Here is a 72,089-nt window from a genome sequence, read left to right as displayed (position 1 = left end):
AGATATTGTTCAAATAAAAATCTATCCTTGTACTGCCAAATTTAATGAGTAAAAAACACACACACACACAGTTATGCAAAGACTAATTCAAATTCATTGAAAATATTCCTGCTCACTAAAACTATAATAAATAAATAATATATGTACTAAACACTACAAAATACTAAAATATATACACTGATTTATATCTGAACTCTTTCAGCACTGTAGTGTGCAAAAGAATAACACACATGTCCTTAGAAGTGGTAGAGAATCATAGGTGCTACACAATTATCAGCAGTCTTTAACAGATGCACAGCCCTCCTTGTCTTTCTACAGCAGAAGTGAGAGAGGGGATGGATCTTGCAATGGGAGGCACATGAACCATTAACCACTGTTGCTGGGAAGTTATAGGAGTGTAGCGTGTAGCTGATCAGCCCCTGTGGTTGTCGAAACTGGTGCCTGTTACACAGACAGCCATTAATGTCTTATGTGCCCCCAGGGCAACTGTGTGTTTTACAAGTGTGGAGTACGCCTGCAGCTGAAATTGTAGAAAATATATATACCAAGGTTATATAAATGTAAAAAAAATTATGAGTCTTACTTCTAACTGCAATTGGCAGTTACAGCAGTTACTAGCACACCTCATCCCTGTCAAGCCTCAACTATAAGGTAATTTTAACCAGACTACACTCAAAGTTTTCAGTAAGATAATATTTACACTGCTACTCAACATTTCAGAGGCCCCATAGAAGGTAAACATTTAATGGTGTTCACTGACCATGTTCTCCTGATGCCATTTTTTCCCAAGATAACAGGCCTTGTCTCACCCCAGCAATGCAGACAGGCAGCGTATGTATCACTGACATGTGGAATATTAGTGGCAGCAGCAATATGGCTGCAGATTACCTTTGGTGCTGCTGCATGAGCATGAAAGCCAACCCTTGGCAACAACCTGCAGTGGAACAAGAAACAGGAAGCGATTTCAAATGTTACAGGAAGACACTACACACAGTCTCAATCTGTCACCAGTCTACGTGCAAGAACTCATAACTTTTTTGTGGTGTGACACATCACACAGCTTACAGTGGATATTCACACCACAGAAACATCAATGCATAATCTTCAACACTTTTCACAACATGGTGCATCCTGGAATGCAGGCTACCATCAAACTTACTACAAAGAAAGTTGTGTGACTGGTGGGAATGAAAAATGACTGCTGCTGTTGGGTGCAAGCTTGTAGAGATGCCAACAATGCAAAGTTAGTCAACAAATGTCAGTGGCTTTGGGAACTTTGATATGCTGATGGCTCACTTCTTGCACATTCCTGTTGACCTAGCATGCTCCGGGTCAGGTAACTACACCCTGATGGTGGTGATCAATTTCAGGGTCATCTATGAAGTTCATTACCTAGGGTGAACCCTTGTCAGTCTTATTGTAAATGTTTTCTGGGCCAGTTTTATTTTGCTCATTCTGTACAAAAGTAATAGAATTTAGATGATTACTCTATCATTTCATTGTTTTATCTACAATGTAGTAGTTTATACATAGTGCTGTAATTTGTAAGACCAAGGTTTAATAAGTAAGTGAACGTTGAAGCAAGTTTGAAGTAATTTCATGGGTGGAGTGATTTGAGTCTGTTTTAACTTTGGGGAATGGCTGGAGCTCTAACTTTACGTAAGTGGACACAACAGACTCATGGCATGAATTTTTGTGAAAATCAAATTACTGTTTGCATTCTGTGGGTCTAATTGGTTTCTTTAACAGTTCTTGCACAAAAAAGCATTAAATACACTGATAATCATTTTCTCATTCTACACGATTATTAATTATACTATCAAGCACTGTAACTTTTTCTGTTGAGATCCTCTTCGTATGGTGCAGTATTTCAGTGCGAACTTCAAGTTACATGTTAATAATCTAGAGTAGATGAGATTTTTATAAATTGCAGCAAAACATGATTTTTACTAGAGTAATACTGATTAGTTTGGAACTACATACGTACATGAAGTGGTATTTTAACAAGACAACTGGTGAGAGAGCCAATTGTTTGCTGCTAGGCAATATCATTAAAATTAGCTGTCTGTGGTTTTATTCATTGGCACAGAAGGCACAAGAGAATTACAAACTGTTCCACTTCTGTAAAATAGTACAAGTCTTGTATATAATTATTTTTTAAATTTTAATCTGTTACTTTAAGACTACTACCTCCTTTCCTCGTAATAGCAGGCTTCACAAACCCACATTGCACATCTCATACTTGTTGATGTCAGTACACCACTTTGTTGGTCCTCCACATGGTTGTATGTGAAATAACTACACACACAAATAAGTACGTGCATAGAATGAATACCACTTTAATGAGAAAACAGTTTAGAAGGTCCATACAAAGTCCAAGTACAATGCCAAGCTGAATCCAGTTATATACAGAGCATCCTGAGAGCAGAGGCAAGTGAACACAGACTGAAGCTGAGTGCACTCCACTCTGGAATTATAACATGTAGATTGCTTGTCAGTCTCTCAAGGTGACATTATACATTGGCTGCATTCACTAATCTTGGTGCAATGCTGCCTTCAATATTTGATTATGCCACCTGGTGGTTACCTGTGTTGCTGGGTGCTGGCACAGGCTAGCTGAATCATGACAATATGTACTGGTGCCTTGCATCCTGTTATGATAGTGGCCACTGTGGTGCCAGCTCATTTCCACTGTATGTCAAGTCTGCTCATGCATTTTCAACATTGGACAGCATTCTCCACCCAAATGCCTACTGAATGGACTACAGACTAGTACATTTTTGTCTTTAGATATTGGGGCACCTTTTTATTGCAGGGGACTCAGAGACTTGGCTTCGCTTAAGCCAAGCTGTGTTTACCCTCACCTAGGTATCAAAAGTTTCATCAAAGTGGGGGTAGCAATTGTCTTCTGCAGTCTTCACTTGATCCAAGCTGTATTTACCTATGCCTAGGTATCAGAAGTGTCATCAAAGTTTGGGGTGCAATGGTCTTCTACAGCTCCTGACCACTGATTTTGATAAAAACAATGGTTTGGTGGGAAGGGGGATGGGGAGTACATTCCAGGTACTCAGTCTTCGGGTATTGAGATGCAGCCCATTTTAAGCCAATCTGTCTGTCCAGGTTTGCACCTCATGTTGGAGTTAAATACATTTTTCATGGGATAGGATCACATGATCTGTGTAAAGAATGTTCCCGGGGTGTGGTTTATGTTTGTTAGCCACTGCTGTACACACACACACACACACACACACACACACACACACACACACACAGAGAGAGAGAGAGAGAGAGAGAGAGAGAGAGAGAGAGAGAGAGAGAGGATGAATAACAATGGTGATAGAGCAGAGCCCTGATGAACACTGACAGTGATATCAAAGGGTGAAGAAATTAAATGTGGGACTTGAAGACAAGAAGAGCTCACCATGTGATGTCATGCAAGACTCAATCAGATGCTTGTTCTTGGTCCAGAAATGTCAAGTGCACACTCTTCTGTTTCTCACTACATGTTTCCATCAATAGGCATGTGACATGGATTACACTGAATGTGCTGCAGCACTTAAGAAATAGCTCTGTTTGGGTGTAAACTGTGTCATGCAAATATTTTCAGTGTATGGAAGAGCGAGTTGAACAGGTGTTGAATTGACTATCCACCCATGTCTCCTTTACCCTCCAGAGCAGAATTGTTATGGTAGTTGTCCATGTGGTTGTTCTCAGTGGTGATCTGGTTGTAAAGTGTGTAGGAAGGAATTCTGAAGCAGGTGTCCTTAGTATTTTCCAGATTTCCAGTGGTAAAATGTCTTGATCAATTGCTTTATCCAGTTGCTATACCACTTATTCTTCTTGATGGCAATAATTACTTCCAAAGATAATATCAGGGCTGTAATTGGTGAATGTGCAAATTATTCATTTCTGACCATTGTTGGAGAAGAGCTTATTGGTCTCCATAATTGTTCGGTATCTCATCAGTCCCTTGTATTTATGTTCACAAAACAGTGTGGTTTTTATGAAAATTATCATTATTTATAAAAAATAAAGACTTCAACCATCATCAGTCCTGTAATTCCAATGATGTATCTACAGTTAATCAACAGCTATATAAGTGACACAGCAGTGTAAGGCATACAGGAATTGTTTTATATGACAGTGACAAAAGCTTAAGGTCAAATAGAAAAGAGTTGAAAGCAAGCATAAAACATTGTTAGTTTATAGCTGATTCAATGCATTCAACAAGAGTAGCTTCTTTTTCTTATTGTGAGTTAATTATAACATTTGTACAAATTGTAATTGTAGCTTGTGCCAGACCCATATATAAGAACATACATACAGGACTTCTGGGACCAATAAAAATCAAATCAGAACAAATCAAGCTGTCTATTTCAGCAGGGAGAAGCTTTAGGGATGCACAATAAGTGGTGAAAAAATACTAATATTAACTGGTGGTTGAATCTTAGAGATAATAATTTCTAAAATGAAAGTACAATCAAAGAAAATAATGACTTCTGTTCATCAGGAAGCAACGAATAAATCCAAAACTAAAAGCGGTCATACAGTAGACTTCAATGGCCTTATTAGAAACTGATATTAAGAAGTTCAGATAAACCTCTCTGAAAGATCTCTAATACGGGCAGTGGCTCATAATTACAGGCATCGAGATTGTAAAAAGCTTTCTACAAAATTAACATGGATGGTCAAGCATGGGTACCACATTGACACCTCTTCATTCATTATGTTCAAAAGCTGAAGATAATCACATTATATAGCTACAATTTTCATCTACTTCCAGAAAGTTTCCATTTCTACTCAACTAAAAAAAAAGGAATATGCATGTGGACTTGATACACAGGGTTTCTCTCCTAATAGTCATCAGATGTTTGAGGACCATGAAAAACATAAAACATAATGAATGTAAATTTTGGTATACTTTTGTGTAGATAATATATTTGAGTGATTAACATTGCAAGATCAAATTTTAATGTAAGTTCAAGCTAAGCCATTGCAAATGTGAAATGCTAGCACATTAATAGCTGGTACAACCCCCAGAATGTTGAAAGCAAGCATGCTAATGTGCATGCATAGTGTTTTACAGGTGCTGGATGTCAGTTTGTGGGATGGAGTTCCATGCCTGTTGCACTTGGTCAGTCAACACAGGGACACTTCATGCTGACTGCAGATGATGATGGAGCTGTCATCAAACAATGTTCCATATGTGTTTGATTGTGGACAGACTAGGTGGTCAAGCAACTGAGGCAACATGTCGACACTCTGTACAGTGTGTTGGGTTACAACAGACGTCTTTGGATGAATGTCATCCTGTTGGAATTCTGTTCATGAATGGCTGCACAACAGGTTGAATCATGGGACTCACATACAAATTTCCACTCAGGGTGCATGAGATAACCACAAGAGTGCTCCTGTTGTCATACAAAATTGCACCCATGACTATAACTCCAGGTGTAGGCCCAGTGTGTCTAGCGTGCAGACAGCTAGGTTGCAGGCCTTCAACTTGCCTCCTTCTAACCAACACACAGCCATTACTGGCACCCAGGCAGAACTATCATTCATCAGAAAACGCAACAGACCTCCACCGTACCCTCCTCTGAGTTATCACTTGACATCACAGAAGTCACAAATGGCAGTGGTTTAGGCTCAGCAGAATGCACACTACAAGACATCTGGCTCAGAGCTGTCCTTGAAGTAACCAATTTTTAATAGTTCTTTGTGTCACTTTGGTGCCAACTCTGCTCAAATAATTGCTGCTCTAGATGCAATACGATATTCCAGAGCCCCATGCCAAACATGATGGTCATTTCTCTCACTAGTGTCACATGGCTGTCTGGTCCTGGTCTTCTTGCAACCATACATTCTCATATCCACCGTTGCCAGCAGTATCATGCACAGTGGCTACATTTCTGTCAAGTCTTTCTGCATTATTGCGGAAGGAACATCCAGCTTCTCATAGCACTATTATATGACCTTGTTTGAAGTTGATGAGGTGCTGATAAGGGTATCTTTGTTGCATTAAGGGCATTCTGAAGGGAAAGTAAGCTCACAAAGATTACAGCCTGTATCTAAAGCAAACCTGATTTGCATCATCATAGTGGCACTAGACTGGCATGAAATGTGAATAATCAACTTTCAGATACAGAAATACACCTATGAACTTTCGTTTGTCACACAATTCCTTCTTGGTGTTGCAACTTTCTTCCATCAGTGTATTTGCGGTTTGGTTTTGCAATATGTAGCTGAAGTCAGTCCAAACAAACGATGCTCATCACGTATTTCATGCAACATGTGCTGGTATTCATGACCAGCAGGGGAAGGACTGCATAGCTTCTCTGCCTGTAACACTGCCACTCAAAGGGTAGGAAGACAGTTGGCTTGTTATGGTGGTGATGCCTGTCAACAGTGGCTTTGATGTCCCTCCATATCCTGTTGAGCTTCCTCCTCATGGATGTGTGTCGTGTCATCTGCCATTTCCAGCAGAGGTGATTTTTGGTGGTAATAGCATACATAAGATGTGGAGGCAGCTGCCTGGACTGATCAGGCTGACCATTCCTGGGTGGTGGGGTGGCAAGGTGCACCACATGGACTGTAGTCTCCATTACATAATGCATACTCTCATTGCTGCTGACTTCATCAGCTGCAGGGAATGGTGAAGAGTTCCTTCCAGCTGTGATTTGCAGGCAGTCCATCGATGCTGATGCCAAAGATGACAGGAAGACAGTCACACAACAGTGCTATGCACATACTACTGAGACAGTGTTTGGCACTCCTTTGCTGAGAGTGATATGTAGAACATCTGGTTTTCTGCCATTGGTTGGATACATGGTGGGCTCATAGGGGACAAGGATGTCAGAAGCATGTTGTTTAACAACCCAAAGACATCGTCCGTCATTATGGATAAGATAACTGTGCCAGGCAGCATGCTTCAGTAACCATGTTGCTGAGAGGTGACAGTAATTGTAAGATTATCTGGACCGAGGAAACCTTTTGGAGGTTGGTGAGCATCCACAAATATAATATGATTGTAGGAAGTCTCTAAGGCGATGGAGGTGGCCTTCATTCATTGCAGAGTTGGCAGCAAGGTTGGGTCTGAGTGAGCAATGTGAATACATAGACAGTGGAGCCTCCTCCACCCATGGTCTGTCCACACTGTAGCAAACATAATCTGCAATGTGGAGATTGGCACCAGTTTTTAGGTGTATCTCTGATACTAAGCAGACACTGATGGCCTCATCACAGAGAAGCTGTCTGAATTCACCATCTTGGGTGCAGAAGCCATAGGTATTTCACATACACAGACACACACACATGTACACATAGTGATGCATCGTTGACTGCAGAAAATGATGAGTAGGTGTAGAGCCAGTGGCGATGGTCTGGATGCCCACTTTGACTGCAGCTGCAATATGCTGTGGGATGTCCCTGATGAACTACTGAACCATGGGAAGCAGTTCCTTCAATTCAGCCACACTGTGGGCAGCATCCTGTGATAGCACTGGAGCAGAATGTGGGATCTGAGGCTGGAGTTCCACTGTGTCTTCCTTTCTGCCACTGATAATGTGGTGTATGGTGCCCTTGTCTTTTCCATTTCTGCTATTGCAATGACTCTCCTTGACTGATCACTTCTTCTTCACCCCTGTGATGTGGGTGGCCATTAGTGTATAGTCATTAGCAGGTGGAGCCCCTACAACATTTGAAGGCTCAGCCCTGTGCAGACTGGCACAGGCATCTTGATGGTGACAGGAAATTGGTCTCAACTCCTTGCGGCTACTCTCTTGAATCAGGAATAATCCCAGTAGCAAGTGATGAGCCTTTCTTCACAGCCATCACATGTGGGTGGACTGTTGGTTTCCATCTTGTGCAGGCACAGCTGGCATTTGCACCCATCCATTTGACACAGTATGGGGGCATCGTATAGAACTGTGTGACATGTCCCACTGCCTGCTAATTGTAGCATGTGGCCCTCCACACTTTGATAGTAGGTTCTTCATGGTGACAGGTGCCACTGCAATCTTTGTGACTTGCCGGGAGCATGGTTGTGTGGAATATCAGCGGTAACCAGAAAAACAAAGAATGATTATCTCTTGATTTTGAGTGATAACACGGATCACAGAATGCAGGCCAAATCTGAAGCCTTCTTCCAGTTATTGCTGGCTGTGGTCCAGGCTGTACTTGTGAGGTAAACCTAAAAAAATCTTGTCAGCTGAGGAAGAATATGTGGAGAAGGGCATCTGTAATTCCTCCCTGAACTTGGCAGTGGCTTTCCTATAATCCTCTGCTGTCTTCAGCGTCACCTTATAAAGCTCAGTCCCTGAAGGTTTGGTAACGACACTGACCTGGCCAACAAACCAAATAAACATCCTACAGAGACCATCATGGTCTTCATTATACTGTACGATGATTAGAGGTGGGCTGGGGTCCTTCCTTGCCAGTTGTTCCATGCCATCCACAAACTCTTCAAAAACTTTGGTCATCTCCACTTGTGGTGTCAACAAAAGCTGTGTGTTATCAGATGAATACAAAGCCATTGGCATCTATTGTTGTTGATTGTTTCACTTTCTTCCACTTAGGCAAGTTGTGAGAATTTCCTGGTGGAGCTTGCACCCTCCCTTTGTCTTACTTAAAGATGTCAAAGGCTCCTGTTATGCTGATGTTTCATCTTCCAAAACTGACAGCAGAACTTGCAAAGCATACACATCACAGTCCATACCCATAGCCATAGTCTTTGCCTAGTCTGACATAAAAGGGGGGCTGGATGGGGCTGTGAACAGTGTGTGCTTCACCAGCCAAGGATCTGCCACACTCTCCACAGTGCTTAATGCCTCTCTACGCATTGACATCATGTCGTAAACAGGGACGAACGAACTAGGACATGGCAGTCTGTGGCTGTACTTAAATATGCTGTGGATGTTTCACCATGTGGCGTGGACCCAGGAAGTATATCCTTCCACACTGAACATACTGATCTTCTCTGAGATCTGCATAACTATATCGAGTCATCCATCGACTTGTCTGGTGGGATTAAGAGAATATTCACACAGTAGAATTATGTGGCAGACTGGCATGTCATCTACACTAAGTGATGAAAAGTATCCAGATTCCTGGCCGAAAATGACTTACAATTTCGGGGCGCCCTCCATCAGTAATGCTGAAATTCAATATGGTGTTGGCCTTGATGACAGCTTCCACTCTTGCGGGCATACATTCAGTCAGATGCTGGAAGGTTTCTTGGGGAATGGCAGCCCATTATTCACAGAGTGCTGCTCTGAGGAGAGGTATCGATGTCAGTCAGTGAGGCCTGGCATGAAATCGGTTTTCCAAAACATTCCAAAGGTGTTCTGTAGGATTCAGGTCAGGACTTTGTGCAGGGCAGTAACCACTCCGCCACAGGCCATGCATTCTGGACAGGTGCTCAATCATGTTGAAAGATGCAATCGCCATCCCCAAATTGCTCTTCAGCAGTGGGAAGCAAGAAGATGCTTAAAACATCAATGCAGGCCTGTACAAGCTCCCTCCATGAAGAACACGACCACACCATAACACCACCGCCTCCAAATTTTACTATCGGCACTACACATGCTGACAGATGACGTTCACATGGCATCAACCATATCCACACACTGCCATCGGATCATGACATTGTGTACTGTGATTCATCACTCCACACAACATTTTTCCACTGTTCAGTCATCCAATGTTTACACTCCTTACATCAAGTGAGGCGTTGTTTGACATTTAGCGGTGTGATGTGTGGCTTACGAGCAGTTGCTCAATCATGAAATCCAAGTTTTCTCACCTCCCATCTAATTGTCGTAGTACTTGCAGTGGATCCTGATGCAGTTTGGAATTCCTGTGTGATGGTCTGGATAGATGTCTGCCTATTACACATTATGACCCTCTTCAACTGCTGGCAGTCTCTGTTAGTCAACAGACGAGGTCGGCCTGTACGCTTTTGTGCTTTACATGTCACTTCACGTTTCCACTTCACTATCACGCCGGAAACAGTGGACCTGGGGATGTTTAAGAGTGCAGAAATCTCATGTACAGACGTATGACACAAGTGAACCCAATCACCCGACCACGTCCAAAGTCCATGAGTTCCATGGAGCACCCCATTCTGCTCTCTCACAATGTCTAATGACTAGTGAGGTCGCTAATATGGAGCACATGCAGTGGGTGGCACCACAATGCATCTAATATGAAAAACATGTTTGGGTGTCCAGATACTGGTGATCACGTAGTGTACCTGCTACACAAGATGTGAAGTTGTGTCAGTAAGGAACTATATACAAAGATTGTACTCTTCAGTTCATACTTGAGTGATGTAACACTACTACCAGGTAATTCTATAAGGTGAAAATTGGTATTTAAATGACAACAGAAAGATATGAGGTTCATTGTAGGATTTAGCCTGCATGGATCATATAGAGATTACTTCAAACAAGTTATTATAACTACAGTATCTAGCCTTTATATCTACAACTGTCTGTCATTGTTACATAAGACCTAACTATGACCTAAGGTAGTCAGTCCATGACCACAACAGAAGAACTGGGCATACTATTAACATTCCACATGCCCAGCTGGCAAAGACCCATAATAGCTACAAATATCTTGGTTTTGCCTACTTCAGTGAATTACTTGAAAGTGCCCTGACATTGCATGTAAACATAATTAAATCCAGCATAACAAAATGGATGAAAAATAGAGAACTTCATGCTGCTCGAGAATTACATGGCTGTGTCCAAATGACCTAAATTTCTTAAGCAAAAGAATTATAAATAAACAAAAGACTGTTATACAGTACAGTCATAAGTCATATTATGTATGCAATGTATATTATTATTCCTTACTAAGTGTCATTGTCATTAACCCAACTTTTAAATTGTTTATTGTCTTTGCGATTCACTTATCTATGCATTGCAATTATTTTCAAGTATGCTAATATCTAATTATATTTGGTATTGCCATTTACCTAATTATTTTGTTGGATCACACTGACTGCATGTAAAAATGCCCCAAGGTGAATAAAGCATTTGTGTTTGCATTTGGATTAATGAGGATAAAGCCTGGTTCACACGTGCAACTAATTGGTGCCACAGTTGTGGCTTCCTGCAGTGGCATCGTGAGCTACTGTTCACACATGACACCACATACTCTATATAGTTGCATGGCTTTCAATACGGCATTAATTGAAAGCATATGGGTGGAGATGAATGTTGTAATACTGGTTATGGCAGTCCTAGCTGGCCACCCAGGTCACCTGATCAGTCAGTGTGCAATTGCTTTGTGTGGGGAGACCTCAAATCTAAGGTGTATCGCAACAACTCTCATAGTCTGCAGCAATTCCAGCAGTCCTGCTTCGATCAACCTTCAGCAACTTGCTGACCATGACTCAAAGGGCTAAGAGATGAATGGTGGTTACTTTCGACATCTGTTATAGTCAGGTTAGTACTGTATTTCCTTCTCCTCGCTTTGTTTCTTTGTACAATGGAACACTGTTCTCTGGGCCACTTATGTGTCACAATCTGTATTATGAAACACGGTTGAGAACCATGGGTCACATGAATGCTTGATTAAGAGTACGATGATGAAGTACTGTAATTGTTTTCTATCATGTCTATTTTTGTGGTACTCTGCCATTCATTTAAGCATAATCAAACTCTAGAAAACTTTGATGTTATGCCTGTTCTGGTTTGAAACACTAAAGCTCTCTCTGCCTAAGCCATCCCTGTGGACTTAGGTGTTGATGGATACCAACTAAAAATTGTTACAGCTACAGTAGCCAATATGACGAAGAAAGTGTACAGTAAATAGAAGCAGGAGGATATGGACTAACCTTTACTGAAACATCAGAATGATGACACTTGAGTTAATGAAGTTATACGTGATATACCAAAGCCTACACTGCATTGCCATTTGAAGGGTTTAAATATGTAAAAATTTGGAAGACAATGATATGTCAGCAGAGATGGAAGACAAATTAGCACAAAATATAATTAATTTAGATCCCAGTTTCTTCCGAGTAACTGTAGCTGAATTAAGGAAACTTGCCTGCCAACTTGCTGAGAAACGTCATCTACAGGGTGTTTCAAAAATGACCGGTATATTTGAAACGGCAATAAAAACTAAACGAGCAGCGATAGAAATACACCGTTTGTTGCAATATGCTTGGGACAACAGTACATTTTCAGGCGGACAAACTTTTGAAATTACAGTAGTTACAATTTTCAACAACAGATGGCGCTGCATGTGATGTGAAAGATGTAGAAGACAACGCAGTCTGTGGGTGCGCCATTCTGTACGTCGTCTTTCTACTGTAAGCGTGTACTGTTCACAATGTGCAATTGTGCTGTAGACAACATGGTTTATTCCTTAGAACAGAGGATTTTTCTGGTGTTGGAATTCCACCGCCTAGAACACAGTGTTGTTGCAACAAGACGACGTTTTCAACGGAGGTTTAATGTAACCAAAGGACCGAAAAGCGATACAATAAAGGATCTGTTTGAAAAATTTCAACGGACTGGGAACGTGACGGATGAACATGCTGGAAAGGTAGGGCGACCGCGTACGGCAACCACAGAGGGCAACGCACAGCTAGTGCAGCAGGTGATCCAACAGCGGCCTCGGGTTTCCGTTCTCCGTGCTGCAGCTGCGGTCCAAATGACGCCAACGTCCACGTATCGTCTCATGCGCCAGAGTTTACACCTCTATCCATACAAAATTCAAACACGGCAACCCCTCAGCGCCGCTACCATTGCTGCACGAGAGACATTCGCTAACGATATAGTGCACAGGATTGATGACGGAGATATGCATGTGGGCAGCATTTGGTTTACTGACGAAGCTTATTTTTACCTGGACGGCTTCGTCAATAAACAGAACTGGCGCATATGGGGAACCGAAAAGCCCCATATTGCAGTCCCATTGTCCCTGCATCCTCAAAAAGTACTGGTCTGGGCTGCCATTTCTTCCAAAGGAATCATTGGCCCATTTTTCAGATCCGAAACGATTACTGCATCACCCTATCTGGACATTCTTCGTGAATTTGTGGCGGTACAAACTGCCTTAGACGACACCGCAAACACCTCGTGGTTTATCCAAGATGGTGCCCGGCCACATCGCACAGCCGACGTCTTTAATTTCCTGAATGAATATTTCGATGATCGTGTGATTGCTTTGGGCTATCCGAAACATACAGGAGGCGGCGTGGATTGGCCTCCCTATTCGCCAGACATGAACCCCTGTGACGTCTTTCTGTGGGGACACTTGAAAGACCAGGTGTACCACCAGAATCCAGAAACAGTTGAACAGCTGAAGCAGTACATCTCATCTGCATGTGAAGCCATTCCACCAGACACGTTGTCAAAGGTTTCGGGTAATTTCATTCAGAGACTACGCCATATTATTGCTACGCATGGTGGATATGTGGAAAATATCGTACTATAGAGTTTCCCAGACCGCAGCGCCATCTGTTGTTGAAAATTGTAACTACTGTAATTTCGAAAGTTTGTCTGCCTGAAAATGTACTGTTGTCCCAAGCATATTGCAACAAACGGTGTATTTCTATCACTGCTCGTTTAGTTTTTATTGCCGTTTCAACTATACCGGTCATTTTTGAAACACCCTGTACCACACCGCTTCAATTGAAAGGGGGGGGGGGGTGGTAACAGATAGCCAGTAAGATATAGTACCATATTGAAGGTGTGTAGAAGGTTGTACCACTTTGTCCTTGCAAGTTCCCAAAGCAATATAAATGGCACGAAGGAAGGGGTTTAATAAAGAAACTGTTTATAAGGTTTTTATATATAAATGAAATACTAAAATGTAGGTTTACTGTTGACCAGATATGTAATGTAGATGAAACAGCATTACCGACAGTTCACAAACTGTCTAAAGTAATTGCCCAAAAAAGCTGACACCAAGGGCGAAATCTCAAGTTGAGAAAGGGGTCTTACAGTGACATATGAACATACAATGAATACAGCAGGTGATTTTATACATCGGCCGTTAATATTTAAGTGTAGCAGAACGAATGATATCTTAAAAGGGCAGCTCCACCAAACAGCATTTGGATGATCGACACAAATGGATAACATCAAAATTTAAAGAAAACTCAGCTGGCTTGTGATTATGATATAATCATACTATCATTTCCTGCTCATAAGACTCTTCGTCTACAGCCATTGAACAGATCGTGCTTTGAAACACTAAAAAACCAACTGCAATGAAGCAGCATCTCCGTGGCTATGTTCAAATCCTGGCAGTGTCATAAAACAAGCTAACATTGGGGAACCCAAGCGTGATACATATTCCAGATCAGTTTGTACAGACTTGTCATTAAACAGTTTTAAAGCAACAGGCTTGTGGCCATATAATAGAAATGACATCAAAAAATATGACTGTTACAACTACTGTACATGTTGATCAATCAAACCAAGAATCAGCTGTTTGAACTGGAGCAACCGTGTGAAAATCTGGAAGGCCACCTAACTTTGCAACACCACTTTGGTCAGTCTGGACTTTCTACAGTGCCTCAAGAATGTGGACCCCGAAAATGATATTGCAACTGTTGCCGAAATTAACAGTTGACAAAGTGTTGCTTGAACATTATCTCCTATTTTTCTGGAAGAATCAAGTGTGCCAAGATCACTAGCAATTCTTTTTATTACTCTGACCGGTTTTTGACAGAACTACGCTATCATCAGTGGATGATAGTGTACATCTGTCGAAACTGGTCATAGTAATAAGGGTGCTACTGATCTTGGCAAACTTTATTCTTCAAGCATAAAGTAACTTTCAGATTGCCTTCACCATGTGATTTATTGTTTCTGATTTGTTACTGTGACATTTTCATAAATTATTCCATGGATTTAGTATGTCGTCACTGACGTCCAGTTCTTAGTATGTCTTAGGCTATAGCGCGTACAAATTACGAAACCAGGCGCCTTAATCATATTGAAGGTACAGATTTGAGAAAAACGAAGACTGAAAACTCATTTTGAAAAAGAATTTTATTGTTACTGAAGCTGGTTGATAGCTTAAAAAATAGTCATTGTATGCGAAACATTTAAATTATCAAATACAATAATTCTCTCTTAAGAGGCACGACTTAGGCAACCTTACCTTAATTTGTATTTCCCAATCCAAATGGCATCCCCAGCATGATATTTTATTATGTTGTGTAGCGTAACTACGCAACTATTTTTCAGAAATTTTTGATGTGACATATTGAAGGTCAATTACATACATTTTAATATGGCCATGTTTGCCATCATTTGAAAGCCTGTTCTTAGCACTTTCCAAAAATCACCTGATTCACAGTTCTATTACAACACACGTTACAGCCGTTTTTGGCAGACTTGAATTTTCCGCAAATTTTAGAGCTTCGTTCGGCCATTACTTTTGCCATACTTGTGCTACAATTCTGAAAGTTGATTTTTTCATTCTTTTATGTGGAGCAACTACGCCAAATTTGGCAAAAAAATTTCAGGTGGTTGGGGGTGGCAGCTGTATCTATTTGACATGGAATTACTCCTTTATCACAATTAGCAAAGATGATTGTGAAATTGAAGTCAATCAGTTGTCATTCTTACAATGTCTACATACTAATTAAATTTAAAATATTTAATGTGCTCTATGTACTGTCAGTGTCGCAGCCAAGTCTAACACTAAGCTATTCGAAACAGTAGCTACTCTTTGTACAATGTATGAACCAAACCACTGCACTAAAGCCTGGTTTATGTGACATTATGGTAGCCCATACTGAGACTAGTCATTGAAAGCCTAGGCATCTGGCACATGAAATGTGAAATGAGGGTGGTGGAAAACTATATTTTGGTGCTGGGGAGGTGGTGTGAGAAAGCGATCCCCAAACTGGAACTTCGATGGCTTTCCTTCTGTTTCCCATACCGCAGATCCACACCCAGCGCAAAGCTAAGAATATAATGAACGAACTATATCTTCTAAGCAATTGCCGTTACAATAGACTGATTTCGCCCAGATGTCAGTAACCTTTTGGGGGAGCTAGTAACTAGCTAAGAAATGAAAGAGGAAGCCACCTGGTAGAGTTTTGCACAGAGCATAACTTAATCATAGCTAACACTTGGTTCAAGAATCATAAAAGAAGGTTGTATGCATGGAAGAATCCTGGAGATACTAGAAGGTATCAGATTATATAATAAGACAGATTTAGGAACCAGGTTTTAAATTTTAAGACATTTCCAGGAGCAGATGTGGACTGACCACAATCCATTGGTTATGAACTGTAGATTAAAACTAAAGAAACTGCAAAAAGGTGAGAATTTAAGGAGATGGGACCTGGATAAACTGAAAGAACCAGGGGTTGTACAGAGTTTCAGGGAGAGCATAAGGGAACAATTGACAGGAATGGGGGAAAGAAGTACAGTAGAAGAATGGGTAGCTCTAAGGGATGAAAGCAGAGGATCAAATAGGTACAAAAACGAGGGCTAGTAGAACTCCTTGGGCAACAGAAGAAATATTGAACTTAACTTATGAAAGAAGAAAATATAAAAGTGCAGTAAATTCAGCAGGAAAAAAGGAATACAGACATCTCAAAAATGATGATCGACAGGAAGGGCAAAATGGCTAAGCAGGGATGGCGAGGCATATCTCATCAGGGGTAAGATAGATACTGCCTACAGGAAAATTAAAGAGACCTTTGGAGTAAAGAGAACCACTTGTATGAATATCAAGAACTCAGATGGAAACCCAGTTCTAAGCAAAGGAGGGAAAGCAGAAAGGTGGAAGGAGTATATAGAGGGTCTATACAAGGGCAATGTACTTGAGGACAATATTATGGAAATGGAACAGGATTAAGATGAAATGGGAGATACGATGCAGCGTGAAGAGTTTGACAGAGCAAAAATGGTTCAAATGGCTCTGAGCACTATGGGACTTAACATCTATGGTTATCAGTCCCCCTAGAACTTAGAACTACTTAAACCTAACTAACCTAAGGACATCACACAACACCCATTCATCACAAGGCAGAGAAAATCCCTGACCCCACCGGAATTGAACCCGGAACCCCGTGCCCGTGAAGCGAGAATGCTACCACGAGCGTTTGACAGAGCACTGAAAGACCAGAGTCGAAACAAGACCCCGGAAGTAGACAACATTCCATTAGAACTACTGACAGCCTTGGGAGAGCCAGTCCTGACAAAACTACCATCTGGTGAGCAAGATTTACGAGACAGGCGAAGTAACCTCAGACTTCAAGAAGAATATAATTCCAATAAAAAAACAGGTGTTGACACATGTGAAAATTACTGAACTATCAGTTTAATAATTCACAGCTGCAAAATACTAATGCAAATTATTTACAGACGAATGGAAAAACTGGTAGAAGCCGACCTCAGGGAATGTCAATTTGGATTCCATAGAAATATTGGAAAACTTGAGGCAATACTGACCTTACAACTTATCTTAGAAGAAATATTAAGGAAAGGCAAACATACGTTTCTAACATTTGTAGACTTGGAGAAAGATTTTGACAATGTTGAGTGGAATACTCTTTCAAATTCTGAAGGTGGCAGGGGTAAGATACAGGGAGCGAAAGGCTATTTACAATTTTACAGAAACCAGATGGCAGTTAAGAGTTTAGGGGCATGAAAGGGAAGCAGTGGTTGGGAAGGGAGTGAGAAAGGGCTGTAGCCTCTCCCCAATGTTATTCAATCTATATTGAGCAAGCAGTAAAGTAAACAAAAGAAAAATTTGGGGTAGGTATTAGAATCGATGGAGAAGAAATGAAAACTTTGAGGTTTGCTGATATTCTAATTCTGCCAGAGACAGCAAAGGACTTGGCACAGCAGTTGAACAGAATGGACAGTGTCTTGAAAGGAGGGTATAAGATGAACATCAACAAAAACGAGGATAATGGGATGTAGTTGAATTAAGTCGAGCAAGGCTGAGGGAATTAGGTTAGGAGATGAGACACAAAGTAGTAAAGGAGTTTTGCTATTTGGGGAGCAAAATAACTGATGGTCAGAGTAGAGTGGATATAAAATGTAGACTGGCAATGACAAGGAAATCATTTCTGAAGAGGAGAAATTTGTTAACATTGAGTATAGATTGAAGTGTCAGAAAGTCATTTTTGAAAGTATTTGTATGGAGTGTAGCCATGTATGGAAGTGAAACATGGACAATTAACAATTTGGACAAGAGAATATAAACTTTCGAAATGGTGCACTACAGAAGAATGCTGAAGATTGGATGGGTGGTTCACGTAACTGATGAGGTATTGAATAGAATTGGGGAGAAGAGGAGCTTGTGGCACAACTTGACTAGAAGAAGGGATCCATTGGTAGGACATGTTCCGAGACTTCGAGGGATCACCAATTTAGTATTGGAGGGCAGCGCGGAGGGTAAAAATCGTAGAGGGAGACCAAGAGATGAATACACTAAGCAGATTCAGATGGATGTGGGTTGCAGTAAGTACTGGGAGATGAAGCTTGCACAGTATAAGGTAGCATGGAGAGCTGCATCAAACCAGTCTCAGGACTGACTATAACAGTAACTTTTTTACCTCTAAACTCAGTAACTGACTATAGCGTTTTAAAAACTATTTACAAGAATACATAGTAATGGTATTTTTTTCTTTTAATTCCAACTTATTTGAGTCAGTGTTAATGTGTGAAGATGTATGGAAACAGCTGCTGTTTCACTAAAATCCATACTGATCTTACACCTACAGCAGCTTACTAACATCTTAATTATAAAATTTAGAGGCATTTTGAAGTTATGATCTTTCCAGCATTAGTGTTACCAATTTTCACATTCAGAATCTTGGCCGATATTGTATCACGGGTTATGTGATTCAGGGTTTTAAGTAACTAGTTCTAGCACGAGCACAACTTTTTACCAATTAGTATTTTCAAGTGAAATTTCCATGTAGCTGAGGAAATATGGAAGAGTGGAGGGGTCTCAATGAAAATTAAGACTTTTGCAAACAATATATTTATAATAGAAAATATTTTAACAACATGCTTTCATTAAATAAATAAGGCTAATTGTAAGCAGATGACTTCAGTGAATGATTAACAGCAAACTTTCGAAGGCGTCACAGGTATGTATCGTTTTAAGCTTGTGACTGCAGATTTCGATGTTGGCAGGTGTAGGTATTTTCAGGAATGGATGCAGGCTGACGTCAGAAATGACGCAAGTACACCTGCGTGGTAATCCGCAGCAAAGCATTGTTGCGCTGGAGACTAGTTAAGGGTGCAGAAGGGTGTGTGCTTCAAGTTTCATTGCAGCCATTGCTCTATGCGTAGAGCACACGGGAAGGGCTGCGGCTGCATACCAATCAGCAAACCTGTGGACAGAGGTTTTTCAAGTCTGTTACAGAAACTATTCGAGTTTAGTGTTACTATCTCAGACGTTATCAGCATTAACCTATTGTTTCACGCTGTACCTAAACTAAAACCACAGAAGTAATACGATTGTTACATGGATTTAAAAATGCACTGGAAGTAGTTTTTCAAAGAGCAACACAATCTGTACTAGCTAATCAATTTTCCGTAGTGAGAAGAAGCAGCCAGTTCTTAAGTACAGTACTATGAGCTCAGTACTCACCTAGAAGCACTTGCGATGCACGATGGATGGGCCCGACTCGTCGTACTCCTGCTTGGAGATCCACATTTGCTGGAACGTGGACAGCGACGCCAGAATGGAACCTCCGATCCATACGGAGTATTTACGCTCCGGTGGCGCTATTATCTTCACCTGCAGGAACGGAGACAAGGCTGTCAGCATGGTCAAGTTCTCACGTCAAAACTGATCAACTTTTAGTTTACACTTCATGAAAAAGTTATACAGTAGACAGAAGCGACCGCTTGTGAAGGCCCCTAGAAAGTGCTGCTGTGAGCAAGTGCATTTCATTTTCTGGCCCACATCTGTTAGTATGAGCGACGTATTCAAGTTTTAATCAATTTCGTCGTTGCTATTTATTCATTAAGCTTTGAAGAGATCGCACTGGGGGAAGAGGTAAAAATTTTGGGTGGCGCATAGATCACTTCAGCGATTTACTTCCAGTGCTGCAGAAAAATTTATACATAATCTTTCAGATGATGAGTTTTACATCGCTATCTTCTGCAGTGTCAGATTACCACAAAAAAAGTTAGGAGTGAATTCAGATATTGTACGTATTTATCTTTATGCCTTATTATTCAATTTTACACCATTTAAGGCTCCATTGGTACAGGCGAAGCTCTATACTCTAGTCTCAACAAACAATGGCAGAAGTCTGTACTGCAGTTTTCCATTGAAGCGGACGTTTCAACATTAAAAACGAGACCAGAAAGTAACAATTGTTCCATTTTTGTCCGCAGTGTGGAAGGTGTGTTTTTACGTTGGAACGGTGGTAAATAATGAAATCATCCACTTTTATATTTTAATTTTGCGGCCAACCTGGTTCTGTCAGCTTTACAGTGCTCGAGAGTTTGTCTAGTTAACTGACGGTTATACCCGTGAGAAATATTACAACACTTTACTCAGCGGTCAAATGCTTCTGTGAAACTTCCTGGCAGATTGAAAGCGTGCCGCACTGGACCCCTGATCAGCTCTGCCTTTTGCAGGTTCTGTACACAACTAACAAAGCACTAATAGCGACCTGCCGTGACGGTTTTACTACCGCAAGTACTTTTCCTGTACCTTCCAAATTTTCGATAGTTCACAGAACTGCTGCATACCTAGCGGTACTAACACTGAAGGAAGTGTATTGTTGAGAATAGACATTTCTTGAGTCTTGCTGCTGAAAATTTATCAGTAGAGCTATAGCCTGCTGAAGGCCCGAAGTCTTGTTTGAATCCCCATGTGGCACAGTTTTAATCTGCCAGAGCCTCAGATCACTGCATAATCCTCTGCAAATTGAGAATATTTTGCAACGTACAGCCCGACATCACAAAAATTGAATATCTGGTGGATTTAGTAGTTACGAGACATGTATAGTGACTTGCCAGGACCAAAAAATTTCCTATCTTTAGTGATTTAATTTGGCCTGGATACTTCATATCAAGTCAGAATTGATAAAGTTTTCATTGGTCTTTAAGAAACTTCAGATTTACAGAAATTGAGAGAAACTACTGGCAGTGGGATGGGGCAGGGGGTCGTATTGCATCTTGTTGAGAATGGAGGCCTTCCTCCAGGTGCTGTTTACATCTTAATATTTCCAAATATACTCAGGATTACTCGTAACTAACGTACCATGTCTAGTAAAATATTTTTGTCCTTACCCAATCTGCCTACGAATTATTTGAGAGAGAAGAGCTACATTTTTCCCACGAGCTGATTCCACAAGAAAAACGAGCTGGAAAGGATTCACACAATTCTCTTGGCCGGGAAGTAGCGAAAGTAGGGAGGTTACCTTCATTGTGGGCGGTGCGAGAGAAGTAACTTCCTTCTGCATTCGGTCGGCAATGCCCGGGTACATGGTGGTGCCTCCGGACAGCACGGTGTTGGCGTACAGGTCCTTCCTGATGTCCACGTCGCACTTCATGATGGAGTTGAATGTCGTCTCGTGGAGGCCGCAAGACTCCATGCCCAGGAACGACGGCTGGAACATCGCCTCCGGACATCTGAAGCGCTCGTTGCCGATTGTTATCACCTGGACAGGCAAACCACACACATTTAGGCACTGTCTTTCGTCGAAATATTTTGACTATATCTACATAAAAATCTGGCTGACAATTTTTCTCGCGGTTTAAATTTACAGTTTTGAACTTTTAAATTTCTGTCGATTGTGTGCTGGATTTTGTCCTGCAAAATTTGTAGCCCGCGGCTTCAACCTGTGACAGCGAGAGATTTAGTCTGGAAAATGTCATTAAGATGTAGTTGGAGCATTTAGAAGTGGAATAATAATAATCATATCCATCATGGAAACAGTACTTCAAATGGCTCTGAGCACTATGGGACTTAACAGCTGATGCCATCAGTCCCATAGAACTTTTAACTACTTAAACCTAACCTAGGGACATCACACATCCATGCCAGATGCATGATTCGAACCTGCGACCGTAGCGGTCGCGCTGTTCCAGACTGAAGCGCCTAGAACCGCTCGGCCACTGGCCGGCAACTGAATACTGCGACCACTACGTGTTTTTGAAACTTTCGACACAAGTTGGCTTTCAGGCCACTGCAGGCTGATCGACATTATGGGATTTTACGGATACTTTTCTTTCCTATGTGCAGCTCTTGTTTGGAATTTTGGCAATTTCTTAACAGTGAGTACCCGGCGAATAGAAATTTCCGTAAAATCCCACCCTTGCTGGTGAACTTTCAATTGCCAGTAAACTAGCTACTATGCAGGTCTTTCAGGCAAAGTGACTGCTTGCCATTTTAATTCGTATCATTCCGTTTTTGTCAGTTATGGTCCAATCAAATATTTTTTTCGTTTGAGTTGGGTTGGGTTGTTTGGGGAAGGAGACCAGACAGCGAGGTCATTGGTCTCATCGGATTAGGGTAGGATGGGGAAGGAAATCGGCCGTGCCCTTTCAAAGGAACCATCCCGGCATTTGCCTGGAGCGATTTAGGGAAATCACGGAAAACCTAAATCAGGATGGCCGGACGCGGGATTGAACAGTCGTCCTCCCCAATGCGAGTCCAGTGTCTAACCACTGCGTCACCTCGCTCTGTTTTCGTGTTAGTATCCCAGTATAGATCGAGTGCGAATGTTTACTCGTTACCTGTTGACTCCGCGACGAACTGTTTGCAAATCTTACATGAAAAATTTTCCACGAATGGACAGTCTTGCGCTAAGATTAGTTAAACTTAGCATTTAGGTGGTTATGCATTCTGAAGTTTAGCAGAATTAGGCTAGACATTAAGTGAAACGTCAAATTTTTACAGTCATCGTCGCTAGCGAATGCTAAAGTCAGACATGCTCCGCAGGTAATTTAGTTCACGGAATGTGGACAAGTGCGTAAGTAAATACACACTAGCGACACTAGTCTAATTTTTTCCATTATACAGCGACCTATGTAAATTCGGCATAATCACATTGGCACTTTCGTCTTCACGCCGATTGAGATGAAGGCATTTTTTCGTAGTTGCCACTTTCACAATCAGGCCTTTTCAATAGATAGCTGGTATAATATTTGCGTAATTAAGACTACTGCGAAAGTACCGACTAAGTCCTAGTTGCAGTGAAACTAGTACTTCCACCACTGTATATTACGTAACCAATAAAAGCCCGGAAACAGTTTTCTCCCTTCATTGTACCCAATCAAGACTACAGAAGTCAGACACTAGCGAGATGCGTTTGTGATGAAATAATTGCAAAAAATCTGATTGCAGCTAATTAGAAGAATATTTGGGAAGCACTGAGGTGAGCGCACTTTCTGGATTAAAATTCTGAACCCATCAAGAAACTGGAAAATTATAAACGTAATAAATGCAAAATATTACTAAATTGTTACCGAAATTACAATTTTATATTAGTGTCTACTGAGATTAAGTTGCCCTTTAAGGAGCACTTAATCTATTGAGTAATATCGTGTAACACTACGTTGCACACAATATGAACTTATTTCGCACGTACACATAACAGTGCCAGAAACCAGCTTAGCGCCTTCGAGCTCAACAAATGGGTGCTGTGGTAGCAGTAGAACTTCTGTCAAACATTCACCGATTTAAACACTGGTAGTAAGTAAATATACCGATTCAGGTGATAATTCTGGAGAAATCTTATTGAATCTGAACAAATTGGTGTCTATAATTACGTTTCAAAAATTCCAGAACAGCTACAGAGGTCTCAAACCTGGGACTGATGGTACCTCACTATTACGGGAAGTACTGCGCCTAACTAGTTTAAAATCAGGTTATGGTACACGGTAGTAGTTCTCGGAAATGGATACTGCTTGGTTGAATGGATGCTTAAGGGATGAAGTTTGGTTTGTGGGGTTCTCAACTGTTCGGTTATCAGCGCCCGTACGAATTCCCAACCTTTTCTCAGTCCAATCTCGCCACTCATGAATGATGAAAACAACACAAACACCCAGTCAGCTCGAGGTAGGTGAAAATCACTGACCCCGCCGGGAAACGAACCCGGGACCCCGTGCGCGGGAAGCACGAACACGGCCGCGAGACCAAGAGCTGCGGACGGATGGATGCTTAATAGGTCCAAACTACTAGGTTATCGGTCCCTTTGCCCTATGTGACTGGATCAGATATAGCTTACCGTGTAAAACCCAGGGGAAAACCCGAAGGTCTACCAATGTAGCCGAGGTAAGGGATAAAAATAAGGGAAATGGCTGCAATCCAAGCTAATCTGAACCTAACTTTTTGTTACATACAAAGCTAACACTTCGTGCTGGTTTGGAGATTTCGTAAGTACAGGGATACCACTTATTTACGTGCCAGTTTGTAAAGTGTGTGCAATTGCTAGTAGCAAAACGATTCAGACGGGCTGTTACATTGCTAGACTACGTCGAGGCTGACAACAGGGACGGTAAGCAGAGGCAGAGAGAGAGAGAGAGAGAGAGAGAGAGAGAGAGAGAGAGAGCTGACCTGGCCGTCCGGCAGCTCGTAGGACTTCTCGAGGGAGGAGCTGGCGGCGGCGGTGGCCATCTCCTGCTCGAAGTCGAGCGCCACGTAGCACAGCTTCTCCTTGATGTCGCGCACGATCTCGCGCTCGGCCGTCGTCGTGAAGCTGTAGCCGCGCTCAGTCAGGATCTTCATCAGGTAGTCGGTGAGGTCGCGCCCGGCCAGGTCCAGACGCAGGATAGCGTGCGGCAGCGCGTACCCTGCAGCACACCACCTCTAATAGTGCCGCAAAGCCACTTAAAGTCAGTACAAAATGTTTTAAGATTACCTCCTTCATGCAATGGGCCACTAGACCAGTCTCAGCACTTAACATAGGATAAGAGGTTTCTTACGCTACAAACTACAATAAAGACAATGGAAAGCAAATCTTGTTTTCAGTCCTAAGACTGGTTTGATGCAGATCTCAATGCTACTCTATCCTCTGCAACCTCTATCTTCCAGTACCTACTGCAACCTACATCCTGAATCTGTAGTGTATTCATCTCTGTCTCCCTCTACGATTTTTACCCTCCACCCTGCCCTCCAGTACTAAATTTGTGATCCCTTGATGCCTCAGAACATGTCCTACCAACCGATCCCTTCTTCTTGTCAAGTTGTGCCACAAACTACTCTTCTCCCCAATTCTCTCCAATACCTCCTCATTAGTTATGTCATCTACCCATCTAATCTTCAGCATTCTTCTGTAGCACCACATTTCGAAAGCTCTTCTCGTCCAAACTATCGTCCACGTTTCACTTGGATAAATGGCTACACTCCATACGAATACTTTCAGAAACGACTTCCTGACACTTCAATCTACACTATGTTAAATTTCTCTTCTTCAGAAACGCTATCCTTGCCATTGCCAGTCTACATTTTATATCCACTCTACTCTGACCATCAGTTATTTTGCTCCCCAAATAGCAAAACTCATTTACTACTTTAAGTGTCATTTCCTAATCTAATTCCCGCAGCATCACCCAATTTATTTCGAATACATTCCATTATCCTCTTTCTGCTTTTGTTGATGTTTATCTTATATCCTCCTTTCAAGACACTGTCCATTCCGTTCAACTGCTCTTCCAAGTCCTTTGCTGTCTCTGACAGAATTACAATGTCATCTGCGAACCTCTAAGTTTTTATTTCTTCTCCATGGATTTTAATACCTACTCCGAATTTTTCTTTTGTTTCCTTCACTGATTGCTCAATATACAGATTGAGTAACATCGGGGGTAGGCTACAACCCTGTCTCACTCCCTTCCCAACCACTGCTTCCCTTTCATGCCCCTCGACTCTTATAACTGCTATCTGCTTTCTGTACAAACTGTAAATAGCCCTTCGGTCCCTGTATTTTACCCCTGCCACCTTCAGAATTTGAAAGTGTTCCAGTCAATATTGTCAAATGCTTCCTCTAAGTCTACAAATGTTAGAAACGTATGTTTGCCTTTCCTTAATCTGTCGTCTAAGAGAAGTCGTGGGGTCAGAATTGCCTCACGTGTTCCAATATTTCTACGGAATCCAAACTGATCTCACGAGGTCGGCTTCAAGTTTTTCCATTCGTCTGTAAAGAATTCGCGTTAGCATTTTGCAGCTGTGACTTATTAAACTGATAGTTCGGTAATTTTCAGATCTGTCAGCAGCTTTCTTTGGGATTTGAATTATATTCTTTAAGTGTGAGGGAATTTCACCTGCCTCATACATCTTGCTCACCAGATGGTACAGTTGGTCAGGACTGGCTCTCCCAAGGCTATCAGCAGTTCTAATGGAATGTTTTCTACTCCCGGGGCCTTGTTTCGACTTAGGTCTTTCAGTGCTCTGTCAAACTCTTCACGCAGTATCATATCTCCCATTTCATCTTCTACATCCTCTTAACAAATCCTAAGTGATCAAAATAAATGGTAAACATTCCATCTGCTGACATACTAGTTGGCTTCTCGGAAGAACACTCGAATTTTGACGCCGTGGATAATCGTAATACCAGAACCTTGGTGGATGAACAGAAGATTATAAAGACAGGAAAAAATGCTAATGAAAGTCATGAATTTTTCCTACTTTAAAGTAGCGTGGCTGACTAACATGGATATTAAAAGAATTTCAAGGACTCAACAAGCATTCTGAAATAGTAAAATAGTAATTTATAAACAACCCTCTTAGAAGGGAGTAAGAAATTAATATTTCTACCATTTGAAGTTATGGTCTGAAAGGTGGGCTCGGTGAAACATCATTAGAAGTTGTAGCTTATGTTGAGAAGACTCACGAAAACATCCTAGATTCGAACGTAAGTCAGTGAACTATTACTAGAAGAAATTAAAAGGGAAGGGCATTAGAGTGATACGAAGAGAAACTAAATTTGGTAAGTCATTCAACTGGTTCTGAGCACTATGGGACTTAAATTCTGAGCTCATCAGTCCCCTAGAACTTGCAACTACTTAAACCTAACTAACCTCAGACATCACACGCATCCATGCCCGAGGCAGGATTCGAACCTGTGACTGTAGCGGTCCCGCGGTTCCAGACTGAAGCGCCTAGAACAGCTCGGCCACCCCGGCCGGCGATACGTAATTCGAACATCTTCCTAAGAAGATGTTTGAAAGGAAAAATCCTGGGGGAGAGGGGGAGAGGGAAGAAGAGAAGAGGCAAGCCCGGAACCTATGACGAAGGACTTCAAGGAGTTACCCATGACGAGCCATGTAATTTTCATTGAATGCTCCACTACGCTTTACGTTGGATACACTGTAATTACAGTAATTTTTCAACAATCTAGTCTCTGAACGACTATCAATGTTTCCCCAACGTTTCAGTTCCTCCACGATAGAAATCCGCTGCTTTGTCACAGTCTTTCGAGAACTGTGTGAGTGTCTCCTTCGAAAATCTCAGACGTTTCAGCTTGCCGAAAATATGAAAATGTAATGGCGCAAAATCTACTCTGTACGGTGCGTAGACAGATCCGTACGGCACTGCTCAAGTTCTTGGCACTACGGCTAGACACGTTCTCATTTGGTCAACATACCGCCACAGTTTCACGGTTGATGTACACAATTTATACGTTTTGTCCACCAAAATGACTGTCCCGCATATTTTGACTTATCCGAACCGCAACAGGCTGTGTCTGGAGGATACCCAGATTATTTTCACTTCGAATGCGCCAGTATGATGTAATCGTCTCGGCGTGGGACCATGTGTAACTTTCTGGATCCCTTACGTACACGGGACTGTCAGAATGAATTTCAGGACGTACAACCTAATGAGACAAGTAGGAAAGAAGGATGGCTTCATCAACAAGATGTGTCTTTAATGATCATGTATTAATCTTCTGCCAAGACTTCAGGACGGATGAGGTATCATTGTCATGTGAATTATCTGCATGACTTTAGAAAAGTCAATCCGATACCGAGAAGTTTCTTCCACTGTGGTATTAAACTTCTAGGGATATTTTTCTTATTTAATCACCACAAATATTTACAGAGTGATCGGGCGGCGGCAGCAGCACATGAGCACGAATTTACAACAAAGAAATGGACGTACTAGAAGTGTTCTATTTCTATTTTCAGTATTCAGGTATAAAGTGCTCCTTGCAGTATAAACTGTTTAACTGTTTAACTGTTTCCTTGTGGAAAAGCTCCGATTGAATAGCAGTCAAAAGATTAACGGGTTGATCTTAAAACCAAAGCACTTTTCCTGAACTGACACTGCATAGCTACTTTATGTTAACGTCTTATTACAAATCTAATGTATTTTGCTATGTAAGTTTCTCCTTACATACAGGATGTCCCAGAGGGAGTAGTCAGTATTCTTGGTTACGACAGGAACGATCTTTCGAAGCAAAGAAGTCTAATAAACACTTTCTAGAACACATACCTTAAGAGCTATAAACGTTTATCTTCCCTTCTTTGGAACATTCCTATTGAGTAAGTGCTTCTAGATCTTAAGGTATGCATTTTTGATCCCATGTTTATGAGACATGTTGCTTCTAATGATCGCTTGTCATATTCCTGACTACTATTCTTCCTTGGACACCCAGTGTGTGTTTCACCTGTCGATTGGGTGTGACCACATTGGCGCCCCCAGCTGATTAAGTCACCTTCAGTGTTACTTTACTGAGCCTATTAAACATGTTAACTACTTAAAAGTTTAGTTCAAAAGTGCCAACACATTTAAGTTCCTGTGTTAAGTACGATTTAGAAGTTTTGAGTACATATTGATGATTATCTCAGTGGTAAACTGTGTTCTCAGCCTATTTCCTTTAGCCGGCGTCCAAGCAACATGCACACCTTTCACCCCAATTAGGGTCGCTTATTCTTTTTACAGCAGCTGACATCTCAGGACGTGGGTAATAGATTTCACGCGTAAATTATTGCTGCATACGCACCAGTACTCTAATGAGTTTACACTTTCTACCAAATCCCAGAATTGAAGTAGTGCAGCCTTTACGAGATGGAGAAGTTGTCGGCTAGAAACGTGGTTGCATTTCGTAAGTAACAATGTTAATATTACTGCAGCAGAACTCGTGGTTCACTGCCTATCTCCACAACGTCGGTGAAGGAGTGGGAAAGCAGGCCGTACCTTCGTAGATGGGCACGGTGTGGGACACGCCGTCGCCGGAGTCCAGGACGATTCCAGTGGTCCTTCCGGATGCGTACAGCGACAGCACGGCCTGGATAGCCACGTACATCGCCGGCGTGTTGAACGTCTCAAACATTATCTGCAACAGAACCAGAGAGTCACCACCCATCTGTCAGTCTCAGCCAGTTACTAAGTTTAGCTTTTTGCCACCGTTACTGATTTTACGATGAAGGAATGAGGCACAATCTGGAGAACAAGACTGAATGTGCCTCAGATTGCAATAAAATGCTATTTACGTTATAACCGATTCTCATGCCTCCTGCCACATTCAGACGTACCCGATATAGGTACATCAACTCGTGGTATTTTTATCTTTAGAGCATGTCTTATTGCCATGTGTTGCCCTGCAGTAAGGTGCATTTTCAAACTAGTGACCCTGTATGGGTACGTACTACATAAAGCTGAATATTTAATTGCAGTGTGAAGCAAATTCTTTCAGGTAATCGTATGACTGTTCCCGCAGTTCCGTGAAAGTTTGGCTCACTCAAAATCTTATTTCTAGAAGGAAATGAGAACTGCAGCTGAGGGTGTACTTGCCGACTGAAACTAAGCCGTTTCAGGTCTCTCCTCGAACCTTGCCTTTCTCTGGCAATGGACTTACAGAATGAGCCTTTTACGCCAAGTAGGGCCACTCTTCCTGAGCTTTTGTTATGTCAATACCTCTTCCGAACTTGAGAAGTATTTCCTCATGTTTTACTAGACTGGATTTCTGAAAGAACGTATTGGAGAAGTGTCGGAAGGTTAAAGTAAGGCAAAATCAGAGCCGAGTGGAAGATCGTTTTCTGGAAACGACACCTAGGCCGCGACTAAGCTATTTCTTCACGATATGCTCTCTTCCAGCAATGTTGGTCCCGCAAATCATGCAAGGCAGGTGTGAAATTTGAAAAGCAGGAAAGACTGGCAGAAAAACCTGCTGGGCTGGTCTTCAGTGTTGCCTAGCTAGCTCATTAGGTTATAGCACTGCCCGCTAAAAGTAAGGTTTCGGTTAGAGTCCATGTACAGTTGACATTTCAAACTTCGTGAGTCATGCATTTATTACCAGGCGTGTTCACCGAATTTAATATCAGAATGTGGTACATGGTATATGTCATGGGGAGTTATGAGAGCAAGGTTTCACCACAATTACATACGTTAAAGTAGGAGACAAACCACAAGGAATCACTCACGTGCTGAATGATAGCACAGACCACCAATAAAAGTTACGTTTCGAGTCTGACAATTTACGTGGAAATTGTGACATTAATTGGTCTATAATAAACTGGTCTGCAAGAAAATTTTGGAACCCTAGAGAAAACGTTTGTTAACACACTAGATAAGAAAAATCTAAAACTTCCTGGCAGATTAAAACTGTGCCGGACAGAGACGAACTCGGGACCTTTGCATTTCGCGGGCAAGTGCTCTACTAAACACTTGCCCGCTAAAGGCAAAGGTCCCGAGTTAGAGTCGGGGTCCGGCACACAGTTTTAATCTGCCAGGAAGTTTCAGATCAGTACAAACCGCTGCAGAGTGAAAATTTCATTACAAAAAGCTATTCACTCTTACACTATAATTGAGCTTAAGGAAACTTCGTGAAAGTCCTGCCCAAAGACGAACAAATTCAAGTAGGTGTATGCCAGAAACTTCCGTATCAGAGGTTATGTTTAAGGAAGGTACATTTATCTTTACAGAACATTCGAAATGTATTTGTGTTTAAGGAAATGGAGCTTTAATGTTAACTTTCCGGACAGCCATCGTTTCTCTCTCTCTCTCTCTCTCTCTCTCTCCCTCTCTCCCTGAACATTTCAGGCAATATCAGTGACAAAGTGAGAGCGTTCACGAATGAGTAATAAAGACGGCGTTGGAATACCAATCTGACAAGACGCTAATCTTCATTTCACAGCCAAGTACAAGAGGTTATTCGGAGAATTGTATAAGATACTTTAAGGAGAAACTTAACTGGTTTCACATTAATACTTTAAATATCTAATATTGAAAATACGTCACCCCAGTTGCAGGTATTTAGCTAATTTTCTAACTTACAGAAAAGGCATATTGCGAGAACAGACTTCAGATACGGATTCAGTGCTGAAGAAAACCATGGGACTAAGCAATTAAGCAGTCGGAAGGTATTATTCTACGGCTTCAATTTACACGAATGTGATTTTTCTGAAGTGTGAAAATCAGGAATGGTTTCAATAAGATGCAGAAAATACTTAGCAGAGATCAGCTGTTGCTAGATTTGTTCAGTTTTGTGGTGTAAAGCTAGGAACACCACGTAAATGCGGAAAGTACCCGCTTGCAGTGGGCAGGATCCTTTAATATATGCTGATGGACTGGAGCCTACACGTAGAGCTGTGTACAGGTGTAGACCAGGGAACGTACCTGTGTCATCTTTTCGCGGTTGGCCTTCGGGTTGAGCGGCGCCTCGGTGAGCAGGACGGGGTGCTCCTCCGGGGCGACGCGCAGCTCGTTGTAGAAAGTGTGGTGCCAGATCTTCTCCATGTCGTCCCAGTTGGTGACGATGCCGTGCTCGATCGGGTACTTCACCGTCAGCACGCCTCGCTTAGACTGCGCCTCGTCGCCCACGTAGCTGTCCTTCTGGCCCATGCCCACCATGATGCCCTGGAACCAGCCGCAATTACATCACTCACCTGCTATACACTTCGAGGACATCACTCAAATTTACTACTGTATTGTTGCGTCGAACTTCGTTACCGGGAGTGAGGGGTGGATTTTACGATGCAAACGAATGCTTCCCACTCCCTCCCTAGACCTTTCAGTATATAGTATACACTGAAACATTCTTACAGCAACCACATACCTACACTTCATGTCAACCAAACCACGAGAAGTCAGTTGAACTTGCGTTTGCGGAGGCCTAGCACTGTGGTACACTGGGAAAAACCACCCAGTTTGAACACTATTAGTTACATGTTCCTTGATCACGTGATTGATCGAAATCTATGTGCAAAGAGTCAGTTTACAGAATATGTATATATGATTAATGCTGATAATCCTCTTCACATTTCAGCCCTACTCATGCAACAAAATGTTTTTAAGTGTAATGGAATAGAAGTTCTCAATGAGAAATGGTAAGTTCACGGTTTGCTTTGCCATCTGTCAGACGTATTAGGAAAATAGTCAAGCATTTAGTTGCTGCATATTTAACTCTGAGCTACTGCCAGTTTTAATAATGGGTAATACACGTCATTTTTCCCGCCAGTGTAGGTATGGAAGTCACTTCTCAATTTGAGATTTATGACCAATTTATTAGTGAATATATATGTGCTGTGTCAGCGAAGTTTAAATGTCTAGTTTCTTGAACAGGTACCTACACGACGCCAGTAAACATTTTTACTGCTCGCTTTTGTGCAGTCAGTACTAAGTGACGAGTTACCCCAGAAAATTTTGGGGGAGTGAGTGGAAATATGCAAATTATGTTAGGTTGATTCGCTTGTTTAAAATATTAGCAGTTACACAAAGAGCAAATCAGTGTTCTATGATCTTGTAGATTGATGCATAATACCTTAACTTAAGGAAAAACTATATGAACTCTTACAGACAATTTGTATTCTGATTTTATGGCAAGACCATGACCCCTCATTGGGACACTGGAAACATGAAGATACGTCCGTCTTCTGAAGTGTAATAGACTACACGTCTACGCTGTCTGGACGTGCTGCCTTAGAGGAAATACCGCCCTGTAACTATTTTTTTTTCCAGTTTTCAGTCACGAAATCAGGTCTGGTAGCAACGCTAAACTGATGAAGGTAACCTAGTTAGCCGGCCCTCAAATATAAAATTTTAGTTCAGGGTATTAATGGTGGGAACCTTTGACAGCTACGTAATTCGTAATAGTTAAGAATGTCATGAGAGAAGGGTAAACAATTTAGATTTAAACCAGCGGATTTTATGGAAGTGCTTATGATTGATTGCAAGGGTTGCCCAGCGAACCATGTAGAGCTACGTGGTTCTTGCAGAAAAGGGAAACAAATTAAAAAATGCAGAAGCATGATAATTTATGCCAGTCTCATGGATTCCTGTGCATGTTACACCGAGAAAACTTCCTATCAAAAGCTGGTTAGTTTATTGTACACTACGTAAATTATTTGAACATTCACGCACTATGTGTTGACAAGACTAGAGAGGGGGGGGGGGGGGTGGGTCTATCACGAACTCTTGTGGCTGATTATACACAAACTATTTATGAGTTACATCTGTAATGGTGCAATACACGTACTTGTTGCCAGTGAATATGACGTTAGCATCGCTTATTTTCAGTAACAGGCGAATAGCTTTTAGTCCTATTAGCACTACCCATTGCAGCATAGCCAGTATCTTCTGTCGCTTCTGCTAACTGATTAGGCTAGCACCATTGATACTAGAGCATTTATAACAGAAGTTAGGAAACAACGAAACTACCTTTTGACAATTTTCCCCCTGAAAGACAGCTGAGTTAATCCTACGTATTAACCAATTTGACGTTCAGATCCCCATCACTAAACAGGGTGAGACTAAGTACTACTGGAACTAATTACAGTGACTGGAAGGACCGACTTCCGGCGCAATAATTTCTTCATCACGTAGCCACGTGGCAAAATTGCCCGAGACAAAACTAGTGGTGATTTGTCACACGTCCCTGCGTCAGGTTTTCCTCAAGCAGTGGAAATAGAAACAAGTTGATCGCCTTATCGCGGTAGTTATGAAGATGCAGGTAATTAGCGTCTAGACCACTTAGCAGCGAGCTGCTCAGCAGGTGGTCGCTCTTTACGCGAGTTTCTGCTCCGAAGAGCGGACACGCAGCTTTGTCGGTTACGGCCTTTAAGAGCCGGATGCGGCGTGCGCCGGCATCGCTATACGCTCGCATTAGAACGGCTCGCCGCGCACCTTCACGGCAATTAAACGCGACCGCAGAGTGCAGCGGCTGGCCATTATTCTGCAGCAGGCGTCTGCCTGCGCACTGCATATGGGCCAGCAGAGTCCCTGTTCCACTTTCTGCGTGACACCCACCTGTCGTCACACCCGATCTTATTTCGTATTGTTACTAAGATAGCAGCGAGTTACATGGCACAGCTTTTCGGATCGATACTGAGTGGATTTCTCATTGGAGGAATCCACTGTGCATTTCCCATCTTTAGTGGAAGTATGCAGCAAATTAGATTTCCTCTCCTGTGCCGACTAGCTCCGAGCAGCACTTACGTCCAACGTTCTCTTGTATGATTTTTAGGTTGTGGCCGTATGTTTGCGAATTAACAGACTTTACCAGAGGCATTTCTGCCTCTACCAGGGTGTGAGGCCTGTGATACATGGACATTTTTCTTTGCATCACTTTCCAGTCACAGTCTTCTGTTTTACATGGACTTTACAGGTCCACAAAATTTTATTTAGTGCCACAAGCAGAACAGTAGCTTCACCGGCAATAACAGTACGTGTAAATGAAAAATGCTACATGAAAATAAAAATTTTGAATTTCAGGCCACGGATAATGCTCTGACAAACTGACGGAACGCGTCTAGGGGAAATATTGCCTTTCATTTGCAGAGTGATGATCGTAATCTAAGAAAACGTAATGCCTCTTAATATCGTTCATATAGTTGGAAATAACGGCACTGGCAGTTAAGACAGTTCATTGTCTGCAAACTAACAGTGTTAACGGAAACTAGACTCCTTAGAGGCAGGAACTGCCAAGGAACTTTAACTTTAGTTGCACTCTTGAACGACTGTCTACAAAACATTTGACGTAAAACCTACGAAATCGGATGTCATTAAGACATAGTCATATAATTATATATATATATATATATATATATATACGCGTGACAACGTCCTCTACTGTGTGCCTTCCCTACATTTTAACCATCTGTTGCTCCTTTTAGTGAGTTATGCTCACGTATTGTAACTTAGACTATCACCTATAGTTTTCCGCATTACTTTCCTCCCACTTTCTGCACAAGTTTTATTTGTCCAAATTTTCCCGTATCTTAATCCCATATCTCTTGCTATTTGTTTCTTTTTCCAATTTCCTCAGTCCATGATTCACATTGATGTGCTTCAGGCTGCTAATTTAAGCATTATTTTAGACAAAGGTGTTAACCGTCACACTTCAGGTATTTGAAGTACTTTGCTAGTTCTGTCAGACCTGAGCGTCTGACAACTCTGATGAAAGTCACCATTGTTGGTGCAGAGCGGTGATTTAAATCGCTAAACTGTTGCCACCACAGCACCTAAGATCTGTTAATGCTCGCGCTTGAGAAGCGAATACTAGTAAAGCACATGACCTTTTGCGGTTTACTTATGCAATACAATAGCCGCTGACACTTCCGTAGTCGTTGTCCTAAGTTTGCGTATTATGCCTTATGAAAGTGTCTATTAGCTCACAAATGTGATGACTAGAGGCGCAGGAGACATTCTACGTCCATTACAGAACACTGCTTCAGAAATATCAAACCGAATATTTTAGGATGATTACATAGTTAATAGCTCCAAGTAGACAAGTGCGCAGTGGGCGCTCAGGATTTAACGGCTGCCCCCTGCAAGTTTAAACCACAAGAAATGGAACAGGAAAATTTACGCGAAATTTTCTATGGAAGCGTCTTGTCAGTCGCCGTGAGTCATAGGAATCCCGTAACCTGACGAAGTAGAACCACTGTTCCCGAACGAGAGTCCAGGGACGTTAATGCCCTGCTTCGACTCCCAGCAACTGCAGTTTTAGTAATGCAGGAATTTAGCAATTTAAGACAAAATGTAATGGCAACATTTTGGAAATTTGCTGATGGTACTCAAATCTACGTGACCTGTACTAAGGTAAGCGAGACAGGTCGTTTCGTCCAGTTTTTACTCTTTACTTTGCAATGTATCTGCCGAACAGTTCTAAGGATAGCAGTTTTAAAGGAAATGTGCAAAATAAAAAACCTGAGAGAAACTGATATTACTAAATCTGGGTAGAGGAAAACCAGAAACTTTCGACAGTGTATCACAGAAACTAGGTGTTTGATCCAGGGCGGATTCCTCCCTGCAATAGTCTGTACTACATAATTTTACCTGCTTACGTGCTTCTGAACACTTAAGATACGTACTTTATTAAACTAACATATGTATTTATCTGTTATTGCAAGGTCGAAATATTAAATATGAGCGGTAAAGATGGGTTGTTTGGGGGAAGAGACCAAACAGCGAGGTCATCGGTCTCATCGGATTAGGGAAGGACGGGGAAGGAAGTCGGCCGTGCCCTTTCAAACCATCCCGGCATTTGCTTTGATTTAGGGAAATCATGGAAAACCTACATCAGGATGGTCAGACGCGGGATTGAACCGTCGTCCTCCCGAATGCGAGTCCAGTGTACGAGAGGTAGAGTAAAATGTTTGAAGGGAGATTCTTGGGCAAATGAATCGAGAACTTGTGGCTTTAGCAAGGTGCGGATCGAGGTCCGTGAAGCAGTAAAATTAACTAACGCGTGCTCTTTGATAAGTTGGGATTTGATAAATGTGCCCGGATGCACCTAATTTTATCAACGAAATTGAAGGGCAGCAGTGGATTTTTCCACCATCAATACGATTCATTTGTGTTATTAACGACTGGGTTAACAGCGAGGTAGCTTGCCTGCTAGACCTGTTTTGGCCCTGTGTGGCTGAGGCGGAAGAGCAGCTGTGGTCCCGTAGAGCCGTGCTGCTCGGTAGCCAGCTAAGCAGCTGACTCATCTCTGCGACCGCCTGCTCGTACGTAGGACCGGTTTCCAGTTTTGATCGCAGCTGATTTCGTGTTGTCAGAGGCACACCCACTGCCACTAGGCTTCGGCAACCTAATTACTGTTCAAGCGAAGATCAGTTTTGTGTATGGCAGTCAACAGACATCGATCCAAGTATTCGTTGAATAGTCTTTACGTATTCCTGAAAAACCGAGTCATTTGCTTTTATGCTAGGCTGCAATTTGAGAAAGTATTATATAGGCACAGAATGATTGTATTATTAACATCCCATTCAGTGTGCACTAATCCGTTTGCACATGTGACGGTTGTCTCACATCTGTACATGTGAAACGTTTACTGCTTCCTACTGCAGTAGGTTTCTAACTAAAGTTTAGGAAGGTAGCAGTTACTCATCTAATGAGTAAAAAATCCCTTATTCGAGCGTAAAACAGCTAAATTGTTTGAGGGGGTACTGTGGCCGTTTTGGGACGAGTTTGGTCTCATTGGCCAACGGCCTTGCCGCAGTGGTAACACCGGTTCCCGTCAGATCATCTAAGTTAAGCGCTGTCGAGCTGGCCCCCACTTGCATGGATAACCGTCCGGTCTGCCGAGCGCTGTTGGCAAGGGGGGTGCACTCAGACTTGTGAGGCAAATTGAGGAGCTACTTGATTGACAAGTAGCGGCTCCGGTCTCTTAGACTGACATACGGCCGGGAGAGCGGTGTGCTGACCACATGCCCCTCCGTATCCGCATCCAGTGACGCCTGTGGGCTGAGGATGACACGGCGGCCGGTCGGTACCGTTGGGTCTTCGTGGCCTGTTCGGACGGAGTTTTGGTCTCATTACTTGAGTTCTTTCACACCTGTTTTTTCGTGTAACAAAATGTTTCAGTTAATATACCAGCAGTTCAAGTTAAGACTAGTCCCCATCCCGACAAAATTAGGCATTCACTGAATTTTCAGTTTCCTAACTCCATAGCCACAGTACTTTCCGACTATCATCTACAGTAGTACCGCTTTCAGAATTCAAAAATGCTAAATTTTACTAATACCCCTCCATCGGTATCAGTATATTCGTACTCTTCCGTATTTACCACTTCCGAACTGAAGTACTGTATTGAAGTTTTTCATTAAACATCTTTAATGATCAGAAGCAATCGTTTGCCGCCAAGTTTTTAAAATCCAAGCCAATATGACAGTATGTAGAACCATTTAATCTTTCCCGATGAAACGCGTTATACGTAAAAGCTACCGGCATAATAGTTTCTCAGTACTTTACAAATAAAGTTATGTTACTGTGATATTCCAGGAGTCTTGCGTTTTATACTTTTTAAAAGTCATTTTGACGCTTTCCTGATTTTAAGTGAACAAAAATTTGATAACGCACGAACTGCAGCGAAAATTCTATCGTACCACATCAAGATCTGCAGTTCTGGTTTTTCTTGCAGGAGGCATTGATACGGCACCACGGTGGGTACCGTCACAAACCAAGCACTGCACGTACCACTCGATGAAAGTATCTTCAGATAAATAGGGGGCACACCAGAACGATATGAGTAACTTCTTCCCAGGAAAAAAAAGACATTTTGTAAATAATCCCACATTGTAGTATGGCCAATGGGGGGGGGGGGGGGGGGGGGGAGAGGAGGAGCGTTAAGCCTAAGGACTGAATGACCCTCTAGGAACAATCTTTCCCATCAAACAAAATTTTAGTTTTATAGTATTTCTTAAAAGTTTGTCAAATATGACTGACAGTTACTAAACAGACTTATTAGTGCTGTGCAATATTGGAAAATGCATACGTCAACAGCTTTGATCAGTTCAACGTTTGAAAAACTTAAGGATGCTTTCTCCTCTTTCGAACCCAAAGCTGTAAGTTGTATAGTTGTCAGAGAAGGCGGGAAGCGACCGTAATTGAAACAATGTAGTGAGATGTGTCGGGTTCGATGGGATTCACGCTTTACAATGGTAGGGAGTTTCAGAACGCCCCAAAGCTGCAACTGTATCAGTATTATTGACTAAAAAGTCAAGCTTTGATTATCCTTACTTCACACATTTATGGCTACAAGTGGTTAGCGGGACAATCTAGTTAAAAGCGCGGAAACATCCAAAACAATTCTATGACTATGTCTTAATGACATCCGATTTCGTAGGTTTTACGTCAAATGTTTTGTAGACAGTCGTTCAAGAGTGCAACTAAAGTTAAAGTTCCTTGGCAGTTCCTGCCTCTAAGGAGTCTAGTTTCCGTTAACACTGTTAGTTTGCAGACAATGAACTGTCTTAACTGCCAGTGCCGTTATTTCCAACTATATGACCGATGTTAAGAGGCATTACGTTTCGACTTCATTTCCTAAATACACAAGCACACTACGGTTTTTCTGCAATTACGCTTTTTATATATCTTCGTGTACCACATAAGAGTAATAGCTAAAATACTTAGCGTTGCTTTAAGAGTACTCAAGTTTTCACAATAAAAACCAGAGCTGTGTACTGCTGTCAGAAAACAGCTACACGGTGATCTCGTTAAAGCGAGAGAGACACTGCCATGACCATCATCCGCATCGTAAGAATCCGACCTTTCTCGCATTTAATCTAAATATTACCATTTTATATTTAGACAACGGTTACAGTCTAATTAGAAGCATGAGGACAGAAGATAAACCCCGCTCAGGAACAAGGCTTCAATGTATTTCGAATATGCGGTTACGGAAGAAACAACCGGTATCAACTTAATTTCTGCGTTAGTTACGTCCAACGTAAATTAAGCTTTGATAAATTTAGTGCAAACGCACATATGACAAAGCGGAGTGAACGGTAAAAATGGAGTTTCACTGGGACGTAGCGATGGTTAATATGAATTTTTCCGATTTCCGTTTCCATTGTGACATCTTTAAGCTGTGACGAGTTCCAATGCGTTATGTGCCACCAGAAACAAAGTACTTTCCAACGAATAGCACGTCATTGTGAACTGCAGTATCTTAAGCAGCAGATGGCTGCAATGCAGACATTTTTCTGTTACTGGTCATTAAGCCCTGCAGAGTTTCTCTTCTGGGTCATCAGGCGCATTTTTTGATATGTCCACAGGTATCTGAAATTTCGTTTTTGCAATGTATAGGTGTCGTCACCCTAAGTAAGTTACGCTTATCAGATCTTTTATACGACGGCCAGCGTCAACGGGAAGTGTCGGTTTGTTTCCCCCATTATAAACAACTATTTTTTCCAGGTGAATTTTACTTGCCAATTCAACAGGGCAGTCCCACATTAGTCTAGGAAGTTATTCGTTTTGTCGATGTGTATGAAAATGAACAGGAAAACACTAAGAATAAACAGCACTCCAGCAGGGACGGAGCAGCTCTTCTGCATGGCGGTAAAAGTCAGCGAGGGCCAAAGCTGTGCCTTCGCTGCTGGGTGTTTATTCTTTGTGTTTTACTGTTCCTTTTAACATACATCGATCTTTAATATCGCACTATACTAATCTTTGTTTAATAGGCATGTAGAATTTTATATTAAAAGTCAATTTAGTCTTAACGGGAAACAGACCGACACTTCCCATGGACGCTCGGCGTCTCATTAAAGACTGTGTTCTTTCGGACATATCCGAAAGAACAGATAACATCTGTGACCATGCAGCTCGTTAGAATGAAATTACAATGAACTGAACACCCTTAGCTGTTTACAGGCGTTGATATACGTCAACGTGGACAGATGAAAATGTGTGCCCCGACCGGGCTCGAGTCCCGGTCAGGGCACACATTTTCATCTGTCCCCGTTGATGTATGTCAACGCCCGTAAGCAGATAAGGGTGTTCAGTTCATTGTACGATCAACAGTACTTGTCTGGGCTGACTCCAACTACACGACGAAGAAACACTGGAGAAAACGCGCCTGACGAGCTTAGAAACACCATATATGCATACCAAAGGTGTCAGGCATTACAGGACACGCGAGACTATGCAACAAAAAATTTGAAAGCACCTACAACAAAAGAAGGGTATACAAAATTCAGTTTCCACACACTACCGCAGCATGTGTATTTAAAACTCAACTAGTCCTACTTCAACTGTATGTAAATAAAAATTGGAAGCCACGAAAGGTGGATAAAAATGGAGCAGAATGTCAAGTAGTTTCACTATTAGACACACGAGAAAGATGTTGATAAAAAGGGGTAACTTTCGAGTGTGGGTATGCAACAGGTATTCTGCTGTCTGGGAGGGGTGGTGCTGGAGACAAACTAGGTGTCCTGTTTGGAGACAGCCTCGCCGGACAGTAGCTGTACACACCTGGTACCTAGGCCGGCCCACGATGGACGGAAACACGGCCCGGGGGGCGTCGTCGCCGGCGAAGCCCGCCTTGCACATGCCGGAGCCGTTGTCCACGACGAGCGCGCTGACGTCTTCGTCGGCCATGTCTGCAGAGTGCTGTGTCTTGTTGCGGTGGTGGACTAGAGCGCAGTGCGGCTGGAGCACCGGAGTCCAGCCTTATATAGCGGCGCTCGCCACGCCTGGCGGCCGCCCCGCCATATACGCACACGGAGCGGCGCAGCGCCGCTCTGCGGACAAGGCCCTCTACGTCTCACTGGCGCCAGTACGGCTCGTGCTGCCACTCCGACCAGGGCAGCTGTCGAGATAAACGACTCACACTTCGTTTACACGTGGATCCAAAATCCGCTTTTCCGTAAACCGATCCCCAATACCGCTTCTCATCTACATCCACATTCCGCAAACCTCTGTGAACTTTCGCAGAGGACACGTGATATGAAGCAAACGACCCCCCTTCAAAAATTTACTGTGCTGTACAGGGGTTGGACAAAAATTTACAAACACCAAAAACAAGACACATTACCATGCCTAATACTGTATAGGATGCGTATTTACCTACTCCGAGACAGCTGGAAGATATTTTGCACCATTGGTATCCAAAACATCTTCCAGCCGTCTCGGAATAGATTAACACAGGCCGTGTGCGGTTTCAAGAGGATCTTATGCCATTCTGCTTGCGTCATAGAGACAAGTTAAGATAATGGTGGTGGAGATGTACAGAGATCATGCATCTTTCTCTCCAAAGTAGACCACAAAGTCTCAATAATATTGAGGTCTCGTTACTGACGGGTCCAGGAGAGATACTGAAATTTATCCTAGTCTTGGACCATACGGGCTGTGTGAACAGGTGCCCCGTCGTCTTGGAACAAAGCAGCACCATTGTGGAACGAACGTTGTACCATGGAATGGACCTAATCGGCCAAAACGTTCGATAATGCCACCTTGCAGTGTTACCATGGGGCTCATGGAATACCATGATACGGCTACCAAAATCATCACCAAACCTTTCGCCATTTGTCAGTCTTGGATCGTTAATTCAGCCAGAAGATGGAAACAACGTGAAACAAGACTCATCTGACAACATGACTTTCATTTTCACATAGTCAGGGTTTTATGGGTTAGGCACCACGCTCTCCTATTATGGGCATTTCCATAGTTTTGGAATTCCAGCTACCCCTGCAATTCTGTGCTTACGGACCTCCTTTCGTATTCTTTTCGAACTGCGAGAGTGCGACATTTCGTTGTGCAACGACGTATTAAAAAAAAAAAAAAAGGTTCAAATGGTTCTGAGCACTATGGGACTTAACATCTGAGGTCATCAGTCCCCTAGAACTTACAACTACTTAAACCTAACTAACCTAAGGACATCACACACATCCATGCCCGAGGCAGGATTCGAACCTGCGACCATAGCGGTCGCGCTGTTCTAGACTGTAGCGCCTAGAACCGTAGAGCCACACCGGCCGGCGACTTTTACAAGTATAGTTTTCATACTCTTATTTTTCTTCACCAGCTACTGTAATCACCGTCTGTCACGATCACTCAACATACACTTTCTTCCGCGTGACCTAGCTGATGATGTTTTCGCACTTTCCCTTTATACGCTATAAATCTTCCATGAGGTGCCCCTTGAAACACATTGGCTCCCATGGTTACGGAAGCACCTACCATAAGAGCATCAACAACTTGCCCACGTTCGAGTTCACTTATCTCCGGCATAACTCACTCACAACTGCACAGAACATTTTTCGACCACGACTGACATTTGCAACGTATTGAACACACTGCTCATGTGGCATTCGTTGTCAGTTAAAACAGCGCAATCTGCAGGCTTGTCTGGGATCTGCATTTATATTCAAACAAACATTTTTGGTGGTGTTTTAATATTTTTGTCCAACTCCTGTCTACGAGGACAATATAATTACATCCGTATCCCCGACTGAACTGAGAGCTTCTACTGTCGTAAAATTCGATGTCATTCGCAGTATTGGTACAAACTGTACAATGATGGTTCCAGGATGTGTGCTTCTGCATGAGCTGCCTTTCTTAATGACCATGACCAAACAGTATGTGGACAATCCTTCCTGGTGGCAATAGAAGTTTCGATATTAACCGTAGAGCTGTGTGCTATTCATCAAGGTATTCTGTACGTAGTCGACTTTTAAATCGATAAAGCTCTAATAGGTGCTGGTTCGACGAGAGCCCTACAACCTCTTAAGGGGAGACGGAAGGCAAGTGGGCTTCAAAATTTCGATTTTTAGATTTTAGCGTATTTGAAATGCCTGGTCTTTCCTGTATGAAACAGTTCTTGTTTTATATAGAAACGACAATTTTTTCGTGAGATATGATAGTTTTCCTGACGCTCTGTGCAATCTGGGGGACGGTGACAGCAAGGCTTATGACCGGGTATGTGCAGAACAACCCTATGGTCCTAAGGTCACAATTTCTAAATTAGAGTGCATTGGGCATGTCCAGAAGAGAATGGGGTCCAGGTTGAGAAGATTATTGAAAGAAAAGTCAAAAATAGTATTGGAAGATGGTAAGAAGATAGGTGGTAAAGGTGACAAATGTTGAAATAGATTACAGAATTATTATGGCTTGGCCATAACAAGAAATGTGGGGAATTTAGAAAACATGAAAAAAGCTGTATGGGCTATCTTTTTCCATAAGCTTTCCACAAATGAAAACCCAGTGCATGGTCTTTGCCCGAATAATCATGACACTTGGTGCAAGTACAGGAGAAGTGCCAGATAAGACTACAAACATTCTTTAACTGCATCAGTAATGAATGAAATTAAAGCCATATTTAGAGAATTTTGTAAAGATACCTTGTTGAAGAAATGTCTTCATGGGAAAACCCAAAATTTAAATGAATGTGTGAATTCTGTCATTTGGAACTGGTTACCGAAAACTGTATTTGTTATATTTGTTCAGCTTACAACTCTCAAATTTTGTGTTTATGATGCTATTTTATGCTTCAGTGATGGTGTAATTAAAAAACTGGATGTTTTCGAATTATTGGACATAAAATCTAGTGGAAATACTGAAAAATCCTTGGTGCAAATAGGTAAAGAGAGAGTCCGCAAAGCAGATATTGGTAATTTAAAATGCACAAAAGAAGCCAGACAGAAAAGAAGAGGGACCAAGAGAAGAAAAGGTCAGTATGATTCAGATGATCCTCAGTATGGTGCATGAAAATATTAGTGGTAAGTAATTCTCATCAATAACTATACTAGAATTTCAATATTAAACTTCAAAGGGATTTTTCTCAAAATTACATTTTTTTTTACTTTCTGGTACCATTATTTGATAAACTAATGGGGTTAGAAACATGAAATTTGGTCAATTTGTACTGCAGATGGTAATAAGATATTACAAGTACATTGAGAACCAGCAAACAATCAGAAACTGATTTATAATAATTAATGTACAAAAAAGTTAAATTTTAATAGTTAAAGAATAAATTTTTTCATCGAAACCATAAGAGGTATTATGTTCATTTTACTTGAGGCATGTATGTTATATGTATATACGCAGTAAAAATTTCATTGTTTTATCATTTATAGTTCTTTTGAAAAGTGTACCTATTCTAAGGGCTAAATAGCATTGGCAGAACAGGGATAGAAATTGTCTTCCGTCTCCCCTTAACTATGGCAGCCGAAGAAAAAACTGGATCCCTTGGCACACGGTATGCTTAGAAGTCTCAATCGAGCAAAGGAGCTGTGTCAATTGAGTCATGTACAATGGATACGGTAACACGTTGGAATTAGGAACAACGAACGTGCAGTCTAACTGGCGAAAATGGTGCAGCACGTACATCTCACCGTTATACCTCTGCCTCACTGTGATCTTCGTAGTAGAATCGTCAACCAAACGAAAACGGAATGGATGAAGTTAGTGTACATGGACCGTAACATAAAAGGCGCATAGTATTTGGCGATTCAGTAACAGATTCCACGCCAACCTACGTTTTTCAACTCGTCGCTCACAAGAAAAGAAATTGTTACTATTAACAGAACACGAGCAGGTCACATGAAAACTAATAAAATGCGACATTTTTTAAAACTAGTTCCCTCTCCAAACAATGATTCTTGACTCAGTGACAAATTTATTGTACACATATTAATAGAATGTGGTAAATACCGTCATCCAAGAGCAATTACACTGTACAGTGTATTAAAAATTAAGGAATATTTTTCTCTTAGAGTAGCTCTTAATTCCATGAATGCGCCCGTTACAAATGTATTTCCTAACTCAGCAGAAAAACTTCAGAAAGCCAATACCGCTAGTAAAGCATTTATTTCGATAACCTTTACCATCTTCGGACATCATGCTCCACAAATTCGCGTCTCAACAGCTTAATATCCGAAGATGGTAACGTAGTCTTACCGAAACCGGTTATCGAAAGAAAACGATCTTGGCTTTTTGTAGCTTTTCTACTGAGTTTATAACACTGCAGATCACTCCCACTCAGGCAGTGTCAGGAACATCTAAATGTATACGCCATTTCATCCGTCTATGAAAAGTGGGGCTTTAAAATTCGAGGAAATTTTCTTGTCTCATTACGTATATATGTATTTGGATTTTGTGTTAAAATTTTGTGGCTTTTATAGTCATGGCTCAGTCAGACTAATGTACTTCGTTTATTAATCATCTCCTTCAATTATTTTGTAACGAAGTTGGACCGATGCCCTGTTCGTGTCATTATGTGCAATAATCGTATCTATTGATTAAAAATAAATACTACGAAGGGCGTGACAGAGGGTACTTCTCACAGTGCAATTTAATGGCTCTTCTTTCATTCGCGTATGGAGCACAGGAAAAATAATTGCTTAAACGCCTCTATGCACACTATAATTAGTCTAAACGCGTCTTTGCAATTCCTACGGGAAAATACGTAGAGAGTTGTAGTTTATTCCTAGATATTCACTGAAAATAGCTTCCTGAAACATTTCAAGTAGACTTCCGCGGGATAGTTTGCGTCTATCTTCCAGAATCTGTCAGTATCTTTATGACGATCTCCCGTGGACCAAACAGCCTGCTACTTCTCGTATTGCTCATCTTTGTGTACTTTCAGCATCCCCTATTAGTTCTGTTTGGCACGTGTCCCATACACTTTCCTGGGGTGGGTCATAGGAACTATAAGCACTACCCTTTGTAGACTGAGTCCATTTTCGTAGTATCCTATCAATGAATCGAAGCTTTACCTGCGACTGAGACTATTGGATCATTCAGTTTCATATCATTACAAATTGCTATACCCAGGTGTCTGTACGAGTTGTCTGATTGCAGTTGTGATTTACTGATATAGTAATCACAGGATACTATATTTTTTCGTTTCGTGAAGTGCACGATTTTACATTAATGAATATTTAAGGCAAGTTGCCAGTCTTAGCAACATTTTGAAATCTTATCAAGATTTGACTGAATATTTGTGCAGTTTTTTTCATACAGTACTTCATTATAGATAACTCCAACGCCTGCGAAAAGTCTGTTAATACTACCGCCGGGACATTAATATACAACATGAGCGCCAAGGACCCTTACACGCTTTCATTGGTCACACCCGAAGTTACTTCTACATCTATCGATGAATCTCCATTCAAGACAACATGTTGCTCCTTCCTCAGTCCAGTCACAAATTTAGATACAATCATACTTTCGATAAAAAGCGCAGGTGTTGCACTGAGTGAAATGATGTTCAGAAGTCAAGAAATACTGCATCTGCCTGACTGCTTTGATCCTTGACTTTAAGGAAGTCATGCGAGAAAAGCGCGAATTGGGTTTCGCATCATTAATGTTTCGGAATCCATGCTGGTTGTTACCGAGGAGATCAGTCTGTTTGAGATACCCCATTACGCTTGATCTCAGAACGGCTTCAAGGGTTCAACAACAGGTGGGTGTCAAGGGCACTGGACGATAATTTTTTGGCTGGCATCTCCTTTCCTTCATAGACGTGTGTGACCCTTGCTTTATCCCAACTACTGGGCATAGTTTTCTGTTCGAGTGATCTACGGTATATTATCGTCAAAACAAGGGCTGGTTGGTCGTTGCTACGTATACAAGCTACACATTTTGGAAAGACAAAAACCGAATGTTGGAAACTGATTTTCGTTGACAAGTTTACGTGTTAAGACGGGTCCGGTCAGCTACCGGTTTTCCGATTGTCTTACAAGAATGGGCTCTTAAATCATCGGTTCCAGTTTCTCAAGTAGTTTGCTCTACGTCTATTTCTCTTTAGTTCAGTATAGGAGATAAACAACTTCCTGGTCAGTCCAATATTTCTTATTCTCTTTCGCTGCACTAAAAATTCGCTCCGTCTAGATTAGTCGACGTTTTTAAAACCAAAAAGAAACCTGACAATCGAAGCACATTTTAAAAACAGCAGATGATTCACGTGGGAGCAAGTATCTATCGCGAAAGAGGAATTCCGGCAGCTGCAATCGCATTTGTAACAAAGATATTGGGGTGTGTATATTACCAACCACAGGTGGTACTGGGAAATCGATTTACTAAAACCGGATTTGAGAGCCCATATAATCGAAGTGTCAGTAAATACTCCAGTACGGATTCTGCACATGCGAGTGTAGCTGCTGGAACCCTTCTTCCGTGGCCGATGTTCACTCTCAAGTAAACGGTCTACCGCTTTTAAGAAGTTCTCAGTTCTTTCTTTCCGTCTTACTATTAAAATTTTTGGTTAACTTTCACAAAGCGATTTCACGTGGAGTGAAGAAAAGAGGGAGTATTCAGCTCAGCAGAAAGTTATTCATTTCTTTTATTTTATTGAACACAAGCACTATTGATATTTCTTAGATGGAAGCTGATACATAAATGGTTATATTATACTGCATCGACAAAACAGAACTGATTGGCAATAGCCCTACATTCAGAAAAGCTGCATAATTTATAAACTGTCTCTCTTAGAGTGGAAAAGGTTCTTGTTCACAATCAGTGGCTAGTGACAAAATACTTGCTAATTCCGTGAGCAGGAATATAAATGTTTGTTCACTCATTCGGAGGTTTACTAGACGTTTCAAATCTGGCAAACGTTAGAGTTCAATAATGTACCACCAGTGATCACATTGTATTTTCCTCCACAACGCACATAAATTAAGTGGTTTGATATGACAGTTTCTAAGGCATTAATTGGCGCGGATAGTATGTTTAAATATCTATTCTTGTACAGTCTCCTTCTGCTTACGAGTTCACCGACATCCACAAGAAAAACGTTCTCTTTATTAAAAATGTAACGATAAGTACTGATCACCCCACTTCACTGTGCGGACGAAATCAGACACTTTTCGTGTATAATAACCGACGCTTGGAAAACCGCTTTTTGATTGCACTAGGAAAACCGATTCAGGTCTAACACATAAATTCGTCAGCGAAAATCAATTCTCGAAATCCAGTTTTTTGTCTTACACACGTTGAGTAAGATGAAAACATGATTCCATCATTCCAGATATGTGTAGAGGGACCAAGTGAAATGTACTGGTTTAATTCAATGGATCATGATTGAGGTCTTTCGCTATGATATGGAACGAGTTGGTTTTGCAATTGTAGTACACTTAGAGAAAATACGCTCACATTCTGAAGATTTACATGTTTATCTTCAGCTACTTTTCTATATGCCTACTTCCTTGCCTGTCTGTCTGTTCGATTCAGATTTTGCTATTGATTCTAAACCAACTACCAGATGAGCTACAGACTTGAAATTTTGAACGTAGCTCAGAACTGGTTGACAGTGCAACATTAACTCTCATTCTTATCGGTCTGTCCGGTATGGTTGGGGTGGTAGTGAAAAAGGTTGGTAGTGCTTGACATCTAGACTGCTCTGTATGACAGGTATGGTGTGTAGATAGTATCTGAATGTGTTTTGGAATGTAGGTGTGTGGACAGGTGTGGTTGAGCAGAGAGAGGCGGAGGAGGAAACAAATAGTGAGAGGACAGAGGATGAGGTGGACAGAAAGAGGAGGGCAGAGGACATGGACAGATAGAGGTTACAGGAGGAGATGGGGGAAGAGAGCGGGAGGGAGAAGATGGACAGCCAGAGAGGAGTAAGAGGAATTAGAGAGAGACAGGGTATAAGAGAAGGTGGACAGAGAGACTAGGGAGATGGAGATTGCCAGATTAAGTGGGGAGATTGAGGTGGGGTGAGAGAGGGGGGAGGGGGAGATGAAGAGGGTTAGGGGGTGGATAGAAAGAGGGGCATGAGCAGGATTGTGCAGTATTCGTGATATACATGCTCAAGGGCGAAGCTGCACATACAAAGCTAGTATTGAAATAAAAATATTAGAAGAAATGATATAAAATTAATTTTGCTCGCTTAAGCAAATTGCTACGTTATTAGTAGCTAGGTGTAACACTATTCTGTTTCATACTGGAGACTTGTAATTAATCTGACAGTATTCCGAGAGCTGCAGTGCAAGCTGCATCGGTTTATTATTCCTGTTATTTCCTGTTATAAATATAGAAATCGAAAGACGGTTGAAAAATATTGACTCCCTCGGCTTCACGGTACATAGAATCAAAATATTAAATTAAATAGGCAAATAAAAGAAAACTTAGTCCGTCCACCGTTCGCTGCTTTTCTCGGAAAGTGAAGAGTGGTTGACTACTACAAAAAAATCACAAGTATTCTTCTTTTGATCCTAATTTTTTGAAACTATGCTCAAAAGTCGTGTTGTAATTGGGTTTCAAATGACTGCTTGGATATTACGAGAAGTCCGTGCTAAGAGGTGAAAACTGAGGTTTTCAAGGGCTTCAAGCAGATAAAAACATGTTATATAGACACAGCCAGCAGACCAGCCGCTTTCTGTTTTCATTGTAAGCTCTGAATGAACTGTCAAATTTTCTGATTATATTATATCGTAAGTTTGTTGTGGCTCCTCCCGTCTTTAATCTTTTAAAGGATATGGAGCATTGTACTTCATTGATGCTGCACTTTGTAAAATACTGACAGGCTAGGGATGGCGCCACTCTGTTATATAACTGATGTCCGATGTTGATAATGAGAAACTACCATATCGACCAGATGGGTCAAGTTTTGCAAACTGCATGTACATGCATACCACCTAATAGGACATACTACATGGTAGAATGTACGCTATTGTCGAGGCAATGCTGTATCAGTTATTATACAATGTATTTGTTGCTCGTTTCTGTCAGTTTTGTTATTAAAATAGAACTGATCACTCTTCCCTATTTTGTAAATAATAGCAATATTTCAAAGCAGTGCCAATTTCACGAATAAAAATCACTCGTTCCTGAAAAAGTATTTATTCAATAATGAAAAAATTTAGCATTCTGCTATGGCTAATTGATATTTCGGGTTTTTAACTTATTATTAGTAAAAATAAAAACACCTGTAATAACCCAGAGCAAACAAAGATCTAAAACACCGGTATCGATATTAACCGGTCGGTTTTTCCCATCCCTAGCGCGAGTGGCGCCAAAGGCGCCCAAGAGCATAAATTTAAAACATGATAGCAAGAGCTCAAGGACAGGTAACTAATGTCTGATTGAGGAGGGAGGCTAAATGATATATCGCTTGTGTGGAAAAATCTTCTCCAACCGGCCCTGGGTGTAGAGAAAACAGCAGTTGAGCATTTAGGCTTACAAACGGCAAACAGAGCGTCCAGTGAGATTGATGATCCATGGTATGGATGTAAGACCGTTTCAGATTAGGAGGCTTAAAAGTAGGCTTGGCCTCATCGCGATGAGACGCCTTTCAAAGTACCTAGATATATAATGTAACTTATTCTGAGCATAGAATCAACTGAGACGCAATTGGGATATAAGTGGGCGCTTTAAAATATTCCGTCAACTGTAAATGAAGCATGAGAGTTTCTTAGTCTAATATCGCAAGTATTTGCAGTTCATCAGCCATTGTTAAATAATAATAATAATAATAATAATAATGGCGTGTGACAAGGGCCTCCCGTCGGGTAGACCGCTCGCCTGGTGCAAGTCTTTTGATTTGACGCCACTTCGGCGACTTGCGCGTCGATGGGGATGAAATGATAATGATTAGGACAACACAACACCCAGTCCCTGAGCGGAGAAAAATCTCCCACCTAGTCGGGAATCGAACCCGGGCCCTTAGGATTGACAGTCCGTCGCGCTGACCACTTTTTTTTTTTTTTTTTTTTTTTTTTCGTTGCGGACGTCGCATGATATAAGGTCAAGTTCGTTTGTTGATCCTTTCACTCAGTTTTTTTATCACAGGGGGCAACCAGCCACTCAGCTACCGGGTGCGGACAGCCATTGTTAAAATATTTATTTACCATCAGGTAACCCAAATATTCAGAATAACACTTTCGCATAGCTGTACACGTAAGGCCTCGTGAAACACATCTGCCTCTCTCACTATTTTCCAAAAGCCAGAATACTGGACGAACGTTTAAATACAAGCGTTCCATGTGAAACTGTCACGTCAAAAATTCATCAGAGAATCTCAAAATTTTGTCGTACAAGAATTAAATGTGCAGAAGAAGGAAGAATACTAAAAAGGTGTTAACCCTTAAAAAAGGGGCACCAAAGTCACAAAAGTGTTTATTTCATGTTTTCTAAGCATGATAGGTCATTTACAATCACTCAATTTACATACAGCGGAATTGTGATCTTAATCTTAGCTCTGTCTCTTGCGTCTTCGTAAATATCCAGACACCAGCTAGTTCTGGTTACGACGGGTTTTCGAAGACTTACCCTCCAATAGTATTATCGAAGAATTCCCTCAAACGTTGCCTTATCAGCTCATTTGTTCATAATACTTCTGTAGCAACATATCTCTGGCGAATCCAGATGCCAAGATTGTGGAACCATTTAGGAAGGCACTCCAATCCTACTCATTTAGAAGGCTTTATTACTAATTTCATGGCCGGCCGGAGTGGCCGTGCGGTTCTAGGCTCTATAGTCTGGAACCGCGAGACCGCTACGGTCGCAGGTTCGAATCCTGCCTCGGGCATGGATGTCTGTGATGTCCTTAGGTTAGTTAGGTTTAAGTAGTTCTAAGTTCCAGGGGACTGATGACCTCAGATGTTAAGTCCGATAGTGCTCAGAGCCATTTGAACCATTTTTTACTAATTTCATGCCTGTTAAATTGGGTTTCTAAGATACTTCTCCTTCTACTGATGTTACTGTTTGCTCGTGAATTCTATTTCTTTTATCTATTTTAGTCCATCGAGTCACAAATACGACTCTTTGAGGAGTTAGTCTTCAGTATTAATCTATATCTTAATCTCTTCTTCAGTAGTGCACGCCATTAAATTTGGTTTGGATACATTTATTTTCTTATTGATGTGTCCAAAGAAAACGTCATTTTCAAAAGAGTTAATCGGCACGAGCAAATGTAGGAAATCACAGTAAATGACCACCAAGACCGCACTACAAAGTGAAACTGTTCTGTCTGTCTAGGAAATCAATACTCTTTGCTTCGAAGATGCAACTGATAATGACTAGTGATACGTTGGACCCACAATCACTTTCCTTAGGATATAATGAGTGCTATTTTGCCGAATTTTACAACATAATGACAGAGGAACGACATTTAGACCCTCTTTTGCAATTCTGATTTACCGAATGCCACAAAACCAGTCAGACAGATTCAGCAGCGTAGAATATGACAAAGCGTTATTTCATGGCTTTTACGATGGCTGCAGGACACAGGTTACGTTTGTACCATGTCCGCACGAGAGTTGCCAAAAGCGTCAACTCCACAACATGACAGATGCTAACCTCAACAGCACGATTAAATCCAATCTATTCCCAAGACAATTGCAGCGATATGTAAAACTTAAGGACCAAAGTAACTATCGCATGATGTGTTACTACCAAGCAACATAGATCATGATACCTGGATCGTACACAGAAAGAACTCCTACAGTATAGAACAGAAGGTAACTGAAAGAAATACATAGTGAGGCGAACAGAAACGACGCTTTCATTCGAAGATAATAATTACACTGAACTCATTGCTAGTCATGATGGTTCTCTGGACAATGCAGAAGGCGGAGCATAGGTCTGAAGAGGGTGTGTGGTCACGACGACGCCAGTGCATGCTCTCCAAAGTGCTTCCATTGTGGTCACAAGTTAGATGGTTGCTGTTTCACATGAGTGTTCTGCAACACGCCTCCACACCACATCCCACACGTCCGCAATGGGATTTAAGTCTGGGAAATGGGCAGGCCATTCCATCTGCTGCATATCCTCTCGTTCCAAGAGTTCCGCCACCTGCGCTGTTGTATGTGGTTGCACGTTGTCATCCACTGAAATGAAATCAGGGCTGAATGCATCCCTGAGAAGATGCACGTGGCGTACGAACATAATGTCACAACCATGTTGACAAGTCAGTGAACCATCATGTTCAAAGATCTGGAGGTCAGTACGTCCAAGCAACTTCATGCCTCCCCACACCATAGCACCCAGAACACAAAAACTGTCATGTTCCACAATGATCCCAGGTGCATTAAATGTTCCCATCTCTCGTCATATGAGGGTATGTCCTGCATTGCTTCCTTCTGTCATTGTTGTATTTGTCTCTGCATGACTCTTGCTATTCACTATCATACCAGACCGTAACTCTACCCTCATATGAACTGCCTTCACATTAAACCTATTCGAAATATACGCCCCAATGAATTAAAATTTATGTTTCAAACTTTGTATTTGTCTTTTTAATGCATTCATACTACTGCTTCCTTAAATTAACCTGCATACTTCGCAATAGTATTTGTCTTTTTAGTGCATTCATACTACTGCTTCCTTAAATTAACCTGCATACTTCTTAAGTCACAGAGTCTCCAGTTCACATATGTTCTTTATAGCAAAACATTTGAACTTCTATCAGTCCCGATTCAGCATCAAGAAGAATGTGAGAAAATATTTTAGTGCAGTCTTACCGTTACGATATTTCTGTGCATAAACGAGGTTTCATGAAATCACGCCAACACACTAAATAGAAGCACCCACAAATAGTGCAAGTAAAATACAGATGTGTGTCAGCAAACTTGTTTGTAATTAGTGAAAAACACAGCACTAGAAACAAACTGTAACATCAGGAATTGTGAAATGACATATCTCAGAAGAATAAATGCAATATTTGCTCAGTACAGTATGTTTTCAGAGTAAATGAAATATCTGTTATTAATGGAGATTGACTAAAAACTGAAATTCCAGCATCAATAATAGTAGCCTGTGAAAACAGTTCCAATATCCAGCTAATATACCACATACAAGGCTGCTAACTGTTTCAGCCAAGTCATAAAAGTCCCCCAAATTCACCATCTTTTAGCTCACAAAGACAGCAATTAACTTACACAAAATAAAAATTTTTTAAAACTCTAATAAGCAAGGATGTAGCACTTTTACTAGTATTTGGAAATCCTTCACACCCTTCATTACACTAAGTAATTTCACATATTACTTACCACGAAATGCAAAAACAAAAATCATAAATTAGAAGTAGAACATCGCACAAAGTAAATGTACTTGCAGCCAACAAGACACAAATAAGTTACGCACGGCATATTGCAGTTGACAGTTAGTGGATGCAATGCAGCCAGATATTAAATAGTGAGGAAGCCTGAGATGACCGAATAGTGTTTTCACATATACAAAAGCGCTTTACACTGGCTTGAAAACACGTAATAGCTACAGAACTTGAATTATACTGAGTAATGTTCTCATACATGCCTTAACAGATGTGCAAAAATTCAGAAGCAGGATTTGATGATAGTTCACTAGTCCAGCAGACGAGTAATCTGAAAAACAAAAATCCAGATCCTGCCAGGAAACTGACAGATCTAAGCCTCGTGCCTTTCGTTTAAGATTCATATTACATGAAAATACATATCTTGAAACACGCCCCGAATAAATGCTCTCTTCTAAGCAAAATTCAGTCCAATGAGCTAATATGATTATGCTATATGATTACGCTTTTGTAAAAGAAAAAAAAAAAAACAAGAGAAATAAAGTGAGTAGTTCATTTCACACAGCATAATGATAATGATTAGTATATGAGTATAGTAAATTGACTGAACAGTTAAATTTTTCAGTAAAGAACTGGCCTCTGACTATTGCAACAACATCTTTATTGAAACCAGCTGAACAGTTCATAGAATTCGTTTTCAAATTGGCAAGTCCAACGATTCGACGGCCACTTCATTGATGGTATCCCAAAAGTTGTTGTAAGATTAAAGATCATTATAACTACGAAGCATCCAGGAACAGAGACCCATGTAACGTTATGTTTTTTGTTAGGAGCGGCGCTTTCATCGGAATGAAAGCTTTTTTTTTTGGTCATCAGTCTACTGAATGGTTTGATGCTGCCCGCCACGAATTCCTTTCCTGTGCTAACCTCTTCATCTCAGAGTAGCACTTGCAACCTACGTCCTCAATTATTTGCTTGACGTATTCCAATCTCTGTCTTCCTCTACAGTTTTTGCCCTCTACAGCTCCCTCTAGTACCATGGAAGTCATTCCCTCATGTCTTGGCAGATGTCCTATCATCCTGTCCCTTCTCCTTATCAGTGTTTTCCACATATTCCTTTCCTCTCCGATTCTGCGTAGAACCTCCTCATTCCTTACCTTATCAGTCAACCTAATTTTCAACATTCGTCTATAGCACCACATCTCAAATGCTTCGGTTCTCTTCTGTTCAGGTTTTCCCACAGTCAATGTTTAACTACCATACAATGCTGTGCTCCAGATGTACATCCTCAGAAATGTCTTCCTCAAATTAAAGTCGGTATTTGATATTAGTAGACTTCTCTTGGCCAGAAATGCCTTCTTTGCTATAGCGAGTCTGCTTTTGATGTCCTCCTTGCTCCGTCCGTCATTGGTTATTTTACTGCCTAGGTAGCAGAATTCCTTAACTTCATTGATTTCGTGACCATCAATCCTGATGTTAAGTTTCTCGCTGTTCTCATTTCTACTACTACTCATTACCTTCGTCTTTCTCCGATTTACTCTCAAACCATACTGTGTACTCATTAGACTGTTCATTCCGTTGAGCACATCATTTAATTCTTCTTCACTTTCACTCAGGATAGCAATGTCATCAGCGAATCGTACCATTGATATCCTTTCACCTTGTATTTTAATTCCACTTCTGAACCATTCTTTTATTTCCATCATTGCTTCCTCGATGTACAGATTGAAGAGTAGGGGCGAAAGGCTACAGCCTTGTCTTACACCCTTCTTAATACGAGCACTTCATTCTTGATCGTCCACTCTTATTATTCCCTCTTGGCTGTTGTACATATTGTATATGACCCGTCTCTCCCTATAGCTTACCCCTACATTTTTCAGAATCTCGAACAGCTTGCACCATTTTATATTGTCGAACGCTTTTTCCAGGTCGACAAATCCTATGAAAGTGTCTTGATTTTTCTTTAGCCTTGCTTCCATTATTAGCCGTAACGTCAGAATTGCCTCTCTCGTCCCTTTACTTTTCCTAAAGCCAAACTGATCGTCACCTAGCGCATTCTCAATTTTCTTTTCCATTCTTCTGTATATTATTCTTGTAGGCAGCTTCGATGCATGAGCTGTTAAGCTGATTGTACGATAATTCTCGCGCTTGTCAGCTCTTGCCGTCTTCGGAATTGTGTGGATGATGCTTTTCCGAAAGTCAGATGGTATATCGCCAGACTCATATATTCTACACACCAACGTGAATAGTCGTTTTGTTGCCACTTCCCCCAATGATTTTAGAAATTCTGATGGAATGTTATCAATCCCTTCTGCCTTATTTGACCGTAAGTCCTCCAAAGCTCTTTTAAATTCCGATTCTAATACTGGATCTCCTATCTCTTCTAAATCGACTCCTGTTTCTTCTTCTATCACATCAGACAAATCTTCACCCTCATAGAGGCTTTCAATGTATTCTTTCCACCTATCTGCTCTCTCCTCTGCATTTAACAGTGGAATTCCTGTTGCACTCTTAATGTTACCACCGTTGCTTTTAATGTCACCAAAGGTTGTTTTGACTTTCCTGTATGCTGAGTCTGTCCTTCCGACAATCATATCTTTTTCGATGTCTTCACATTTTTCCTGCAGCCATTTCGTCTTAGCTTCCCTGCACTTCCTATTTATTTCATTCCTCAGCGACTTGTATTTCTGTATTCCTGATTTTCCCGGAACATGTTTGTACTTCCTCCTTTCATCAATCAACTGAAGTATTTCTTCTGTTACCCATGGTTTCTTCGCAGCTACCTTCTTTGTACCTATGTTTTCCTTCCCAACTTCTGTGATGGCCCTTTTTAGAGATGTCCATTCCTCTTCAACTGTACTGCCTACTGCGCTATTCCTTATTGCTGTATCTATAGCGTTAGAGAACTTCAAACGTATCTCGTCATTCCTTAGTACTTCCGTATCCCACTTCTTTGCGTATTGATTCTTCCTGACTAATGTCTTGAACTTCAGCCTACTCTTCATCACTACTGTATTGTGATCTGAGTCTACATCTGCTCCTGGGTACGCCTTACAATCCAGTATCTGATTTCGGAATCTCTGTCTGACCATGATGTAATCTAATTGAAATCTTCCCGTATCTCCCGGCCTTTTCCAAGTATACCTCCTCCTCTTGTGATTCTTGAACAAGGTATTCGCTATTACTAGCTGAAACTTGTTACAGAACTCAATTAGTCTTTCTCCTCTTTCATTCCTTGTCCCAAGCCCATATTCTCCTGTAACCTTTTCTTCTACTCCTTCCCCTACAACTGCATTCCAGTCGCCCATGACTATTAGATTTTCGTTCCCCTTTACATACTGCATTACCCTTTCAATATTCTCATACACTTTCTCTATCTGTTCATCTTCAGCTTGCGGCGTCGGCATGTATACCTGAACTATCGTTGTCGGTGTTGGTCTGCTGTCAATTCTGATTAGAACAACCCGGTCACTGAACTGTTCACAGTAACACACCCTCTGCCCTACCTTCCTATTCATAACGAATCCTACACCTGTTATACCATTTTCTGCTGCTGTTGATATTACCCGATACTCATCTGACCAGAAATCCTTGTCTTCCTTCCACTTCACTTCACTGACTCCTACTATATCTAGATTGAGCCTTTGCATTTCCCTTTTCAGATTTTCTAGTTTTCCTACCACGTTCAAGTTTCTGACATTCCACGCCCCGACTCGTAGAACGTTATCGTTTCGTTGATTATTCAATCTTTTTCTCATGGTAACCTCCCCCTTGGCAGTCCCCTCCCGGAGATCCGAATGGGGGACTATTCCGGAATCTTTTGCCAGTGGAGAGATCATCATGACGCTTCTTCAATTACAGGCCACATGTCTTGTGGATACACGTTACGTGTCTTTAATACAGTGGTTTCCATTGCCTTCTGCATCCTCATGTCGTTGATCATTGCTGATTCTTCCGCCTTTAGGGGTAATTTCCCACCCCTAGGACAAGAGAGTGCCCTGAACCTCTATCCGCTCCTCCGCCCTCTTTGACAAGGCCGTTGGCAGAATGAGGCTGACTTCTTATGCCGGAAGTCTTCGGCCGCCAATGCTGATTATTTATCAAAATTCATGCAGTGGCGGGGATCGAACCCGGGACCGAAGACGTTTTGATTAAGAATCAAAGACGCTACCCCTAGACCACGGGTACACTTGAATGAAAGCTCTTAACAAGAAAACAAATTACTGTAATAAATGCACTGAGAGCAAACAAAGACAGGAAGTGAAGGATATGAAAAAAGAATTGCAACATAAATTCCCAGAATACAGAAAAGAAAAACAGTTAAAGGTTTTGGAGTGTAAATAGAAAACGTGATTTATATTATTTATGTAATTATAACAGACACGTAAAATTTAAAAAAAATAATTTTTTGTTTTAAAGAATGATATTATTGGGGGTTTCTCTGCACCACCGATCTACGTGGTCTAAGCTTATAAAAGTCTCTTTCCCCGCAAAAAACTACTGTGCTCTGGAATGCTGAAAGGGGCTGACGTTCTTTGGAAGCCATATCACCGATCATAGAAAAATAACCAGGGGCTCAGACGATTCTGCGGAGATCTGGGGTGCAAATTTCTCGACCTCCGCTATCGGGTGGAGAAATGTAGGGTCCCCCTGAATAGGTCAGGCGTGCACTACACGCCGGAAGCGGCTACAAAGGTAGCGGAGTACATGTGGAGTGCACATGTGGGTTTTTTAGGTTAGAGAATTCCCTCCCTAGGCCCGACAAGACGCCTCCAGAGACGCGGCAAGGTAGGAGTAGGCAAAATGCAACAGGGAATAACAATAGTAATGCGCTAATAGTAAACTGCAGGAGCGTCTATAGAAAAGTCCCAGAACTGCTCTCATTAATAAACGGTCACAACGCACATATAGTACTAGGGACAGAAAGTTGGCTGAAACCAGACGTAAACAATAATTAAATCCTAAACTCAGATTGGAATGTATACTGCAGAGACAGGCAGGACAGTGAAGGGGGAGGCGTGTTTATAGCGATAAGAAGTGCAATAGTATCGAAGGAAATTGACGGAGATCCGAAATGTGAAATAATTTGGGTGAAGGTCACGGTTAAAGCAGGCTCAGACATGGTAATTGGATGTCTCTATAGGCCCCCTGGCTCAGCAGCTGTTGTGGCTGAGCACCTGAAGGATCATCTGGATAATATCTCGAGTAGATTTCCGCACCATGTTATAGTTCTGGGTGGAGATTTTAATTTGCCGGATATAGACTGGGAGACTCAAACGTTCATAACGGGTGGCAGGGACAAAGAATCCAGTGAAATTTTTTTTAGTGCTTTATCTGAAAACTACCTTGAGCAGTTAAACAGAGAACCGACTCGTGGCGATAACATATTAGACCTTCTGGTGACAAACAGACCCGAACTATTTGAAACAGTTAACGCAGAACAGGGAATCAGCGATCATAAAGCGGTTACTGCATCGATGATTTCAGCCGCAAATAGAAATATTAGAAAAGGTAGGAGTATTTTTCTGTTTAGCAAAAGTGACAAAAAGCAGATTACAGAGTACCTGACGGCTCAGCACAAAAGTTTTGTCTCAAGTACAGATATTGTTGAGGATCAGTGGACAAAGTTCAAAACCATCGTACAATATGCGTTAGATGAGTATGTGCCAAGCAAGATCGTAAGAGATGGAAAAGAGCCACCGTGGTACAACAACCGAGTTAGGAAACTGCTGCGGAAGCAAAGGGAACTTCACACCAAACATAAACATAGCCAAAGCCTTGCATACAAACAAAAATTACGCGAAGCGAAATGTAGTGTGAGGAGGGCTATGCAAGAGGCGTTCAGTGAATTCGAAAGTAAAGTTCTATGTACTGACGTGGCAGAAAATCCTAAGAAATTTTGGTCCCATGTCAAAGCGGTAGGTGGATCAAAACAAAATGTCCGGACACTCTGTGACCAAAATGGTACTGAAACAGAGGATGACAGACTAAAGGCCGAAATACTAAATGTCTTTTTCTAAAGCTGTTTCACAGAGAAAGACTGCACTGTAGTTCCTTCTGTAGATTGTCGCACAGATGACAAAATGGTAGATATCGAAATAGACGACAGAGGGATAGAGAAACAATTAAAATTGCTCAAAAGAGGAAAGGCCGCTGGACCTGATGGGATACCAGTACGATTTTACACAGAGTACGCGAAGGAACTTGCCCCCCTTCTTGCAGCGGTGTACCGTAGGTCTCTAGAAGAGCGTAGCGTTCCAAAGGATTGGAAAAGGGCTCAGGTCATCCCCGTTTTCAAGAACGGACGTCGAACAGATGTGCAGAACCATAGACCTATATCTCTAACGTCGATCAGTTGTAGAATTTTGGAACACGTATTATGTTCGAGTATAATGACTTTTCTGGAGACTAGAAATCTACTCAGTAGGAGTCAGCATGGGTTTCGAAAAAGACGGTCCTTTGAAAGCCAGCTCTCGCTATTCGTCCACGAGACTCAGAGAGCCATAGACACGGGTTCACAGGTAGATGCCATGTTTCTTGACTTCCGCAAGGCGTTCGATACAGTTCCCCACAGTCGTTTAATGAACAAAGTAAGAGCATATGGACTATCAGACCAATTGTGTGATTGGATTGAAGAGTTCCTAGATAACAGAGCGCAGCATGTCATTCTCAATGGAGAGAAGTCTTCCGAAGTAAGAGTGATTTCAGGTGTGCCGCAGGGGAGTGTCATAGGACCGTTACTATTCACAGTATACATAAATGACCTTTTGGATGACATCCGAAGTTCACTGAGGCTTTTTGCAGATGATGTGGTATATCGAGAGGTTGTAACAATGGAAAATTATACTGAAATGCAGGAGGATCTGCAGCGAATTGACGCATGGTACAGGGAACGGCAATTGAATCTCAATGTATACAAATATAATGTGCTGCGAATACATAGAAAGATAGTTCCCTTATCATTTAGCTACAAAATAGCAGGTCAGCAACTGGAGGCAGTTAATTCCATAAATTATCTGGGAGTACGCACTAGGAGTGATTTAAAATGGAATGATCATATAAAGTTGATCGTCGGTAAAGTAGATGCCAGACTGAGATTCATTGGAAGAATCCTAAGGAAATGCAATCCGAAAACAAAGGAAGTAGGTTATATTACGCTTGTTCGTCCATTGCTTGAATACTGCTCAACAGTGTGGGATCCGTACCAGATAGGGTTGGTAGAAGAGATGGAGAAGATCCAACGGAGAGCAGCGCGCTTCGTTACAGGATCATTTAGTAATCGCGAAAGCGTTACGCAAATGACAGATAAACTCCAGTGGAAGATTCTGCAGGAGAGACGCTCAGTAGCTCGGTACGGGCTTTTGTTAAAGTTTCGAGAACATACCTTCACCGAAGAGTCAAGCAATATATTGCTCCCTCCTACGTATATCTCGCGAAGAGACCATGAGGATAAAATCAGAGAGATTAGAGCCCACACAGAAGCATACCGACAATCCTTCTTTCCACGAACAATACGAGACTGGAATAGAAGGGAGAACCGGTAGAGGTACTCAGGGTACCCTCCGCCACACACCGTCAGGTGGATTGCGGAGTATGGATGTAGATGTAGAACCTAGAGAAATTTTAGGAAACAACGTATCTACTTTGCATCTTTGTAAATCTCTTCATGACACCATGAGATGATGAGAATGCCCAACAGTGCGTGATTAATTATGTAATACCTTAATATGATGATATTTACGACTATACTGAGGACAATGTTTCAGATATTTCTAAAAAACAAGGTTTTACCCAGAGAAAAACTTTTAAATAAAGGCAAATTATTTGTTTATTTAAGTAATAAATATGATAATAATAATGATTACGGTAGCACAGAAGCATAATATCTGCCTTGGTGAAGGTAACAGATGATCTGACGCTTGCCATGGATATACAAGAGGCAACTACCATGTGCTTCTTCAGCAAAGCCTTTGACACTGTCAGCTTCGACATTTTACTTGCCAACTTATGAACTTAAATTTTTCAACAAGCGTAGTTCAATGGTTTCGCTCATACCTGACGCGTCGCCAGAACTGCATCATTTGTGGCACCAAAAGTCACGATGCAAGCAGGTAGTATCAGGCGTTCATCAGGCTACTATATTAGGTCTATAATCTTTTCAGTGATGTCAATAATGTGGCATCAGTTTTGTCCTGCAGCAGATACTATATGTACGCTGATGGTCTCCTGTTGTATCTAAGTGCAAAACCAATTAGCCTCAAGACAGCTATCAAGATTCTCAATGCCAACTTGTGTGCACTATCAAAATGGGCGTAGGATATAGAGTTAAAGCTCAAACCATCCAAAACCGAAGCTGTACTGGCCAGTCTAGGCTCATTAGCCTGAAATGTCTGGAATCCCTACCATCTTTATCCTTCACTGGGACAAATATTAACTTCTTCTTCAGAAAAGTCTAGGAGTAGTAATAGCCGAAAATCTAAACTGGACTGGGTAAGTAACTGAAATGTGCAAGAAGGGGTCAGCATCTCTCCACGCCCTTCAAAAAATATAAAAAGATACTCCCTCTTGGTCTGAAAAAGAAACTTGCACAAATATACCGCCAAGTATTGATCACAGCGATGTTGTCCTGCAAGGCTCATGGCGCATGGAACTGGTTATGATGCCTCTGTTCGTTATATCTGTGATTTTCGACTCCTTGATCACATTCCAACATCACATGCACTACTAGCCTGGCTGTGTGCAGACAAGCGTTTGTCTGAACGACATGACGCAAACACTTCCCATCGATGCAAAATCCTTCTGTCCCACTTCATCGTTCAGTCACTTTCTCGAAGCCCATATCAGAAGCGGGAACTCGATTCCAGAATAATTTCCAGCATCGTATTAGAGAACTGAATAACATCTCCAGCTTCAGAAGACAGTTAATGACATATCTACTAAAGCAACAATAAAGATTATCTTTGTCTCTGTACACACTTGTTATCCTTGTATATTCTTCTTTCTGGCCAGCTTGTTGTGGACTGACAAGACAGCCAGTCCACAGTGACGGGTTACCGAAAGGCACGCGTTTAAACTCACGCAGGCTGGCGTGAGGTCTGAAACAGGATACGTAATGAATGCTATAAAGAAAAGTACGTAGCTTCTGGAATACTTAACTTTAATCCACATTTGTAGAACATCGCTCTTGATGATACATGTTATAACCACAATATATATAGCAAAGGATTATGGCGCCTTGCTAGGTCGTAGCAATTGTAGCTGAAGGCTATGCTAACTATCGTCTCGGCAAATGAGAACGTAGTTGTCAGTGAACTGTAGCTATGAACGTCGGCTGTACAACTGGGGCCTAGACCGGCCGTGTGGCGGCGCTCGGTCTGCAATTACTGACAGTGGCGACACGCGGGTCCGTCGTATACTAGCGGACCGCGGCCGATTTAAAAGGCTACCACCTAGCAAGTGTGGTGTCTGGCGGTGACACAGCTCTTCCTTATTTCCTAGTATTCTTAGCTGGAGGAGTCTCCTAACATTTCCTTTCCCCAGAACTCGCATATCAGAAGATGACTACTTTGTACACATATAAATTCTTTTCATAGTCGCCACTGTCATTATTGTTATTATTGTCATTATTATTGTGGTGTCGCCGCCAGACACCACACTTGCTAGGTGGTAGCTTTTAAATCGGCCGCGGTCCGGTAGTATACGTCGGACCCGCGTGTCGCCACTGTCAGTGATAGCAGACCGAGCGCCACCACACGGCAGGTCTAGAGAGACGTACTAGCACTCGCCCCAGTTGTACAGCCGACGTTGCTAGGAAAGGTTCACTGAGAATTACGCTCTCATTTGCCGAGACGATAGTTAGCATAGCCTTCAGCTAAGTCAATTGCTACGACCTAGCAAGGCGCCATTTTTCCTTTGCTATGTATCTAATGAAGCATATACAGTAACAAGACCAATGTTCACCAATTGTGGATTAAAGTTAAGTATTCCAGCAGCTACGTACTTTTCTTTATAGCATTCATTACGTATCCTGTTTCAGACCTCACGCCAGCCTGCGTGAGTTTAAGCGCGTGCCTTTCGGTTACCCGTCACTGTGGACTGGCTGTCTTGTCAGTCCACAACAATTATTATTATTATTATTATTACTATTATCACTAATAGTGGCAGCAGCTGCAGTAGCACACGTATTGCCAGTATTAACTTTATTAGTTCATTGTCAGTATCATTTATTCATTCTGTCACTAAAGGCAAATTATTTTAATTCTGTTTGTCATATTAAAATTGTTATTTCTTTAGGTCGCCATGATGTAAAAAACGGTATTGTATTTGTGTACCCTGGTCAGGTGTAAGAGAAGGCCTGATGGCCCTAACCAAATAAGGTTAAATAAATAAGTTACAACAACCACGATGATAATACACTACGACATGAAAAACTCCGGCTCTCGTATATGAGTTAATATGTGCGTGGAGCGTCTATGAACTTATATGCAGAGCAGTGAGGCGAGGGGGTCAGTAGTGACAAAATGGCTCTGAGGTCATCAGTCCTCTAGAACTTAGGACTACTGAAACCTAACTAACCTAAGGACATCACACACATCCATGCCCGAGGCAGGATTCGAACCTGTGACTGTGGCGGTCGCGTGGTTCCAGACTGAAGCGCACAACGGCTGGCTGGTCGGTAGTGAGTAGTGACGTTAGTGCTCAAAGCACATGTGCGTGTGGTATCTTTCGTGTATTCCAGTAACCGTGATGGGCAATAGATCTGATGGAATTACATTTCTCTGGAGACATATTGAGTCTCAACTGTTTCAGTAAGGATAGAAGCTAGATTAATGAATTAAAATTTGTGCTAAGGCAGGGGAAATCGAGCCGAGCTGTAAATTGAATAGGGCGGGTACTGGACTGTGGTAGTCCATGTAGCAATGTTAATCATAATTCCAGGATGGTACAGTGAATAACAAATCTCCCTAGTAACCCGGAGACCTGCGTTCAAGTCCCGTTGTCAGCGCAAATTTTGATTTATTGTTTCAGCTTCTATCCTTGTCCGAAATAAAGCTGAGACTCAGTATGTCTCCAGGAAAACGTAATTCTATCAGTTCAACACATCACCTACACATGAGTTACAGGCAGGTTTTTCCCTATTACATACTAAGCTGGGACGCTATTCCAATATCACAGAGCCTCGGCAGTACTGTTGATTTAAGAAGGGGCAAATCAAGATGGGCTGAGGTGTGAACTGAACTTTGTGTTAGGAAGGACATTGGACGATGGTAGTCTGTGCAGGTGTGTTAGCCACAGTGTCAGGTTGGTGTAGTGGATAACACATCTGCAAAGTAAAGAGCAGACCTGGATTCAACTCCCAGACTTAGCGCAAATTTTAATTCATTAGATCAGCTTGTATCGTCGTCGAATATATACATTAATTACAAAATTTCAATTGGAGCACCTTTCACGTTCGGCAGAAGTAAATTTATGAGACCTGATGTCAACATGCTTCGTGCGAAACCCATTGTTAGCTTGGACACCGACACACAGAATGATTTATAAAAGCTCTTACTGCATTTACAACCTGACGAAACTGTAGCTTCTGGGGAATAAAGGGATTTTATTTTTGAATTAATTCAGTGTGAATGAGAAGGACTTTGGATTGTTCTGTTGTGCGATGATTAATACTCTGAGTCAATGCAGATCGTCTTATATTGCAGAGGTTCTTTATTATTACTAGTGTGGCATTTGATTACAGGAACTCTGCTGGGAGTAGATACACAGTTTCATCCTTTGATGGGCGTTAACTGTTTGTAATTTGTGTCCCTTTGAAATATCCGAGTGCCTTCATATTAAATGAGCTGTACTACTTATAGTAGAGGAAGCGCGTACTCTCTGCAAATCACGAAACCCTTCATTTTCCACGGCAGATAACGGTAGAAAATTTGTGTTAATAATTATTAGCAATGTGGTAATCAATGTTCTTGAAGGATAATTCTGCGCTGACTGCGCGAAACCCCAGCTGCTGAAATTTCTCGGTTACTTAAAGTTCTTGCCCACATAATGTGCTTTCCCTCAAATAGTCACCAAGACTCTAATGTATTATGTTATTCCTCACGATACCCTAGAATTATTATTTTTGTTCTCGTAGTTTGAGTAGTTTGTCTCCTGCCGTTGTTCAATATACCTGGACGAAAGAACTGTAAGTGTTTCTCTAAAATATTGTGGTCCTTTACAGCAGAAGCAGGAAGACTTCTTCTGCACAAAACCTTCCACGCGTCAGACTAATTCCTTCTTGAAGAAATGATCAGACCTGAACCTATATATTAGTTATAAACAACCCCATTTTAGCGGTACTTTAGGATATCATATACAGAGGTACTAGTTATTGTCCTAAACCAATAAAGACCCATGAATACTGTTGTCATTAGTGGTGGAACTACGAATACCGAACTCACAAACATAGAGAACGCGAGGACGTCGATCCCGAGTCACAAACTCTCGAGCGTTGAATTGAATGACTCGGTTGACGGTTCAGGAAGGATTAGAATATCTACGGGATTTACAGAAACCGATGTCAGCCATTAAACGAAATTTTTGCATTCATTGCAACATATGTAATGGATACAGCACTTTCCCATAAGTTCAAATGGCTCTGAGCACTTTGGGACTCAACATCTGAGGTCATCAGTCCCCTAGAACTTAGAACTACTTAAACCTAACTAACCTAAGGACAGCACACACGTCCATGCCCGAGGCAGGATTCGAACCTGCGACCGTAGCGGTCTCGCGGTTCCTGACTGAAGCGCCTAGAAACGCTCGGTCACCACGGCCGGCTTCCCGTAAGTGTCCAAAAGCTTATTTAGATGTTTGTAATGCCGTTCTCGTGGTGCACGTGTTCGTGACAGTATCAGATTGCTGTTCGAATAAATCCTATGAAGAGTTTGGCATATCTGTTGTCAAACTGCTTTAATGGATCCCTATATAAATTGTGGCTACAACAAGCGATAATTATTAAAATAACCTTTCGCTCTTAAGCTGAAAAAATCTGTGAAATGACTGTTTTTGTAGAGCTAATGCCCTTTTACTAACTCTTCGCGGTTAAAAAAAAGAAAGAGGTAGGTAACTTTTCGATTGCCAGAACCTGCATTTGTTTTGACCGAGAGAATAACTGAATCTATTTTACATGCAACTGAAATGTTTTACTGGCCAGAAAAACATGCGATGAGATGATGTACGAATTTTTGAGTTTGCTGGGAACAGGAAACATTTACATTTTTGAATCTTTCTCACAGCCATTGCCGTCGAAAATTCGATAATAGTATTCCTTTCCGCAAGATGTGTGATAATAAGACCATTATTCACTAGAACCAACTTCCATCCAAATTCCTCGATTTTCAACTTGCACAGAAATACGTCAGACATTATCTTCAACTCGTTGAGGGAGAGTGATTACAGAAAATTAGCAACAAATTAACTGCATAGAACTGACAGTAATCTCAGTGCAGAAACATGAAACATACACTGCCTTCAACTATAGTTTTAAGTGTAAAACACATTAAAGGCAATGGAGACTGCTTGATACAGAGACAAATACGGTTTATATCTCGTTGAACACTCGTCTCTAATATAGCAGGATTTCACCCTTGCTTTTAGCACCACAGTGGCTAGTTAGCGCATGGAAGGTATACATCCTTCTTTTAGTCACATAATGGGATGCAAGTGCGCTAGATTAGGTTTCGGTTCTCGAGGACAGAGTTACCGATTCCTTGAAGTTCGCGTTTTCTCCGTCTCCAGACTGATTGGCTGTTCATTTACTCTTCCATCTAAACGGTTCAGCTGAGCTGAAATCGCGAGGCTCAACGATTTCGATTCAGTGGTTTAGTCTACAGAACACCGGAAAGAACGCATATGGCACAAGTGGATGCATAATCTCCAAGATTTGACACTTTTACGCTGATTACGTAGCCCTGCAGCGACAGCATTTGTCATGACTGAATACGTCCTAGCGCCGGTGCACCAGCTGACAATTTCGTGTTACAAGAAGGCTCATCTGGTGAGTGAATATCTTGAACAGCAAATAACTGAGTGTGTGACCTACCCATCCTCTGGCGTTAATCCCACTAACACATGACTTTTTTTCTGTCTTGGCCACACTTTATTACTTTGATTACGTATTTTGGCTAACTGCCATCGTCTTATATGTCATGAGACAAAAAGTAAAAGGATACAATATCCAGTTCTTCGCAGGTATTACAAAATATTTTTCACAAGAAGAGGAAATATTCAAGTGCTGCACAATACAACTGTAAGTCAGAAAATGAAAAGTGCTCACAATAAACAGGGTAAAGGTACAGTAGCGTACGAGGTCTGTTCAAAAAATTCCGAAACATTCTTAATTTCGTGCCAATGGTGTATTGGAGCGAAATAGGGCTGGCATTCCTGCACACACCTGTGTTTAATGTATAACTGCCGGGAGTTTCATTGTTGCATGTCTGTTACTTATTGTTCAGCGCTGTGTTGAGTAGAGCGTTGTGTTATACAGTTTGCTAATTTCGGGATGGCAGAGTTGGAGGAGCAACGCCCTGAGTTAAACTTCGCGTGTAAATCTTTACAGAGACACACCGAATTATGCAGGAAGCCTACGGTGATGACTGCTTAAGCCGCATTCGGTGTTACGAATGCCTCACACGGTTTAAAAATGGCCCGACGTAAGTTAAACATGACTCTCGTTCAGGACGCCCTTCGACGTCTATCAATGACGTTCATTTCAGGAACGTCAACGAAATTGTGCTTGCCAATCGAGGACTGACTGTTCGAGAGATTGCAGGAGAATGTAACATTTTAGCTGGATCATGTCATGAAGTCCTGACACAGCATCTTGGAATGTATCGCGTTGCCGCCAATTTCGTCCCACGGCTCATGGGTCATGACCAGAAAGACCTTCGCCCCGCAATCTGTGTAGAGCTTTTGGATGAGAACGAGATGTTCCGTAAGAAAATCACAACTAGTGATGAGACGAGGGTCTACGGTTATGATGTTGAGACGAAGACTCAATCTACACAATGACTTGAGAAAGGTTCTCCAAGACCAAAAAAAGCTTGTCAGGTCAGGTCACATGTAAAAGCCATGCTGATAGTTTTCTTCGACTTTGAAGGAACTGTTCGCCAAGAATTCGTGCCACAGGGACAAGCTGGTACTATCGGGACGCGTCGCGACGCCTGCGAGAAAATATGAGACGAAGACGGCCTGAAGTATGGCGAGACAATATATGGTTCTTGCATCACGATAATGCACCCGCTCATTCATCGCTGCTGGTACATGACTACTGCACGAAAAACGAAATCACTGTGCTGCCTCATCCTCTGTACGCTCCAGACCTGGTCCCTGAGTACTTTTTTTTTTTATTCATAAAGTTGAAAACCCCTTTGAAACGACGAAGATTTTCTCTGGTAGACGAGCCAAAAGACAATTCGCAGGCGGCGCTTCGTGCGATCCAGCAAGTGGCGTACCAAGACTGCTTCCGGAATTGGAAACGGTGTTGGAAGCGGTATATCAGTTGTGGAGGAAAGTGTTTCGAACGAGACCTTACGCAAGAAGTAAAACGTTAGCGTTGAAAAATTTCGTGAACAAAGTTCAGGAATTTTTTTGAATAGCCCTCTTACGTGAGTAATGTGTACCAAATACTTCAGAACATCAGTACAATTTATACCATCAAATAGTACGTGTTTGTGCAAGGTATAGGTGCATACCGGCAGCGACACAGTCTCTGGTGAAGAGGTGAGTTATTCGACAACCATCAGGTGGTGCCAAAGACCATGGAGGTAAGAATAGAGGGAGACGACGTGACGTCACAGCTGTGAAGCTATGTGATGCCGAGGGTAGCCATCTCAATCCGACCAAAACATTGCTGCTGTAAGCTTGTGTGCATAGGCTTGTCGCTCGCTTTTGGAAGGATTTTGCGCTATTATGGTGAATTGTGTGGTGTTCGGATGTACGAATCGTTCTGATTGTGATGCGAAATCGAAGGGAATAACATTTCATGTTTAAGTTGTCTCGTTAAGTGTGATTTTACAACTTCATTGTGAATGAGCGTGTGCTACATCGGTACTTGTGCTATAGCGTGTTTTTCTCCTGTATGATTTTAGATTTCCTAAAAATGAAAATCGGAAAGCTCTGTGGGAGAATGCCGTGAGGAGGAAGAATTGGCGTGCGTCTAAATGGAGCACTATATGTTCTGTAATGACACATTCCGACGCAGAGATATACAATACCTTAAAGGCTGCGCCAAATATTAAATTGAGAGGCATGTAGGTTATAATCTTTGTAATGTTCACATTGGATTCTCTTTTGTTTCATACTCCAAGAAGGAGCTAAGGGACACTTTCGATTGTTGCCTCGTGGAGGATGGACGTAATTTTTGGTGTCTGCGGAAAGGTAGCCATATTGTTAGTAATTATGGTTTGTGCGACGAGCAGAGCAAGTCTTATTGTCTTGTGAAAAAAAAATAGTGAGAAGTATCGAAGTGTAACGAAAATTATTTAAAGCAACGTAGCATTGTATTCCTTGGTTTCCACCGTCTTCGTGAAGTGAACCGATGATGACTTAGGAAGATACACACGGTCAACAAAGAGAAGAACTTCGATGGCGACTGATGAATTAATATTGTGGCAGAAGGACTAATTCTACGTCTAAGGTGAGAACTCTGATTAAATCAACAATGACGTAGAATTCAAAATGTAATTAATCGGAATGGTAAATTATATTACAGTCATATTTCACGCAGCACTGTATTTGTCCGCATTCAAGCCGGTCAATACAATCCGTAAAAAAAAGCCTTTCAAAATTCTAAAGTTAAAAAACACAATAAAATCAAAATGATTTTTTATTTATTTCGCCACAGTTCTCAGCATTTCCGAGAAAAGGACATAGACCGAACTTCCCTTTCAACAGTAAGACTCCGAGAAAATGCTGTACCATCAGTTTTCCCTACACACCCAAAACATTTGCAAAAGGCATGTTAATTCAAAGAATTAAATTCTTAGTTTTCAAGTCCACGTTTCTGTATAATACGTACGTATCGTCGATAATCGAAGTGTTGAGTAACTCACTTTGTCTTCATCATGTACCAAATTAAAAGCTAACACTACATTAACTGGCGTAAAGTATAGGCCTAAAAAGGATACTGTGTAGATTTGCCATTCTATGTACCGTATTTCAGTAAATATTGGTGGTAATGAACAGTGTTTCCCAGTAGTGTAACGTAACTGAAATGTCCCAGTACGTATTACAAACAAGATGTATTTATGGGGCTTTGGAGGGAGGGTATAGCTAACTTAGTTTTGAGTTTCTATTATTTAGTTTGTGATACACGTTTATTACTGAATTAACAAAATTGTATCGTTTACATTGAAGGATAGCTATTCGTAATATTACATTAAAAACTATTTTTAATCAGAAGAAACGCGGAATTTCGCCGTTACGAGATTTTATTTTAAACAAAAACTTTGAAACAACCAATCTGATGACGTTACAT

The 72,089-nt window shown here is 41.6% G+C and overlaps 1 protein-coding gene across 1 annotated transcript; it reads right to left on the bottom strand.

Moving 5' to 3' along the window:
* Window positions 1-18,965: 18,965 nt before the first annotated feature.
* LOC124802484 (actin, cytoplasmic type 5-like) lies at window positions 18,966-41,271 on the bottom strand. The gene is made up of 7 exons (XM_047263294.1): window positions 41,104-41,271; window positions 31,525-31,764; window positions 29,104-29,242; window positions 24,526-24,761; window positions 21,386-21,625; window positions 19,597-19,746; window positions 18,966-19,336 (listed from the first exon to the last, which is right to left on the bottom strand). The coding sequence occupies exons 1-6, from the start codon at window positions 41,227-41,229 to the stop codon at window positions 19,597-19,599; spliced, it is 1,131 nt and encodes a 376-aa protein (XP_047119250.1). The 5' UTR covers window positions 41,230-41,271; the 3' UTR covers window positions 18,966-19,336.
* Window positions 41,272-72,089: the final 30,818 nt, after the last annotated feature.

Source organism: Schistocerca piceifrons, chromosome 6, assembly GCF_021461385.2.
Source record: "Schistocerca piceifrons isolate TAMUIC-IGC-003096 chromosome 6, iqSchPice1.1, whole genome shotgun sequence".
Classification (NCBI taxonomy): domain Eukaryota; kingdom Metazoa; phylum Arthropoda; class Insecta; order Orthoptera; family Acrididae; genus Schistocerca; species Schistocerca piceifrons.
Note: the sequence above shows the minus strand (reverse complement) of the source record. Positions and strands in the feature narration are given on the sequence as shown.

Coding starts and splice junctions, on each gene's coding strand:
- LOC124802484 (XM_047263294.1), bottom strand. CDS start 41,229: ATGGCCGACGAAGACGTCAGCGCGCTCGTCGTGGACAACGGCTCCGGC. Junction 31,765..41,103: donor TGGGCCGGCCTAGGTACCAG/GTGTGTACAGCT, acceptor GGCTGGTTCCAG/GGCATCATGGTGGGCATGGG. Junction 21,626..24,525: donor ACGAGCTGCCGGACGGCCAG/GTCAGCTCTCTC, acceptor TTGCCTGTCCAG/GTGATAACAATCGGCAACGA.